At 40.9% G+C, this 72,089-nt stretch overlaps 1 non-coding gene across 1 annotated transcript; it reads left to right on the top strand.

Annotated features, from left to right (window-relative positions):
- Positions 1-39,755: 39,755 nt before the first annotated feature.
- Trnat-ugu (transfer RNA threonine (anticodon UGU)) lies at positions 39,756-39,830 on the top strand. Its single transcript has one exon. It is a non-coding gene; the product is annotated as a tRNA-Thr (tRNA).
- Positions 39,831-72,089: the final 32,259 nt, after the last annotated feature.

Genomic DNA, 72,089 nt, shown 5'->3' with positions numbered 1-72,089 from the left:
TGACGCCTCAAATTCCCTTTTAACGCCTTCATTAAATTTTCCCTGATTTTCAACGTGTTTATTTATATTCTGGTATTCTTCTGTTTCTGCAAATGACAATGGAGCTATATCATCTGAATCTCTATCCCCATTTAAACTAATACTTGTCAATTTATCTGAAATCTCCTCAACTCTTTCCGATAAGTCACCTATTTGTTCTTTCTGTTTATTAACGTCTTCCGTCAGCGTCGCGACTCGGGTTACAGTATTGACACATTTAGTAGTTAACTGTTCATATTGTTGTGTTAGGTTATTTATTCTGTCATTTGGTACGCATTCCTCGATTCTTTCAAATATTTCTTCCTTATCGTGTGCACGTTGTAAATTTAACTCTGAAAATTTTCGTTCTATCACGCGATATCTTTCTTCCTGTTCTCTATCCTGTTCTTTTTGTCTAATTTCTATTGAAATTAATCTATTATTGTGAGAAATCAAAATCGGTTGTACGTCTCTAATTTCTTTCTTTAATTCATCTTTCATGTTTTTGAACCATGTCCCTATTCGTGAGTCTAACCGTGTTGCCAATGTTCCCATCTCTGTTTTTAATTCAGACCTTAACTGTGTTTCCATTGTTCCCATATCAGTTTCTAACCGTGCTGCCACTGTTTTTAATTCAGATCCTAACTGTGATCCCAGTGAGTCTAACCGTGTTTCCATTGTTCCCATCTGTGATCCCAAATTTAATATAGCACCCATCAACTGCTCCATATTAACTGGTTCAAAATTCTTTTCGCCCCTAACATTTCCCGTAAAACTAACTTCCTTCGTCATAGCTGTAAAGCTATCTGTGTTCGATACTATTCCAGAATCTTCCGTCGTTAATCTCGTATTCTGAAAATTTTTTGATGGTGAAAAATTTTGAACTGGTTTCGGACTATTCTCCCGGCTTATTAAATTGTTTTCTGCAATTTATTAGACTTTCCCGGCGATTTGATGACATCTTGTGGAAAACGGGTTTTCTGCCAGATATCTGCGTCTTCCAAACACGATATTTCGACGTCATTACTTGACGTTTTCATCAGGCGTTCCCTGAGACTGGCTGCAGCCGGTTTGGTTCTGGATTCCAGACAGATAAATAATATTATCATTTCTGAAACTGACCGTCCACAAAATTTAGATGAACTTCTTCAACATTTCCATGGAATTAAAGTTTTATCCACAATTGATATGGGCGCAAGTTTTTGGCAAATAGAATTCCACTCTGATTGTAGAAAATACGCTGCCTATTTAGCCTTTGGTAACTGTTATCAATTTCGGAAATTACCGTTTGGACTTACTGTATCTTCAACAGCATTCATTCGTAGTTTAAACGAAATTTTACCTGTTTATCTTCGTAACAATATTACTCCATATGTTGACGATATTCTTATTGCTAAACGTTCTTGCAGTGAGCATAACAAAATTTTGGACTCATTATTACGCATTTTTGCAAGAGTTGGCATTACAGTGAACTTGGAAAAATCAGAACTTGGTCGCTCTCAGGTGAAATTTCTTGGTCATATTATTTCTACAGGAGGTATTCTTCCTGATCCAGAGAAACTAGACGCTATTCGTAGTTATGCTGTTCCTACTACAAAACGTGATGTTCGTAGTTTCCTTGGTGTTTGTAATTTTCTTAGACGCTTTCTTAGATTGGACAATTTGGCCACACCTCGTTTATGTGAACTATCTGGAAAGAATTCTAATTGGTGTTGGGATGAGGAAGCTCAATCAGAATTTGAAAAACTTCGTGATGCTTTAGTTGCTGCTCCACTTCTTTCACATCCGGATTTATCTAAAGATTTTTGTTTGGCGACGGACTCATCACACAAAGGCCTAGGTGCACACTTATTTTAAGAGGTAGAAGAAAACGGCGTTGTAGTACAGAAAACTATTGCATTTGGAAGCTGTGTTCTCTCTAAATCAGAAAAGAATTATTCGATTACGGAACTTGAAGCCTTGGCTGTTGTTTGGGCATTCACAAATTTTCGTATCTTTTTGTATGGCAGACATACTAAGGTTTACACCGATCATCGAGCTCTGGAATTTCTTATGTCAACAAAATTAACACATGGAAGATTGTCAAGATGGGCACTGTATCTACAGGAATTTGATTTTAGCACTGTTTACATACAGGTTTCTTCAAATATTATTGCTGATGCTTTATCACGTGAACCTATGGGTTTGAAACGAAGTGCTGAGGAGGACTGCAAAGAAAACAATTATTGTTTGATGTATATTCAAGGTGCTGCGTTTGAATATTTTATTTCGTCTTAGCTCCAGGACATTGCTAAGGAGCAAAACAAGGATCCAATCTGAAAGGACATTAAGGAGAAGTGGAGGAGAAAGGAAAGCGTAGCGATTAGACAGTACTATTTAGTTCGCAATGATATTCTTTTTAAACGAAAATCGTTTGACAACTCTGTTTGCTTAGTTTGCATTCCTGATGAGTGGGTTAAGAAATTGATTTGGCATACACATTTCAGTTATGCACACTTTGGACCCAGAAAATGCTTTCATAAATTACGAGAAAATTGCTACTTCAGTAATATGGAAAAACGAATTCGATCTGTTCTTGCCAAATGCAAATTATGTCAAAAGGCTAAGCCGCCAGCTATTTCTCATAGAGCACCGTTGTTTCCTATCATTCCAGTGAAATTAAAGGAAATGGGTGCAGTCGATTTGTTCGGTCCAGTGGTTCGTTCTGCTAATGGTTTTGCGTACATTTTGGTAGCAGTGGAATTGACGTCAAAATATGTGTGTTTTACACCTTTACGCAAAGCAACAGCTCGTTCAGTATCTAATGCTTTCATCAAACATTTTCTTATAGAAGTGGGTCATGTTGATAAGGTTATATCAGATAATGGATCACTGTTTCGCTCTAAAATTTGGCTTCGTACTCTACGGCGTCGTAAGATTAAACCAATTTTCATTTCACATTTTCACCTTCCATCTAACGCTTCAGAGAGATGGATAAAGGAAATCAATAAATTGTGTCGTCTTTATTGTCATCAGAATCACAGACCGTGGGATCAGTATCTTCATATGTTTCAAAACATTCTGAATGAAGTCCCTAATGATTCAACTTCTTTACCGCCTATATTGATATTAAAAAATAAAGCACCGACAAATTGCATTTCTGAAATCGTTCCTTTTCCGCCTACTCGGAAACTGCGGCGTTCTGAAGTTTCCACCTGGCTTTACAAAATATTGCATCTTCGGCTGCTATAAGAGAGAAATCAGCTAAACGTTCTGGTCGTTTAAAAACTTTGTCAGTTGGTCAAAAGGTGTTAATTAAGTCTCATCGTTGGTCTCACAAAGGAAAAGGTTTGTGTCGCAAATTTTTTCTGCTTTATAACGGTCCATATAGAGTTCGAAAAATTATTCATGATAACACTGTCGAAGTAGAAACTCTTAAATCACGGCGCTCTAAGGGAATACATCATATATCGAACGTTAACATTTTTGTGGAATGACATACTTTTGAGAAACTAACAGTTATACGTAAACACGCAGAGAATACAAGGATACCGCGCCGTGTTCTGGCGGCGGCACATACTCAAAGCAACAGTCAAGTCTGCGCGCCGAACAAGGCAGTCGTTGACTGCAAACAATTACTTCCTAAGTCACGCGTACCTACAGCTGATCGAGCGCTCAGTGCGAATGCACTGACGGCCGTAAACAAATACACAGTCTAATTTCTCTGATTAAATTCGGTATCAAGCTAAAGTGACTTGATAAATTATGTTATTAACGTTCAGTTTTTTTCAGGACGCAGTTGTATAAAATATTTAAGAACTTCAGGTAAATTCTGTGTGTGTCAGACATTAAGAGGACTTGCTATCGAGAAAATTTCAGGAAGAATTTACTTTCGAAGAAGAAAGTAATAAACTAAAAAGGTAACTATTAATTGAGTTTATTTTTCAGGTAACATATTTCCGCTTAGGTACGTACTTTAGACGTAATTTGCTGCTCGCGATTACGTGATTTATACTTTGTGTTAACTGATTTTGACAATGATTGGTTAATGAACAGGGTTGTTACTTATGTATATTATGCGTCGATTGGCTGCTCTGTTTTTTTCACTGATGTCATATTTTTTTATTATGTGCCTGCTGTGCTTATTTATTTAAATTATAATTGTCACCTGATTAGTTGTGCTCATATGGTTATGTATGTAAGTTATACTTCGCGATCTATCAGCTTGCGCCTTCATGTTTACTTATTAAGATTACATATGAACATTTATTTGCTTATGCTGATATGATGCTAATGATCTGTTTATTATGTAAGATATATATTTGCTGCTTTGCGTATGGATTGCATATTTACACATTTCTGTTTTATTGTCATAACTACTCTTTAATTTGGTATATAGAAATGCTGATATACGGTGCACGAACATGGAGTTTAGGCCACACTATGGTAATAATTATAAATTGTTCGCTTGGCAGAGCCTCGTTATAGGGATTGTGCTACATCCACTTGTTGAAATTCTGTTCTCTACTGGTATATTTACTCGCTATTGCATGTTTTGCTTACGGTCAGTGCTTTATATTTTAAGATAAGAAAATGAACTGTTATAATTCTGCGAACGACGTTGGTACAAGAAACTTCATTGAAGTCACATGAGCTGGAGGTTTTATGGAAGCTGTATAAATTTAAGCTAATAGGAAGGAAGCTAACGACATGACATACCAACACTAGGTTTAGACCATTGACTGTCAGTACACTGCATTCTTCGTGTGCAATTGAAGTAGCAAGTGACACTTGACACAATAAATACTCCACATGTTTGCTTCTGGTTTGCCATGATTCTTGAAGTGGTGTACACACTGTGAAATATTACGATATAATCATTCACACTCCGTACTCGTACTAACTTACTGAAAGTTATTCAAACTAAGAGCTGTTAGAGGTCATGTATGCATTTCTTTTATTTAATGATGGACAAGGTAATTAAAATGTATTTTATAATTCATAATAAGTAGAAGAGTTGGGCCAGGTGGATTACACAGAGGTTGTGTGTAAACTGTGTCTTCGGATTGTATGGGATGATGAATTGAAGTTTGCACTAGAATTTTATCTGTACTTGTTCGAGGTGACTGACTAGAGGAAAGAGTTGTTATGGAAGTGAAATGATATTGGTCATAAGGTTAATATGTATCGACGTATTGAAGAGGTATTATTGAGGTATTGAGATTGTGTGAAGTTGAAGATTATTGGAGTTTTGGTGGACAAGAGATAAAGTAAGTGAGGAGCATTTTTTTTTGTTCGTTTATATGGAACAAGGAGGATGAAGATGGCAGACTAGAACACTCAGGTAGAAGGAAGATTGTCTACACAGACACACTTTGTTATATCAATAAGCAGTATATATTTTTTTTGTAGAGAGGAAGTATGTGCATAACTTGTCACACTGACTATTGTTCAGCAACTGTACATTTTGATTTGGCTTGGCAAACATTGGTCTTGACATTATGACTATGGCGCTGACTAACTATTATTGACTGTTATACACTGTTACCACTACTACTTGATACACATTTTGAACATCAAATTTTGACAGAATTGCATTTACACAGTTAACACTATTCAGTTATGCAGTAGTACTTAATATGTGGATGACAGATGAGTGAGTGTGTTTTGTGTGTTTTCCTTTCCTAATCCCAAATAATTGTTACCGAACTGCCTACTAAATACGATTTTACTTGTTTGTTGTGACTTGCACGGACACCCATAAATATTATAAGTTGACTTATATTCGTGTATTTGTAATAGTTAATATGACAGTTATCTGATATCATTTGTGTGTTTATTATAATTTGTATGTTAAGTGTAAGAGCTTTGATAATAATTTTGTAAAAGCAATTGTGTGTGCATTCGAACTGTTGTTCGTGCTTACACATATTAACATTGATGGGTGCCACTTGGAAATATTTAATTTCTGCTGATGAACTCTGATGGTCGGGTGATGCCGAGGGAATCAGATTATTAAGTGAGACGCTTAAAGTAGTAAAGGAGTTTTGCTATTTGGGGAGCAAAATAACTGACGATGGTCGAAGTAGAGAGGATATAAAATGTAGACTGGCAATGGCAAGGAAAGCGTTTCTGAAGAAGAGAAGTTTGTTAACATCGAGTGTAGATTTAAGTGTCAGGGAGTCATTTCTGTAAGTATTTGTATGGAGTGTAGCCATGTATGGAAGTGAATCATGGACGATAAATAGTTTGGACAAGAAGAGAATAGAAGTTTTCGAAATGTGGTGCTACAGAAGAATGCTGAAGATTAGATAGTTAGATCACATAACTATTGAGGAAGTACTGCATCGGATTGGGGAGAAGAGAAGTTTGTGGCACAACTTGACCAGAAGAAGGGATCGGTTGGTAGGACATGTTCTGAGGCATCAAAGGATCACCAATTTAGTATTGGAGGGCAGTGTGGAGCGTAAAAATCGTAGAGGGAGACCAAGAGATGACTACACTAAGCAGATTCAGAAGGATGTAGGTTGCAGTAGGTACTGGGAGATGAAGAAGCTTGCACAGGATAGAGTAGCATGGAGAGCTGCATCAAACCAGTTTCAGGACTGAAGACCACAACAACAACAACAACGAACTCTGATGAACTGTTTAATTATTGATAGTGAATATATGGACTGTTACCTGCACTGCTCAACATTGCTGGGTGCCACTGATGGAAATGCTTCTACTGAAATGATGTCACTTGTTGGTGTCTGCACCTGTCAACATTACTGGTTGCCACTGATGGAACTGCTTCTACTGAAATGATGTCACTTATTGGTGTCTGCAGCTGTTCAACATTGCTGGGTGCCACTGTTGGAACTGCTTCTACTGAAATGATGCCACTTATTGGTGTCTGCGCCTGCTCGCCATGGCTCGCCACTGTTGGAGCTGTTTAAATACTGCTGATGAAATGTTATGAGACTGCTATTTGCACCTGTTGACCATTGTCAACTACTCTAAGGAACTGCTACTTGTTAATTGAACTTTTGGAAAGATTTTATGTGAATATTTGCATAAACTGATTTTTTGTGTATTTACTGTTTATGAAATGTTATGAGACTCTTACCTACACCTATTCGTCATTGCTGGTGCCATTGATTGAATAATACTTCTGTAAACTATTATGTAAAATCCCATGTATGCCAGCATTTGTATTCCTTACTGTATTTTATATATCAGGTTAATGAAGGGTCATTGGAAAGCCAAAATTTATTTACTTATGCGATAGTTACTTATCAATATCATCTTTTATTTTCATCTGTATTTTTTTTTCTACGAATTTGGTGGTATTTTCACCACCAATGCTGGCAAAAATACCATCAAATTCTAGCCCGTGGAGGAGGGGCATATGAAAGGTGGATACACTGAGTCACAGCGCCAGAGATTGCGCCAAAGAGTATTATTCCGCCGCCTCCACTGGCTCAGTAGTTGTTCAGAGAATGTCGAGGGCAGTAGTAGTTCAGAGGTTGGCATGGGCAGTACTTGTTGAGAGGATGTAGAGAGCAGTACTAATTGAGAGCATGTCGTGTGCAGTTACTGTACTGTTGGGCGAGAGAGTAGACGCTGTTCGGTTGGTGCAATGTATATATGGAAGAAGATGCAATGATCACAGTGTATTTTTCGTCAATATACATGAAGGTAAAAAAAATAATTATTTCAAATTTCCTAAATAACAATGCCTCTTGGTCACAGGTTCAGTCAACAAAGAATCTGGCTCGTGTTCATGTATTAGACTTGTAATTCCGGTTTCTATGTGCAATTATAGTATTTCTGGTTTTTCAATTAGTTCATTGTAAATGGTGTTTAAAATTTCTTGTCTTATTGAAGAAGAACCATGCCAGATACATGTACGTTGAACCACACTACCACACACAGAACAGTTACACTTGTGCTTTGATGTTTCGTAGCTTTTATAGTTGCAGGGGACTTAATTAATCAATTGTGTTAACGAAAATTTCCTTTCATTCTTTATTGTTATTTTATGCAGTCAGATTGCTTACTAATACTACTCAGGGCCAACCGGTTACGAGACTTCGTAACCAGATACACAGCTACTAAAATTATTTTTATTGTATTATAATTAAGGCCCCATGCAACGTCCATGGCTCACACCATTCTTTATCTGTAGGGATGTTTTTTCTGGGTAGAATATTCTGAATATAAGCTCACATAAGAATGATGTTTCAACTAACATATCCCACAGCCACGGAAATATGGGAAGTCAGTGCATGTACAGAGTACGTGTGGACAAGTGACACATTTATGTACAAATTAAGATGTAATTTGGACTGTGCTTGCGTCTTCCTGAATTATATGTACCTACTGATGGTACCAAAACGACCATGGAAGACGAACTGAGAAGACTGTACTAAATCTACAGGGTGAAGAAACATTCGCGCACTCAGACTTTGCAGCACGATTCCTCACATACTGGCAATAGAAAAATGTCTCTCAAAAAATTTCGTCCTGCGCATATTTCGGGCAGTAAATGGACGTTAAAGACTGGCAATCTGGTAACACAGCAATCACATCTACGCTCACTACCTCTGTCCGTAGTAGCCCCACTGTTGTGCAGCTAGTGCAGTGGATAGCGTTTAGGGTTTATTAGCAGGAGTTCGAGGGTTCTATTCTGGGTCGGAGCTTATTTGATGTTACTTCCTAAACGTAGTCTGCGTGGTGCTGCATATGGCATCTTAATCATCATATAGCGATTACGGTGGGTCTTCTACAAAATATTTGCAGTTACGTGAAATGAACACAAAAATGAAAATACAATCGTTTCCACTGATGGGCTTTTAAAGAAGCCTTTTGCACGGCGTGGACACGAATTATTTCGCGCCACTGCATCTACTAGATTCCAAATCTGTTGCCTGTTTAATGGTCCCGATGGCCCTATTGAAATTATTTGGAAAGCACGTTGCTAGCTCTACTGGTGACGTAAGGCCCTAACAAACACTAATGGACCTATACTTGGCACGAATAATAGTTGATATTAGTCGATGGAACCATTGGGAGAGGGTAAACACAAAACAAGTCTGGAATCTGGTAGATGCAGTGATGTAAAACAGTGCACGTCCACGACATGCCAAAGATTTCTTTAAAATATGAACAATGAGAACGACTATATTTCCATTTCTGTGTACGGAGTACATAACTGCAAAAGTTTTGTGCAAAACTCACTACAATCGCTATATGACTATTAAGACGCTAGATATCGTACAACGCAAACTACCGTTAGCAAATAAAAACAAATGAGGCTCTACCCAGAATCAAACCCCAGACCTCCTGCATCGTAACCCAAAACAATATCCCCTGCACGAACTGCACAGGACAACTACTACACTACTGGCCATTAAAATAGCTACATGACGAAGATGACCGACAGGAAGAAGATGCTGTGATGTGCAAATGATCAGCTTTTCAGACCATTCACACAAGGCTGGCGCCGGTGGCGACACCTATAACGTGCTGACATGAGGAAAGTTTCCAAACGATTTGTCATACACAAACACCAGTTGACTGGCGTAGCCTGGTGAAACATTGTTGTGATGCCTCGTGTAAGGAGGAGAAATGCGTACCATCACGTTTCCGACTTTGATAAAGGTCGGATTGTAGCCTATCGTGATTGCGGTTTATCGTATCGCGACATTGCTGCTCGCGTTGGTCGAGATCCAATGACTGTTAGCAGAATACGAAATCGGTGGGTTCAGGAGGGTAATACGGAATGCTGGATCCCAACGGCCTCGTATCACTAGCAGTCGACAAGACAGACATCTTATCCGCATGGCTGTAACGGATCGTGCAGCCACGTCACGATCCCTGAGTCAACAGATGCGGAAGTTTACAAGACAGCAACCATCTGCACGAACAGTTCGACAATGTTTGCAGCAGCATGGTCTATCAGCTCGGAGACCATGGCTACGGTTACCCTTGACGCTGCATCACAGACAGGAGCCCCTGCGAAGGTGTACTCAACGACGAACCTGCGTGCACAAATGGCAAAACGTCATTTTTTCGGATGAATCCAGGTTCTGTTGACAGCATTATGATGGTCGCATCCGTGTTTGGCGACATCGCGGTGAACGCACATTGAAAGCGTGTACTCGTCATCGCCATACTGGCGTATCACCCGGCGTGATGGTATGGGGTGCCATTGGTTACACGTCTCGGTCACCTCTTTTTTGCACTGACGGCACTTTGAAGAGTGGGCGTTACATTTAAGATGTGTTACTCTTCATTCGATCCCTGCGAAACCCTACATTTCAGCGGGATAATTCACGACCGTATGTTACAAGTCCTGTACAGACCTTTCTGGATGCAGAAAATGTTCAACTGCTGCCCTGGCCAGCACGTTCTCCAGATCTCTCACCAATTGTAAACGTCTGGTCAATGGTGGCCGAGCATCTGGCTCGTCACAACACGCCAGTCACTACTCTTGATGAACTGTGGTATCGTGTTGAAGCTGCATGGGCAGCTGTACTTATACACGCCATCCAAGTTCTATTTGACTCAATGTCCAGGCGTATCAAGGCCGTTATTACGGCTAGAGGTGGTTGTTATGGATACTAATTTCGCAGGATCTATGCACCCAAATTGCATGAAAATGTAATCACATGTCTGTTCTAGTATAATATCTTTGTCGAATGAATAACCGTTTATCATCTGCATTTCTTCTTGGTGTAGCAATTTTAATGGCCAATAGTGTTTATTCTCACAGCGATAGTCAGCGTGCACGCGTTTACAGTGTTACCAGATTGCCAATTTGTGACGTCCATTTACTACCCGAAATATACGCAGGAGAAAATGGTACGTGACATTTTTGTATTGCCAGCATGTGAGGAATCGCGCTGCGAAGTCCGAGTTCGTGAATTTTTCTTCGCCCTGTACAGTGTTCCGTTTGATGACTGGAGCCAAATAAAGGCAAAATGAGGTGAGTCAATAAAGCTTTTCCATTGACAGCTTGGGAAGGAGCCTGCGAGACAGGGGAGGAAGAGAACAGAGTTAGGGGGGTGGGGGAGGGGAGGACGGAGTGACTGTAGGTTCGGCGTTATCGCTCAGCGCAGAGCCCAGCCGGTCGCAGCTCAGCAGCGCTGATAGCCGCGGCCGCGTGGCTGTGACGCACGATGGTGCAACGCGCCGTGTCGCCAGACGCCACACCACAACTCTGCAGCCGTGTTATCGCCTCACTCACGGCGCTCGCCTCGTGCCTTACTCCGCGAACAGCTGCATCGGCAGCGCAAGCGACAGCAGCCGCACCAACAGGCGGCCAACTTCCTTCGCAACTCAACTCGTTCTTGTGAAACATAGCTCTTTATACTCATGAAGGGGATATAAAATTGATTCCCTATATTTAGATTTCTAGAAGGCTCTCGACACCGTTCCTCACAAGCGTCTTGTAACCAAACTGCGTGCCTACGGAGTATCGCCTCAGTTGTGCGACTGCATTCGTGATTTCCTGTCAGAAAGGTTACAGTTCGTAGTACCAGACGGAAAGTCATCGAGTAAGACAGATGTAATATACGGCGTTCCCCAAGGAAGTGTTATAGGCCCTCTATAGTTCCTGATCTATATTAACGACAGAGGATACAATTTGAGTAGCCGTCTTAGATTGTTTGCAGATGATGCTGTCATTTACCGTCTTGTAAAGTCATCAGATGATCAAAACGACTTGCAAAATGATTTAGATAAGATATCTGTATGGTGCGAAAAGTGGCAGTTCACCCTGAATAAGGAAAAGTGTGAAGTTATTCACATGCTTAGTAAAAGAAATCAGCTAAATTTCGATTACGCAATAACTCACACAAATCTGAAGGCTGTAAATTCAACTAAATACTTGTTGTTGTTGTAGTCTTCAGTCCTGAGTCTGGTTTGATGAAGCTCTCCATGCTACTCTATCCTGTGCAAGTTCCTTCATCTCCCTGTACCTACTGCAGCCTACATCCTTCTGAATCTGCTTAGTATATTCATCTCTTGGTCTCCCTCCACGATTTTTACCCTCCACGCTGCCCTCCAACACTAAATTGGTGTTCCCTCGATGTCTCAGAACATGTCCTACTAACCGATCCCTTCGTCTAGTCAAGTTGTGCCACAAGCTCGTCTTCTCCCCAATTCTGTTCAATACCTCCTCATTAGTTATGTGATCTAACCATCTAATCTTCAGCATTCTTCTGTAGCACCACATTTCGAAAGCTTATATTCTCTTCTTGTCTAAACTGTTTATCGTCCACGTTTCTCTTCCATACATGGCTACACTCCATACAAATACTTTCAGAAACAAATTCCTGACACTTAAATCTATACTAGATGTCAACAAATTTCTCTTCTTCAGAAACGCTTTCCTTGCCATTGCCAGTCTACATTTTATACCCTCTCCGACCATGTCCCTCGACTCTTATAACTGCCATCTGCTTTCTGTACAAATTGTATATAGCCTTTCGCTCCGTGTATTTTACCCCTGCCACCTTCAGAATTTGAAAGAGAGTATTCCAATCAACATTGTCAAAAGCTTTCTTTAAGTCAACAAATGCTAGAAACGTAGGTTTGCGTTTCCTTAATCTTTCTTCTAAGATAAGTCGTAGGGTCAGTATTGCCTCACGTGTTCCAACATTTCTACGAAATCCAAACTGATCTTCTCCGAGGTCGGCTTCTGTCAGTTTTTACACTAGTCTGTAAAGTATTCGCGTTAGTATTTTGCAGCTGTGACTTTTTTAAACTGATAGTTCTGTAATTTTCACATCTGTCAACACCTTCTTTCTTTGGGATTGGAATTATTATACTCTTCTTGAAGTCTGAGTGTATTTCGCCTGTCTCATACGTCTTGCTCACCAAATGGTAGAGTTTTGTCAGGACTGGCTCTCCCAAGGCTGTCAGTAGTTCTAATGGAATGTTGTCTACCCCAAGGGCCTTGTTTCGACTCAGGTCTTTCAGTACTTTGTCAGACTCTTCACGCAGTATCATATCTCCCATTTCATCTTCATCAACATCCTCTTCCATTTCCATAATATTGTCCTCAAGTACATCGCCCTTGTATAGCACCTCCATATACTCCTTCCACCTTTCTGCTTTCCCTTCTTTGCTTAGATGTGGGTTTCCAATAAAGCTCTTGATATTCATGCAAGTGGTTCTCCTTTCTCCAAAGGTTTCTTTAATTTTCCTGTAAGCAGTATGTATCTTACCTCTGGTGAGATAAGCCTCTACATCCTTACATTTGTCCTCTAGCCATCCCTGCTTAGGGATTACAATTACAAATAACGTAAACTGGAACGATCACATAGATAATATTGTGGGTAGAGCAAACCAAAGACTGCGATACATTGGCAGAACACTTAGAAGGTGCAACAGGTCTACTAAACAAACTGCTTACACCACGCTTTCCCGCCCTATTCTGGAATACTGCTGTGCGGTGTGGGATCCACATGAGGTGGGAATGACGGACAACATCGAAAAAGTACAGTGAAGGGCAGCTCGTTTTGTATTATCGCGAAAAGGGGAGATAGTGTCACAGAGATGATACGTGAATTGGAGCGGCAATCATTAAAACAAAGGCGCTTTTCGTTGCGACGGGATCTTCTCATGAAATTCTCCTCCGATTGCGAAAACATTCTGTTGGCACCCACCTAGATAGGGAGAAATGATCATCACAATAAAATAAGGGAAATCAGGGCTCGCATAGAAAAATTTATTTGCTCGTTTTTCCCGCGTGCCGTTCGAGAGTGGAACGGTAGAGAGACAGCTTGAAGGTAGTTCATTGAAACCTCTGCCAGGCACTTTATTGTGATAGCAGAGTAATCACGTAGATGTAGATGTAGAGAATTCCGGTGCTGATGCTGTGGTCTTCAATCCAAAGACGGCTTTAACGTAGCTCTCCACCAGGTCTGTCCTGTGCACATTATGTAAATTGAGAGTGGAAGGAGGAGAAAGGGAAGGAACTAACAACATGCGCTGTATCGGGACATAACGCGAAATCAGCGGCGACGAGTGAAAATGTGTGCCAGACCGGGATTCGAAATCGGGATCTCCTGTTTACTGCCGGCCTAAGTGGCCGTGCGGTTCTAGGCGCTGCAATCTGGAACCGCAAGACCGCTAAGGTCGCAGGTTCGAATCCTGCCTCGAGCATGGATGTGTGTGATGTCCTTAGGTTAGTTAGGTTTAACTAGTTCTAAGTTCTAGGGGACTAATTACCTCAGAAGTTGAGTCCCATAGTGCTCAGAGCCATTTGAACTATTTCTCCTGTTAACTAGGCACCCCGTTAACCATTGCACCACATGGACACAGCATTTATCGCAAATCCGCGGACTATCTCGGCACACTGCCTGACCCACTCAACACGCACATAGACTGAGCCATAATGCGGGACAAGAGCTTTACCGACGCATTAAACTTGGACAGCACTGGCCAGCAAGCGATCCAACTAAGCTGCAATTGTGTGAGCAATTGCAGTTCAGACGTAATAGGAGACGAGCAAAGAAACAATATAGCTTCGAACGTCATTTAATTTTTAAAGAAGATGAAATAATATTCAGAGAAACTCCAGCACTATCTCGCGCTTCTTAGGTGACCAGAAGGAAAGCATAAAATGCACTCGTTCCCACCTGACATTACAAATTATTATATATAAAATAATTACTAACAAGAGTGATAAATGTTTCTAAGTGAAACATAGGGTAATTTTTCTGAGCGAGCTGTTTGTAATACAAAAGCATACAGCAGGGATTTCACCGTACTTTTGAATACTGAAGCCACTGATGGTGTTAATTACAGTCGTCTGGTGATCCCTTAGCTCCTTCCTTATCCGAATCCGAGAAATACTTTTCAGTTCTAGAAGTGCCACCTGCCACGTTGATAACGAGCCTATCAACAACAGAGTCCAAGAAGCCAACTAGGCACCGCATTTTCTGTTGTTTTATGACGAGCCGTTCTAAATCTCACCAGCGTTCGGCAGTGACGTGTGAAAAAGTTGCATGCGTTAGTTCCAGTACGTCTGGCAGCTTAACAGTCTTGTTACTTCTCGGGTCAAATCCCTCAACTTGGCTCCAGATCAGTAATTATTTTATATATAATAATTTGGGTTCATATTGTAATAGTACAGTAGCAAATGTAAAAATGCACCATTTTTATGATGTGCTCGATGCTGTGGAAATGTTTTTCATGTTTCTACGACACTTATCTACCTCTGTGGTTTAAAACGATGGACATAGTCCAAATACAGAGGATTTGGTTTTTCATTTTTGCCTTAAAAATTAAATTATTATATTTTCTTAATTTAAGCAGCTTTTTGAACAGTCTTTCAGAAAACATCGATAATTAAGAATTTGTATTTGAATGAAAATAGGAATTTTGCCTCCAATATGTAATTAGAAACAAGAAGACGTGCATTATTCATAACAAATGATGATGAGTTTCATAATTACGAGATGTAGGTATTTCAAATTGAACAAGAAAAAAATGTGAGATTTGAACCAAGGAAAATTCCATTACGCTACCGCCTACGCGACTCGTAAGTTCTGCGTTAAGCTATCAACTACATCACATAAGGTGGCAGGGACAACTTCAAAGCCAATTATCTCCGTAAATTTGTGAAAAACATTAATAACAGCCTATTTATCGGCACTTTTCAACCGTATTGCAAACGCGTATTTCACCACAGAACAGAAAGCAGCCTCAGCCATTTTCATACTGCGCATTTACAGAGCGACAATCAGAGCACAACGCTGCAGTGGTTCTGACTGAACACGATTTTTGAAATAAAAACTACGTAGCTAAAGAGTGATTAAAAAACTTTGATGGCTGTTAATACATTTGAATATCTTAAAGTTTCATTTGACGTAGCTTAGTAATAATACATCTCGTACATAAGTAGGACCTACTTCCAAGAGCGCAACACCAGTGTACGTGTGCTATGGCTTCTGACCAATCATCGCGTTTGTGTTTGTTTACTTCAGTTTTATTCTTATGATGAACAGATTATAGTAAAACTGGTCTCGGGAAAACAGAAAGCGTATTGTGTTCTACGTTTTGCGCAGTGCGGGTCGGTAATAACAGCTGGCGTGACTTTCATGTGGTGTGGATCCTCATACAGCACAGAGCATCAGACGATGGCGTGAACAATTCCGAGAAACAGGCTGTGGAAAGGCAAATCGCTGGGCCGTCCCCGAGTATCTGATACAATTGTCAAATGCGTCTGCCATAGTTTCCGCAAGAAGTCCGCAGAAATCCTTTCGCCATGCGGCTCGACAGCTCAGCATGGAGCCTATGTCCGTCTGGCGTGTGTTGCGTCGACGTTTACACATGAAACCATGCGAAATTCAGCTACTGCAAGTTCTTTGTTTAGGTGAGAAACAAGAACGTGTGGAGTTCTGTAATTTCGTTCTCGGTAAGATAGAGGATGACACTTTTCTTCCAAGCTTAGTTTTAGTGACGAGGCAACATCCTATTTAAATGGAAAGGTTGAAACGTCCCCTTTGAGCAATTATACAAGACTGTGCTTAAACTGACACACAATATTTTTAGCGCAACGCAATCTGTCTTTCAATAATCCCTACAAAAGAATGGCCCTGACTAACATTAACCTATACCTTTCACAAATCACTTACCTCACCAAAAATCTTCGTTACTCGAACTACTGCAATACAGCTAGCGCCACTACTTCCAGCTAAATAAAAGATTCAAACTACGGAAGTGACTAACTACTGATAGGCACAGTTAGCAAATGAAAGATTTTAATAGAGAACAAACAATGTATTTACCTTAATAGTCATAATATATATATCAGCTCATGACATCCATTCTTACAAATTTCAAAACTCCGCCATCTCTCTCCCCACGTCCACCACTGCTGGCGGCTCACCTCCAACTGCGCAACGCTACGCGCTGTTTGCATGCAGCTGCCGCTGCCCGACACTACAGTGGCAGACAACAATGCAAACTAGCCACAGACTGCGCACAGCACAGCCAGTGATTTTTCATACAGAGCGCTATGTGGCGTTACCAATAAGAAAACCTAAACAGCCTACTTACATAGCCCCCATGCTCCCCACAAAAAATTTTTACAAATTGTTTTGGGCAGTGGCCAATACAGATTTGAAAAAATTTTTCATAATTACAATAACAAAGAAATGAAATGCACACACTTATCGATACAATGTCGGTCAAAAACTAAAATTTTCTCACAGTCCATAAAGACAGTACTGATCATTCATCAAATTAAAATTGCAGTGTTTTTCTCAAAGTCTGAGTAGTAAAAGAAAATGCAGACGGAAGTAGTGGATTTCCATGCAGTCTTGAAAAAGTAGTGTTGTCCTTCCAATGGAAAGACAGTGCTCACTCTCGACATGCAGACAGGTAATGGGCCACAACAGAGCAAACCCACCGCAGAGTCAGTCGAAGTTTTGAAGAATATTTGTAGGTAGGTCATCAAACAGCAGACCCACTGTAGTCCTGGTAGAGATTATGTTATTGGTGGGCCACCAGAGGTGCAGACCCACTGCAGTCCTTGTAGAAATAATGGTATGGGTGAGTCATCAAAGACGCAGACCCACTGTAGTCCTTGTAGAGACGGCCAGCATCCAACTGTTGCGATTGTGCAGGTGCACAATCACCATCGAAGAGTCTTGCGGAGAATATAGCAAGTTCCTAAACCACCACTTGTGCACTCACAAATTTTTTGGAATTGTCCTTAGAACCAGCAATGCTGTTAACCAGTCCCTTGCTGAATTATCAACACACGTGCAAACACTAACAGTCCCTACTTCTCACATATTGTCCATATACTATGACCAACAGAAGCGTGTGCAGTGAAATGTAATTTACAAGTTACTTAATTTGATGAACTGGTGTCAATTACAATTTTATAACATAAGAATACAATAACAAAGGTACAAAATATATCATTAAAGAACATAATAGTACAGATAAGTTTTGTAGTAAAACAGGCTTTACAAAAGAATCGAAGTAACAAATACATCAGTGTTACAAACATTACGACATAAGTACATACATAAAAGATCAGAATAACTTTTGAAACATCATTTTCACACATGAGCATTAGAACAAAATAGAATAAATAATGTGTAAACATCTTTATGAAGTAAATAACATGTTATTAATGCAAATTATATTTGAGGATAACAGTATTCCTCAGCATAGTGAATGTAGCTTAGTATTAGAAGAGAAAAAATTCTATGAAACAGTACACAGAGACAGGAAGAAAATAAATACACAAGGGTACACAAACACATAGTGGGATAACACAAAAGGAAAGGACAGGGTTTGTTTTCAGGGTAACATTTGGTACTTCAGTCCAACCCAAAACTTCATTCTGTAGATCTTTCGTCGTATCTCAACATTTGTTTCCACCAAAAATATCCTATCCAAGCATGCTTTCTGTATTTTGTTCACATCCTCTTTCAAAAATAGTTTTTATCCACTGTACACTACTTTTTTTGGTCAAATCATTTCTTAAAGCTTCTCAATGCATTTCTTCCAATTCATCACAACTCGTTCTCTTTTATGACCTACCCCATCTTAAGCTAACTTAAAGCTACTGAGCTCAGATGCTAAACTAAGGGACGAGGCAATGCAGCAGCACAAAACAATTAATACAAACAGCAATAACAAAAAAAACAATGGAAATTGGCAAAGCAAGCAGCAGTAAATGTAATAACTTATATCTAAACATGACAAACCCACAAGCAGAAAAAATAGTACACTAAAGACAACAATGCAGATAAGAGAAATTTATATTCACATCTTAATGTCTATGAAATTAAAGTGGCACACTACAAAAACTAATTCTAAAAAAAAATTACCAAGTACTGGAAAAGAAAATTATATATGCACTTACTGTTACTAGTCCCTTCTTATTGTTCTTTCCTTTCCAAGTGCTCCTTTTTTTGAAGAATGTGGATCATAAAATTATTATTTAACATATCTGTTGACAGAAAGTTTTCACATTAGCAAATGCATTTAATTTTACTTTATAAAACCAATGCTGTAACACAGCTGGAAAACAGATATCAAGTGAAACAAGCAACTATGAAAGGCAAATCATAAAAATATCATTCAATAGTCATGTGACATTTCATAAGTTAGTACAAAGTCTCTCAACTCTCGTAGAAAGACGCTTGTCATTATCAGGTGTGCAGAACTAAATAAATATCTTTTCCAAGTAATGAGCGTGTCGTCTTTACGATGCTTCCTACAAAGGGATGTCAATAGCGAGGATAATGCCTCCCTTTTTTTTCTTGTGCCTCTGAAAGGCACACACTAATGGCTTGTTTCCAGGTGGCTATCGCCCAGCTGGGTGCTCACGACGCATTACGTGCAGGTGGTCACTTAACTGTCTTACCGAAATATTTACGACACCAGTTTCCGCTACAGTGGCAGTCTCATATAAAAAATTTCACAGGTCAAGAATTTGCGTTACACATCTGTAGAAACAAAATTCTATTAATATAACAGTGTCCAAAAAGTTTTCGTCGGCATTGTAATACATTCAAGCATTTACATACATTTCATAACTCTTAAAGTACGATTCTTGGTTTCCAACAACCTTTTTCACAAACCAGAGTCCCTAACCACTACTCATTATTCCTTACCTTATTCGTCGACACTTCTTCATTATTTCCCATAACAGATACGTAGCATAATCAAATAACTCATATAGCATCAGCTTATTTATCAAAAACATACCGCAACAACATAATACACATAGTCATCGTAATAACAACATCATAACACCTCAGTCAAATTCTCAAAATCGTCGTAGCTTCCTCCATAATTTCAAAACCTAAAAAAAATTCTCTGCTCATGTCAAAAGTGTCATCTACCTCAAACGTACTTTAAAAATCATGATCCCATACCAAATACATCATTCAAAGCTCTCATAATATCACAATGGTTCCAAAAAAATATGAACTGTTCACAAAGTACAGACAAAATACAATTTCATAAGTGTGAAGTTATCCAACGGTGCAATTATGTAAACATCTGTCACTGATGTAGTAAAATAAATGTTTGTCTCTCTCAGTTAAATAACCAGATTCTAAGCATTCATGGTGGTGTCTGATTGTTCTGTATCGTGTCTCCCTACCACTTTGCAATTTTTCGTCTATTTCTTTATGGACTTCTAACATGAGTTGAGGCGGTTCCCTCTTTTGTGCATACCATTCTAATTCTTCATCCTCTTTATCTCGCGTCATTCTTAATTGTATGTTTATATCTGGTATTTCTAATAATTTTAGCTTTTGCTCTAAGAGAAGTGTGGCATTCCCGAATCTTATGCTACTTTCCCCATACCTGTTATCGCTCGTCTCTCATTTAAAAAATCTGCACCTATAATCAAATCTACAGTTAGTTTAGGTATAATCACGAAGTTGGCTTCGATCTTTTCACCTAGGCACGAAAGAGTTAACCTTGTTTGTCTCGTAACTTCCACAGCATTGTTTCCAATAGGTCCTCTTACTTTAATCTTACGTGTTTTCAGAACTGGCAATTCCTCATTGGCATTACACTGCATGAATAAATTTTCTGAGATCGCAGTCAGTTCACTTCCTCTATCAATTACAATATTGACTGGGATATGCTTTAACATGGCCTTTACAATTGGTTGAATTTGAAAGGGTTGGTTCTGTTCTTCTTCTTCTTGCATCAACGAATCCTCCACTGAATCATACATGAGTCTTTTTAGGAATTTCCCTTGTGAATTCGAACTTTCTGTAGGATAAGCTTCGACTGCTACTTCTCTCTCTTTTGTGTACTCTTCTCTATTTCTTCCTTCATTTACACTTTCTTCTACATCCTCTACTTTTTCCTCATCATCGTCTATCTTCTCCTTCTTCATCGCTACTTTCACATAATCGCATCTAAATGCTCTAATTATCGCTTCATAACTTCCTTCATTGTAGACGTTGGGTTGTGTGCCCACTCATAACTTATTTTCAACTTTGTCGACTGTGCATTATCTTCATTGAATTCGCTTTCCCTGGTTTCCATCTCAAATAGCTCTGCAATACTCATTACTTCGTCCTTTCCTCCTACATTCTTTGTGCTTGCCTCTGGTAATTCATCTTCCTCATCAGTATTCTCCCAATTAATTTCGTCCCAACACGATATTGTTATTTTCTTGTCTTCGTTTTCATCTGGTCCTTGAGGATTTGTTTCTTCCTTCTTCTCTTCTCGTGATAAGATTTTTACTTCTCTGTTCAAGGTGCTGCAATTGTCCTGGGTCGGTGCGTCATTCTCTTTGGCATGGGCACTTAGCTGTCAATTGGAACGTTTATCGGGGTTTGGTGGCCTTACCTCCATCTCTTCTATCTGTATTCGCTTTTCTTGTTCAGCTGGTTGATAGTGGTTTCTTTGTTGATAATTTGTCGGTCTATTGGTTCTCCAGTACCTGTTCCGGTTGTCGTTATTCCCTCTGTAATAGTTGTTGCCGTTCCTGGGTGAATTATAGTTATAGCCATATTCTCTTCTAAATCCATAACCGGTTCTTTGTTGAAATTTATTGTCGTTTCTTGGTGCGACGTTACCACGTGGTTCGTAATTATTGTTTCTTCGTACTATGTCTTGGGGATTCCACTGCTTTTTGCTTTCGTTTTCACGTGCACTTTGTCTTTTTCTTGCGTCATCTTCCGAAAATATGAACTCTAGTTCCCTTAGAATACCTTTAAATGCTTCGACGTCATTGCCTCCGCGACCTACTAGTGATTGCTGGTATTTCAATGGTAGCTTCATCGCGCATAATTTAATCAACTCTCCGTCACTGTATGGTACATCTAAGCCTTGATTTTTGTTTGCCATTACTTCGAAAAATTTCACGGGACTCTTCTCTTCTGAATTTTCAAAATATGGGTTCTGTAATAATTCGTACTTCACTCTGTTCTGTGCTTCATTGGACCAATATCGTGAGAGAAACTTCTCTCTGAAATCTTCGTACGATCGGCATGTCGCTACAACATTCTGCATGGTTTCTGCGACTGTTCCTGACATGTGTGCACATATAACGTCTAATTTGTGTGGTAACGTCCAGTATTCTAGTAATCCTACTCGGAATTGATCAATAAAAGTTCGTGGATGTAATGAGTTTCCTTCTCGAAAGTGTTGAAATGTTCTGACTGTGAGGAAATGATCGTTGTCGTACTTCGTCAAGGTTCCATATGAAATTCGCGATTCTTCGCCACTTTTGTTTCTAATCATTTCTCCCGTCGTTCTTTCCGGTTGTGGTAGATCCATTGGATATTGTCCACTGTAACTTTCACCTACACTTGCGTAGTATCGTTGGAGTGGTACGCAATAATTTTCTTCCATCGGTTGTGAACGTGTAGCTGAATGCATTGCACTGTACTCTTCGCGACCTGGCTTTCCATTGTCACGTATTGGTTGGGTTTCGGTATCTTGTCTGGCTAACCTTGCTGCTTCATTGCACGATCCAAACTGTCTTGAAACATACATTTGTGGTTCCGCATGTGTTTGTGATGACGTTTGTTCATCAAGAATTTCGAAACGTGTTTGTTGCTGTGCAGGCTGTCTGCTTTCACGTATGTTACTTTTCGCCTGTGATTGAAATTGCAAATGCGTAATATCTTCGTTAATTGCTTGTTTTTTCGGTGCTGTTACAGATACGGATGTGGTTGCAGACTCTGTGCTTGTTCGATCCTGTTCACTACGCTCTCCAATGGTTTGCAAACAACTCTGTTCGCAGCTTCTGAAATTGTCGTTTCGTTTGCGCTTCTATTTTGACTACGCGATTTCTTGACTTCTCCGTGGGTGTTGTTACGTAATGTTTTGATCTCGTCCTGAGTGTCATTACGCAATGTTTGTACGTCCGCTTGTACCTTGTGAATGTCTGTTCTCAATTGATTGTGACCTGTTATTAAGTGTCCTATCACTTCTCGAGATTCTTTTGCCTCGTCTTCAATATGACTTAGGTGTAACTGAATTATTTTGTTTTGTTCTTTAATCGCACGCATTTGTCTCGTAGTTTCTGCATTTTGTTTCGTCATTTCTGCATTCTGAATTTTAATTTGGTTCGCAATTTCTTTTGTTTTGCCTTGTCATGGTTTCCGTAATTAATTGTAATAATTCTGCCAGATTGGTGGGTCCTATTGCGTTTTCTTCCGACGTCCTACGCTCTGTGGTTTCGCCCAAGTGTTGGTTCGCAACCGATTGCATTGACCTCTGCTGTGACACGTTTCTGCCCGCATTCCTTGTACTCTTTGGTGAGGGACCTCTGATTACTTGCACTATGGGTTCTACGTATTCAAGACGCAAGTTAAAATCCTCATCCACTGTCTCTCTACATTCCTGCTCCTCTGTCGTATGCTGACCTAGGTTTTCTGTGCCTTGGCGTACATTATCCTCGTTAAGGTGCGTTATATGTCCTATTTCTCGCGATACTGCATCGTCTGTTGTACTGTCCTCTATTCTCTGTCCATTTTCATGCTGTGTCTCTACCTCAATTCGGTCAAGGTCTTGATCTGCCATTACTAATCTTTCCAAATGCCTTATTTTCTGTTTTAAAAGCAATTCGCGGGCCCTACTTCGCGTCAACATGCGCTCATACGATCCCACACGTTTTATAAATTTATTGTTCACACGACTTGACAATCAATTCACTTACTTGTTGGGTCAGAACAAACTTGTCAACGATGTATCCGCCACCTGCGCGCATGCATTGGAGAGAAAACTTAATTCTAACAATTTTCAAAACTCAAAACTAAATTATGCTATTGTCACTGCCCGAATCATTTCAATTTAATACTTTTCCTGTCTATCGGTGCAGCTACTGTTTTCGACTATGTATAACTTCAGAAAAAAATTTTTACTTCGAACATTTTTCATCAGGTATTTTCTGACCTAGTTAGGCATGTGGTCGACCTTCAATCATGGTCTTTTACCATCCTGGCAGGGTCGCCATTTTCTAAACATTCATGGTGGTGTCTTTTAGTTCTATATCGTGTCTGCCTACCACTTTCGCGCAACGACGCTCTGAGAGTGTTTTTTAGGGAATTAACTAGTTTGAACCTGGGACCTGTTGCTGGTAAGGAGACGACAGACCACACATGACATGTAGAATTCAGAAGAGGTCAGTGAGACTAGCGATGATGTAACCAAATACTTAATGATCTCAGCGTCAGCTCCACTGCACTCCCTGTAAAAGAATCTTAATACTTACTAAATTTAGTGGAAAGGGTTCAAGGCTTCCCTATTTTTAGTTAGCTGGTAAAATAACGTCGAAAAAGCAGTTAAGTTTACCATTGGAAATTTTATTCTACTCACAAAACATTGTTTATAAGTTGCACTATTGATAAAAGTAGATGTTTTAATACAGGATGGTAAAAACCAACTGCGTTCAACAAAAATGTGAACGAATGTTCCCTGAATGGGTTTCCGAGTTCTACAATCGATCGAAGGATGACCTATGCCATATCACATCTATAATCTAGGTTTAATTTAAGTTTCACAAAAGAGAAAACTATCAAAATGGTCTACAGTGACCCTCAATTATCTTGAATTACTTATCTAACTTGTCGTAAATTACAGTGGCTGATGTGGCTTCTCAATAACTATATAAAAGAAAAATCATCGCGTTTCAGATCTGTGGCAAATGTGAACACCATGAGTTTTAATTAACGATCGACACTAGTAACACGCAAAAAGGGGGTACAACATATGAGACTTCTGCAGTTCTGAGTGAAGCCTTATGCGCTCAAAAATGCGGCATCGCGTGCGTTCATTACCTTGTCGGTGTTTAGGCAGCGTCAGGGTCGTGGCGGGCAGCACAGCTCCGCTCACCTCGACATCTCGGAAGCAACTCTCTCTTAATTTCTCCTTACTACAATTTACCGAAGTTGGTTTTAAAAAAACTATCTGGCTGTGTTTTCATATGACCAATCAGGGTCTCAATGTTAACCTTAAGCTCCGCCTACAAAAATTCTGTCTATCCAATGAGAAACGTTATACTTTTCGTGGTGGGGCAATGTTTTTAAAGTTTGCAACGTAACAGAGACGCGAAGAAGTCTCAGGCTAAAACCTGCAGCTGGTGTGGCCCTTTTAGCGCTATCGTAAGATCTATACTGTTCTTCTGGAGGGCTCTATCATTTAACATGCGCCGGCGGGTGGTCCTAATGTAACAGACACGCGAAAAAGTCTCACGCTAAAACTTGCGGGTTGTGTGGCCCTAGTGGTTAGGTGGCGACGTGGGTATCCAGTCTGTCCCTTATCGTAGGGCTTTCTAGCTTAACACGGTTCTGCTCTCAGCTTCTGTTCTCGTGTCTCCCCTCGGAACTGCGTCGGTCTCATGGTGGGAAGGTACGACATGCATTTAGGCATTCTTGTGTTAGTCGGTGGTATTCCATTTGCTCACTCGTTACTCGTATTACTTTGAATAATTTAATGTCACGATTTATTCGGAGCTATGTGACATACTACTGGATTTGCTTATCATGTCAGGGTTTTCATGGAAGGTGTTGGATTTGCCTGACACCTTACAAACAGTTGCTCGGTAATACAAGGTTAACTTCCACAGATAGCTCACAGCTTTTAACCCGCTTTTATTGTCACGGATATCAGCACCGCTGTCATAACAACTTAATGCATCAACAGTACACCATGTATATTCTCCTTGCATGTAGTTGCCACAGTGTTAGATGTATCTTGAAAATAAAATAATTAGTTGATGAAATATACGATAATGGTGTATTTACTGTGTCACTGAACAAAGTTCAATATTTCCTGTCCTTGCCTTCTAAACTTGGTATTTTATTTGTACCTCATGCTCCTGAATGTCTGCTCTAGAGGTGTTCAATTAGTTTACTTTGTTCCAACTTTATATTACAACATATCATGAAGAAATGACTGAGTGGGCCAAAGCAGGGGATCCATTGATTATTGATGGTGCCACAACAGCAGATGTTATGTATTTTGTTTAATATCTTTGTTAGTTTCAGACCATGGAGAAGCTGTGCAGGGCAGATAATTAGTTTAAAATTGATTATGGCATACTACAAGAAATGGAACAAACCTGTGGCAATAACATTTGTAGATTTTAAGAAGCCATATGACTGTCTCCAAAGACATTCAGTATTAAAAATTTTAAGAAATCTAGGACTTAATCCAAAACTAATTAAAATAATTCAACTCACTCTAACCAACACCAAATCAAAAGTGAAGTTTAGATGAGAAATTTCGGAACCATTCCTCGTAAAAACAGGCTTAAGATAAGGTGACTACCTATCACCATTACTATTCAAGTGGAATACATAATGATAAAATGGTACAAGGACAATCCAAAGATAATGATATTAGCTTAAACTGCTTGGGATTCATTGACGATCTTGCTCTCCTAGCCAACACCGTTCAAGAAGCCAGGCAACAAGTGAAATCACTACAAGAAATAGCAGAGAAAGTAGGCCTTAGAATATCATTTGAAAAAAAAACGGAGATTATGGTAACTGATCCACCACTTGCAAACAAAATTACAATAGGAGAATAGGAAATAAAAATTGTTGATAAATTTAAATATTTAGGCGAAATAATAACATACAATCTAAATAAGAAGCCATAATGGCAGAATAGAATAAAAAACCTGAACTACGCAAATTACTTTAGCAAAACTACATACAACAAAAAGCCTATCTGTAGACGCAAAATTAAAACACTATAAAACAGTTACACAACCAGAAATAACGTGTGCAGTTGAAACTATCTTCAAAACAACTAATACAGCACAAATTGACAGAATACTAAAAATAGAAAGAAGAATAATTAGGACATGTATAAATAAACAGTATAAAATAAATGGACATTGGAGAATAGCATATAAGGAAACAGTATATAAGAAAATAGAACCAATCATGAGCACGATCAGGAAGAAACGCATCTCATTCTTTGGACATCTGATGAGAACTCCAGAAAACAGAATTAGTAAAAAATAATACAAAAATTGTGGAATAGCAAGAGCGACATTAAATGGATCACAGAAATTAAGGAAGATATAAAATAACTCCAAATTACAGTAGATGACCTAAAAAACAAGACAAGAGAAAACCAGAATACTGCAAGACCCGCAAACCAGACTACGAATGAAAATCACTAAAAGAAGTACAGGAAGAGTGCTCTCAGATGGAGAAAGAAAGAAAATATCTGAAAGAATGAAGAAATATTGGGCAGACAGAAGAGCAAAACACCTTTCATATTAGAATACTCTAATAATTATATCACCTAAATATCATATTAAGTTATTGTTAAGCCAAATTGTATCCCTGTGTAACAACATGTTTACAACTTTGTATTTTTGACTAGAGTGGTCCAATGAAGGCCATAAAATAAATAATAATAATAATAATAATCTTTGTTAGTTTTACAATACTAGAAAAATTCTTTGAAGTCTGCCACTATTCTTTGGTTTCATACCACATATAAAAAGGACATGTAAAAACTAGGCTAAAGTAAGTTCAGTTTACGGTACTCCTAGCTTTCCGTTTCGACTTTCTTTGAACTCATGCCACGTTACATAATTAGATGACAAGAGAGGAATATCTGAGTCCCAAAAGAGGCCGGTCTTCAGTGAACTAGACATTGTCTAGCTGCCGGCCCGCTGCGGCTTGTAGCTGCGGTGCACCGCTGTGCATGGCAGCGGTTCGGCTGCCGGCAGTCCCCCCCCCCCCCCCCCCCCCCTCTCACATAGCGGCAGCGGGAAGGGACGCCGTGAGCTATTCCTATCCCTCGTTTTCCCGTCGCCTGCGCTCCTACTGCTGGCGTCCCATTTTCCCGTCGCCTGCGCGCGTCTGCTACAGCTCCTGCAGCCACGTCGCTGTCCCAGCTGTCTCACACAGCAGCACGTCTTATTACCGGTAGCTTTCTGTTTCTACAGCCTACAGCTGCATCTGCTTCTAGGTATACAGCGTGAAGCGTAAATTCACCGAAAAAATTTCAGAGTTGGTTCAGTGACATTTTCTGGGTATTTCGGTAAGCACACCGAACAGAACAGTCACCACTGGAATATATCACGCTTGCCGAGAACCCGAGAAAATTCAGGTCACTACGTGTGACTAAGGCTTCCATCCAGTCAGTATTTGACTGGACGGAAAGGTAGTAGGAGGAATGCACTGAATTACAGGCCCACATCGTTAACGTCGATATGCAGCAGGATTTTGGAACATATATTGTATTCGAACATTATGAAATACACACAGTCAACATGGGTTTAGAAAACAACGTTCCCGTGAAACACAACTAGCTCTTTATTCACATTCCGTATTCCTGGATTTCCGGAAGGTTTTTGACACTGTACCACACAAAGGGCTCGTGGTGAAATTGCGTGCTTATAGGATATCGTCTCACTTATGTGACTGGATTTGCGATTTCCTGTCAGAGAGGTCACAGTTCGTAGTAATTGACGGACCGTCATCCAGTAAAACAGGCGTTCCCCAAGGTAGTGTTATAGGTCCTTTGCTGTTCCTTATCTATAGTCGGCCATTGGTGGCCGAGCGGTTCTAGGCGCTACAGTCTGGAACCGCACGACCGCTACGGTCGCAGGTTCGAATCCTGCCTCGGGATGGATGTGTGTGATGTCCTCAGGTTAGTTAGGTTTAAGTAGTTATAAGTTCTAGGGGACTGATGACCTGAGATCTTAAGTCCCATAGTGCTCAGAGCCATTTGAACCATTTGAACCTTATCTATATAAACGATTTGGGAGACAATCTGAGCAGCCGTCTTCGGTTGTTTGCAGATGACGCTGTCGTTTATCAACTAATAAAGTCATCAGAAGATCGAAACAAACTGCAAACCGATTTAGAAAAAGTATCTGAATGGGGCGAAAAGTGGCAGTTGACCCTAAATAACGAAAAGTGTGAGGTCATCCACATCAGTTCTAAAAGGAACTCGTTAAACTTCGGTTACACGATAAATCAGTCTAATCTAAAAGCCGTAAATTCAACTAAATACCTAGGTATTACAATTATGAACAACTTAAATTGGAAAGAACGCATAGAAAATGTTGTGGAGAAGGCTAGCTAAAGGCTGCGCTTTATTGACAGGACTCTTAGAAAACGTAACTGACCTACTAAGGAGATTACGCTTGTCCGTCCTGTTTTAGAACACTGCTGCGCGGTGTGGGATCCTTATCAGATAGGACTGACGGAGTGCGTCGAAAAAGTTCAAAGAAAGGCAGCACACTTTTTGTTATCCAGAAATATGGGAGAGAGTGTCACAATAATGATACAGGATTTGGGCTGGAAATCATTAAAAGAAAGGCGTTTTTCGTTGCGACGGAATCTTCTGACGAAATTTCAATCACCAACTTTCTCCTCCGAACGCGAAAATATTTTGTTTACACCGACCTACATAGGGAGGAACGATCACCACGATAAAATAAGGGAAATCAGAGCTCGTACGGAAAGATATAGGTGTTCATTCTTTCCGCGCGCTATACGAGATTGGAATAATAGAGAATTGTGAAGGTGGTTCTATGAACCTTCTGCCAGGCACTTAAATGTGATTTGCAGAGTATCCATGTAGATGTAGATGTAGATGTAGATGTAGACCAGTCTGATGTGGCAGTAGAAGATAACCAAATTAATGCCGAAGTTTTAAATTTCGCATTTAAGAAATAGTTCACGCTGGACATGACGCACCATCGTTTGATCATCACACAGACTATTGTACGGCGGGCGTAGTAATACGCATCGCCGATGTAGAGAAACAACTGAAAGAGTTGAAAACAAATAAGTCGCCAGGTCCTGATGGAATCCCAGTTCCGTTTTAAAAAGAGTACTCTACAGATCTGGCCCGATAATTACCTTGCATTTATGGCGAATCTCTCGCCCAGAGCATAGTCCCAAGCGGTTGGAAAAAGCGCAAGTGACTCCTGTATATAAGAAGAGTAAAATAGTGGACCCACAAAATTACAGAGCAATATGTTTAACATCGGTTTGCTCCAAAATCATCGAACGTATTCTCAATACGAATATAATAAATTTACTTGAGAGGCAAAGGTTTCTGTCCACAAATCAGCATCATTTTCGAAAGCAACGCTCGTTCGAAATTCAGATTGCTGCTTTCTCACTTGAGGTCCTGCGAACCATGGATCAAGGACAACAGGCGGATTCCATAGTCCTAGACTTCCGACATGCACATGACAAGGTGCCACACTGCCGACTGTTAATGAAAACACAAGCATACGGATTAGGTTCCCAGGTATGTGAGTGTCTCAAGGACTTCTTAAGTAGCCGGCCGGAGTGGCCGAGCGGTTCTAGGCGCTACACTCTGGAACCGCGCGACCGATACGGCCGAAGGTTCGAATTCTGCCTCGGACATGGATGTGTGTGATGTCCTTAGGTTAGTTAGGTTTCAGTAGTTCTAAGTTCTAGGGGACTGATGACCTCAGAAGTTAAGTCCCATAGTGCTCAGAGCCATTTGAACCATTTGAACTTCTTACGTAACTGAACCCAGTATGTTGTTCTCGACGGCGAGTGGTCATCAGAGACAAAGGTATCCTCAGGAGTGCCCCAGGGAAGTGCAATAGGAGCGCTGTTATTTCCTATATACATAAATTATCTGGCAGACAGGGTAAGCAGCAATCAGTGGCTGTTCGCTGTTGATCTACATCTACATTTATACTCCGCAAGCCACCCAACGGTGTGTGGCAGAGGGCTGTGGTGTATGGGAAGACGTTCTCGCTGAGTAACTGTAGAAGGATACAAGATGGTTCACACAAAATTTCTAATTGGTGCGATGAGTGACAGCTAGATGTAGGAAAAATGTAAGTTCATGCACATGAGTATAAAAAACAAACCCGTAATGTTCGAGTACAGCGTTAGTAGTATGCTACTTGACAGTCACGTTGATTAAATATCTAAGCGTAACGTTGCAAAGCAGTATGAAATGGAATGAACATGTAGGAATTACAGTAGGAAAGAAGAATGGCCGACATCGTCTCATCGGGAGAATTTTAGGAAAGTGTAGTTCATGTGAAAAGGAGACCGATTATAGGACACTAGTGCGTCCCGCTGTTGAGTGCTGTTCGAGTGTTTGGGATTCGCACCAGATCGGATAAAGGAAGATATTGAAGCAGTTCAAAGGCGGGCTGCTTATTTGTAGTAGTAGTAGTAGTAGTAGCTTTATTCATCTGTAGATCTCTTTTTACAAGGATATAGGACATGTCAAAGTATTTACAAGTTTAGATTAATTAATTTAAAGTAAGCTAGTTCGTATTCACGTATATTTACATACTTCTAGTTAGAGACAATCATAAGAGCTTCTCTTCCGTAGCTTAGCTAGTTTTGTCACTTAAGTCCGTGGAAGTGTATCGACAGAAGTAACTATTCAATTCAAGCAGCTTTGTAGCGGAGAGTATTTATGCGTTACATGACACCAATGTGCTTCTGCTCTGATTTTTCAATCCGTTTCATTCCGTACCATACACTGCTTTGTAAACGCATGTTAGTATACACATCATTACCTTCGTGATAAATTCAGCGCAGTTCCCGTCCGTTTATCCGGAGATTCTTGTTTGTTCGATACTTGCTTTCGTTTCGTTACCACCAAGTGGTCACATTCTATTTTAAGAGCCGTTTGTGGTGTAAGTTCCGCAATCCTCCTCCTACACTGTGCATCTACACCGAAAAGTCAAAAAAAAAAAAAAAAAAAAACTGGTACACCTGTCTAATATCGTGTAGGGCACCGCGAGCACGCAGAAGTGTTGGAACATGACGTGCATATACTCGACTAACGTCTGAAGTAGTGCTTGAGAGAACTGGCATTATGAATCCTCCAGAGCTATCCATAAATCTGTAAGAGTATGAAGGGATGGAGATCTCTTCTGAACAGCACGTTGCAGGGCATCCCAGATATGCTCAATAATGTTCATGTTTGGGGAGTTTGGTGGCCAGCGGAAGTGTTTAAGCTCGGAAGAGTGTTCCTTGAGGCACTCTGTAGCAATTCTGGACGTGTATCACACCGTCCTGCTGGAGTTGCCCAAGTCCGTCGAAATCCACAATGGTAATGAATGTATGCACGTGATCAGGCAGGATGTTTACGTATGTGTCACCTGTCAGAGTCGTATCTAGACGTATCCAGGGTCCCATATCACTCCAACTGCACATGCCCCTCACCTTTACTGAGCCTCCAACAGTTTGAACACTCCTCTGCTGATATGCAGGGGTCATGTATTCATGACGTTGTCTCCATACCCGTGGACGTCCATCCCCCTGATACAATTCGAAACGAGACTCGTCCGACTATGCAAACATGTTTCCATTAATCAACAGTCCAGTGTCGGTGTTGACGGGCCCAGGCGAGGCGTAGAGCTTTGTGTCGTGTGGTCATAAAGGGTAGACGAGTGGGCCTCCGGCTCCTAAAGCCCATATGGATAATGCTTCGTTGAATATTTCGCATGCTGACGTTTGCTGATGGCCCAGCATTGAAATCTGCGAGCAATTTGCGCAATGGTTGCACTTTCTGTCACGTTGAACGATTCTCTTCAGTCGTCTTTGGTCGCGTTCTTGCAGGATCTTTTTCCGGCCGCAGCGATGTCGGAGATTTGATGTTTTACCGGATTGCTGATATCCACGATACGCTAGTGAAATGGTCGTACGGGAAAATCCCCACTGCGCCGACTATAACACCACGTTCAAACTAACTTAAATCTTGATAACCTGCCACTGTAGCAGGAGTAACCGATCTGTCAACTGCGCCAGACACTTGTATTATATAGGCGTTGCGGACCGCAGCGCCGTATTCTGCCTGTTTACCTATTTCTGTATTTGAATATGGATGCCTATACTAGTTTCTTTGGCGCTTCAGTGTATATTGAATGTGTTTCTTAGCTCATGATTTCCGTTCGCGTATATCAACACTAACTTTACGTATTCATTTCTCGTGGAGAAGCATCTCTTTGCTAGCCACGAGTGGTCATGGTTTAGAGCTTTTGTTCTCTTTTTCTCCTCTGTGTAAACATCACCAACTTCATGCGGATGTTAAGTGAGCGTATTTTCAACACATCCTTTGATTATTCCCGTTCTGTAATCCAAGAAATTAGTAGCGGCCTCAGCACCACGATTTAAAATTTGTCAAGTTGAAAAATGATTCAAATGGCTCTGAGCTGTGTGGGACTTAACGTCTGAGGTCATCAGTCCCCTAGAACTTAGAACTACTTAAACCTAACTAACCTAAGGACATCACACACATCCATTCCCGAAGCAGGATTCGAACCTGCGACTGTAGCGGTCCCGCGGTTCCAGACTGTAGCGCTTAGAGCCGACGGTATTTATCAAGTATGGAACTAGATATATATCAGGATCCAACAATTGTCACATTTTATTATATTAACAAGCGTATTAGTTAAGTTACCGAAGCAATAAATGTTCATTTTTACCCGAAATTATACGAGGACTGTTCAAAAAATTCGGGAACTTTTTTTTCACAAACATTTTCTACGCTTTCCTTTTACTTATTGTGCATTGTCTCCTTCGAAATACTCTTCTCCACAGTTGATACACATCTCCCAACGCCGTTTCCGCTTTTGGAAGCCGTCTTAGAACGCCTCCTGTTTGGATCGTGCGAAGTGCCGTCTGCGAATTTTTTTATCTCGTCTATCGTTGCCAATCTTCGTCATTTCAAAGGGGTTTTCAACTTTGGAAATAGAAAATAGTCCACAGGAGTATGAGACAACACAGTGATTTCGTTTTTCGTGTAATTGTCCCGCGCCAACAGGGATGAATATGCGGGTGATCCAAGAGCCATGAACTGTTTCGCCATATTTCAGGCCGGTTCCCAAAGTTTTCTCGCAAGCGTCGTAGCACGTCCCGATAGTCCCATAGATTAACAATTTGTCCCCGTGGTACCAACGAGTGACAACTAATCCTTCAAAGTTGTCTCGAGCATTTTTCTCTTGGAGGACCTTCCCCGATCCATTGTGAAGATTGAACCTCGGCTTCAACATCATAACCGTAGACTAACGTCTCGTCACCACTTATGATTCTCCTAAGGGGCATCTTGTTCTCATTTGTGCGATCCACAAGCTCTTCACAGATTGCGAAGCAGTCTTTCTGGTGTTGACTCAGGAGCCCTGGGACGAAGTTGGCGCTAACACGATGCATTCCAAGATGCTGCGTCAGGATTTATATCGTGCCTCTCTCTTCTTTGGTATTAAATTGTTTAGATTTTAATGTAAGATGTGGTCGGAATTTTTGGGAAAAAGGTAAAAGATACTTAATACACTGTTGGCATAGCGTGTATTCTGCATGCTCTTAAATGCGGCTTACATTTACGCTGACAATAATCAAAGTTGCTACGCAGGCATAAATATTAGTAAGAAGGGTACAGTTTTGCTTGTAAAGGCTTAATTACGTTACCTAAACTCGCGGCCAGCTCAAAGATAATCAGAAGTAGCTTGAAAATATTACTGCTGTTGCCCATTAAATAAATTGTTGCGAAGAGAGAGACGATATAACTACCTACGTTGCGTAAGGATTTGTATTCACGATAAATAATGTCATTGGTATATATATCACTGGGTTCATTCTAGGTTAAGCATTTCCTTGTTAGAGATAAATTTAATCTCAAACTGAAAGATATCGTAGGAAACGTTAGCGATAGCCCCGGACATTTGTACAAGCCCCGCCCATTTATCCCCCTCCACACCTACGCCTCGCAGCACCAACCAAGAACGCATCAATATGATCTTTGGTAGTCCTCGTCGCAGTCGTGGTTTTTTTCGACGTTTTTTTGTTTTACCGCGGTTGTTCATACTAGCAGTGTTGTGCTGTTAGTACTTCTTGGCAGTTTGTGTAATACTGTCAAAATGAAACATAGATGTGCACTCTCAATAAAGTTATCATACACAAGGTACCTAATCTTGATTGTTGTGGCCAACTGCTGTCAAAACTGATATCGAACAGACATTAAAGTACGATAACATGTGTTGGAATGACACTGACGAAATTATGTACATATGTTTAACAATAGGCAACTCTAAAGCTCTGAAACACTGAAGAAGAACTCAAAGTAATCTCGTGTCTGCTATAAGCAAGCAGTCATAAGAGTACACAAGTAACAATTCACCCATTACACAGGCAAATATTAATGAAGAATGTCACTGTATAAATATCTGACTGCTTGCATTACGCATTTCTACATTATCCCACTCTTATATTCTTTCGTCTTTATGAGGTAATCAGAAACAAACCAAGACATCGACTTTGGCTTCTTTACGCACAACATTGATCTTAGACAATCGAGATAAAGCACAGCATCCTCGGCGATACTACCAATTAATATTTCCCAACAGAACTTCTTACACTATGTGAGGTGACGGAAATTTACGCTCACTGCAGTTAACAAATATCAGATTTTTTGATATAGTGCAGATAAAAGCTCATGAAATAAAAAAGACAGTGTGGATGCCATTTTTATTTTTCATTCTTATTGATGATTTTTCAACTCGCATTTTCAATGAACATATTTCCAATTCTTTTCGCAATGGTACCGGAAAAACTGTATTTCGTACTAACTACTGATTTTCTCCCTTGTTATGACTGGCATATCTGTGATACGAACAACTTTGATGTTGGAACATGCGGCAGACCACGCTCGGAGCTTACGATATGGATTCGTGTAGAGGGGGGTGATTGGGAGGGGCTTGTGCACCGTCCGGAGCTGTCGCTAACGTTATGTGATTTCGTGAAGCAAAACTAAGCCTTGCTGCCTACTGCAGTTAAATCTATCCACGGAATTCCATAAAAATTCTGATAAAATGAACTTTGTTAATATTAATGCTTGAAAATTATTATCAGTATTCAAAGAATTTGTAATGTTAACTTGGGGTGAAGCCCTATTAATATTTTAATTAAATTCCACGTTTTGGCCACCTGTGCGCCATTACGACAAAAATAGAGTCAGACAACTTCTACACAAATCTCTTTAAATAATTATTTTTAGTTAAATATTTCCACCGGGAGGGAGAGGTTCTGAATAAGAACAGGAGAAATTCACTTTTTCCGTATACTATAAAAGAATTCTTTTTTGAGTTATCAGTCTTCTGACTGGTTTGATGCGTCCTACCACGTAATCCTCTCCTGTGCCAACCTCTTCATCTCAGAGTAGCACTTGCAACCTACGTCCTCAGTCATATGCTGGTTCTATTCCAGTCTCTGTCTTTCTCTATAGTTTTTGCCCTCTACGGCTCCCTCCAGTACCATGGAAACCCTGATGACTTAACAGATGTCTTATCATCCTGTCCCTTCTCCTTGTCAGTGTTTTCCACATATTCCTTTCCTCTTTCTGCACAGAGTCTCCTCATTCCTTACCTTATCAGTCCACATAGTTTTCAGCATCGTCTATAGCACATCTCAAATGTTTCGATTTTCTTCTTTTCCGTTTTTCCCACAGTGATTCACTACCATACATTGCAGTGCTCCAAACGTACATTCTCAGAAATTTCTTCCTCAAATTAAGGTCCATGTTGATACTAGTAGACTTCTCCTGGCCAGGAATGGCCTTTTTGCCAGTGCTAGTCTGCTTTTGATGCTCTCCTTGCTCCTTCCATCATTGGTTGCTTTGCTGCCTAGGTTGTAGAATTCTTTATTTTCAGTTACTTGTGACCATCAACCCCGATGTTAAGTTCCCCGCTATTTGCATTTCTGCTACTTCTCATTTATTTCGTTTCTTTCGATTTACTCTCAATCCATATTCTGTAGACTGTTCATTCCATTCAGCATATCATGTAATTCTTCTTCACTTTCACTCAGGATAGCAATGTCATCAGTGAATAGTACCATTGATATCTTCTCACCTTGAGTTTTAGTCCATTCCTGAACCGTTCTTTTATTTTCATCACTACTTCTTCGATGTACAGATTGAACAGCAGGGGCAAAAGACTGCACCCCTGTCTTACACTCTTTTTAATCCGAGCATTTCGTTCTTGGTCGTCCATTCGTATTATTCCCTCTTGGCTCTTGTACATATTGTACATTACACATCCCTCCCTAGCGCTATTTTTCTCCGAATTTCGAACATCTAGCACCACTTTACATTGTCGAACGCTTTTTCCAGGACGACAAAACCTATGAACGTGTCTTGCTTTTTCCTTAGTCATTGTCAACCGCGACGTCAGAATTGCCTCTCTGGTGGCTTTGCCTTTCCTAAAGCCAAACCGATCGTCATCTAACACATCCTCGGTTTTCTTTTTCATTCTGTATGTTATTCTTGCCAGCAACTTGGATGCATGAGCGATTACAGGGTGACTGTTATTGAACACTATGCAATAAAATCGTCATAACTTCTGAACAATTTGCGTTTGGGCGTTCAAACTGCACAGTTGGTTGTGGAGCATGATGAGAATTCGTATCCGCATGCGAATGTTATGGTTTAGCGCAGAAGCCCACCTTCATTTGGATGGGTTCGTCAATAAACAAAATTGGTGCATCTGGGAGACTGAGAATCCGCTCTTCGCGATCAAGAAGTCTTTTCACCCTAAACTGGAGACTGTATGGCGTACAATGTCCAGTCACGGCATAATCGGTGCGATATTCCTTGATGGCTACTGAACGGTACGTGAAGGTTTTGGAAGATGATTTCACCCCCATTATCCAAAGTGAGCCTGATTTCGACAAGATGTGGTTCATGTAAAACGGTGCTTGACCCCACCGAAGCAGGAGAGTGCTAGATGTCCTGGAGAAGCACTTTAGGGACCTCATTCTGGGGTACCCAGAGGCCATTGGCATTGGCCTCTATTGGCCGCTATATTCTTCGGATCTGAACACATGCGACTCCTTTTTGTGAGGCTATATTAAAGACAAGGTGTACACGAATAACCCCAAAACCATTGCTGCGCTGAAAACCATTCAAGAGGCCATCGACAGCATCGATGGTCCGACACTTCAGCGGCCGATGCAAAGTTTCGCTATTCGTCTGCGCCACATCATCGCCAATGATGGCAGGCAAATGGAACATGTTATAACCTAAATCCGAATATCTGTCGTTTAAATGTTGAAAAACAGTGTATGCTCGCCATAGTTTGTAACTAATTTACGTTTTTTTCATATCGTTCAATAATTGTCACCATGTAAACTGATAGTTCGATAATTCTCGCTCTTGTTAGCTCTTGCATTTTTCGGAATTGTGTGGACGATATTTTTCCGAAAGTCATAAGGTATGTCGCCAGACTCATACATTCTACACACCAATGTGAATAGTAGTTTTTCTGCCACTTCTCCCAATGATTTCAGAAACTGTGATGGAATGTTATCCATCCCTTCTGCCTTATTTGATCTTAAGTCCTCCAAAGTGTTCTAAAATTCTGATTCTAGTACTGGATCCCCTGTCTCTTCTAAATTGACTCCTGTTTCTTGTTCTTTCACACGATACATACCTTCCCCCTCATGGAGGCCATCAGTGTACTTTTTCCACCTATCTGCTCTCTCCTCTGCATCAAAAGAGGAATTCCTGTTGCACTCTTGTTACCACCCTTTGCTTTTAATTTCGCCGAAGGTTATTTTGACTTTCCTATTTGCGAGTCAGTCCTTCCGACAGTCATTTCTTTTTCAATTTCTTCACATTTGTCATGCAGCCATCTCGTCTTAGCTTCCCTGCACTTCCTGTTTATTTCATTCCTCAGCAATGTATTTCTACGTTCCTGCATTTCCCTAAACATTTTTCTACTACCCTCTTTCATTGATCAACTAAAGTATTTGTTCTGTTACCCATGGTTTCTTCGCAGTTATCTTCTTTGTATCTATGTTTTTCTTTCAAACTTCTATGACTGCCATTTTTAAAGATGTCCTTTCTCTTCAGCTGCACTGCCTACTCTGCTATTCCTCATTCTCTATCTATATATAGCCTTAGAGAACTTCAAGCATATCTCGTCGTTCCTAGTACTTCATCCGTTTCTTTGCGTATGTATTCTTCCTGACTAGTCTCTTAAACTTCAGCCTATTCTTCAGTACTATTACATAGTGAGTTGAGTCTATAGCTGCTCCTGGGTGTGCCTTGCAATCCAGTACCTGATTTCGGATTCTCTGCCTGGCCGTGATGTAACCCAACTGAAATCTTCTCGCATCATCCGGCCTCTTCGAACATATCTCCTCCTCTTGTGATTCTTGAAAATAGTATACGCTATTTGAAGATGGTAACAGTTCTTTCGGACAGTTGAAAATGTGTGCCACAACCAGGACTCGAACCCGGGATCTCCTGCTTACATGGCAGATGCTCTATCCATCTGAGCCACCGAGAGCACGGAGGACAGTGAACCTGCAGGGATTTATCCCCTGCACGCTACCCGTGAGACCCACATTCCCAACTAAATGTCCACACACTACATAAGTAGTGCCCCTGCCCATTACTCTCATTACTCGCGGCAGACAATCGTACGGAGTCCTGCAAGAATTTGGGCAATGCGTGTGCATGCAGAACAGAAGAAGAAGGTCAATGGCTCGTTAGCCTTAACTATATGAAGATGGTATCTGTTCTTTTCGATATGTGCGAAAGAACAGATACCATCTTCATACAGTTAACGCTAACCAGCCATTGACCTTCTTCTTCTGTTCTGCATGCACACGCATTGCCCAAATTCTTGCAGAACTCGGTACGATTGTCTGCCGCGAGTAATGAGAGTAATGGGCAGGGGCACTACTTATGTAGTGTGTGGACATTAAGTTGGGAATGTGGGTCTCACGGGTAGCGTGCAGGGGATAAATCCCTGCAGGTTCACTGTCCTCTGTGCTCTCGGTGGCTCAGATGGATAGAGCATCTGCCATGTAAGCAGGAGATCCCGGGTTCGAGTCCCGGTCGGGGCACACATTTTCAACAGTCCCAGTTGATGTACACTCCTGGAAATGGAAAAAAGAACACATTGACACCGGTGTGTCAGACACACCATACTTGCTCCGGACACTGCGAGAGGGCTGTACAAGCAATGTTCACACGCACGGCACAGCGGACACACCAAGAACCGCGGTGTTGGCCGTCGAATGGCGCTAGCTGCGCAGCATTTGTGCACCGCCGCCGTCAGTGTCAGCCAGTTTGCCGTGGCATACGGAGCTCCATCGCAGTCTTTAACACTGGTAGCATGCCGCGACAGCGTGGACGTGAACCGTATGTGCAGTTGACGGACTTTGAGCGAGGGCGTATAGTGGGCATGCGGGGGGCCGGGTGGACGTACCGCCGAATTGCTCAACACGTGGGGCGTGAGGTCTCCACAGTACATCGATGTTGTCGCCAGTGGTCGGCGGAAGGTGCACGTGCCCGTCGACCTGGGACCGGACCGCAGCGACGCACGGATGCACGCCAAGACCGTAGGATCCTACGCAGTGCCGTAGGGGACCGCACCGCCACTTCCCAGCAAATTAGGGACACTGTTGCTCCTGGGGTATGGGCGAGGACCATTCGCAACCGTCTCCATGAAGCTGGGCTACGGTCCCGCACACCGTTAGGCCGTCTTCCGCTCACGCCCCAACATCGTGCAGCCCGCCTCCAGTGGTGTCGCGACAGGCGTGAATGGAGGGACGAATGGAGACGTGTCGTCTTCAGCGATGAGAGTCGCTTCTGCCTTGGTGCCAATGATGGTCGTATGCGTGTTTGGCGCCGTGCAGGTGAGCGCCACAATCAGGACTGCATACGACCGAGGCACACAGGGCCAACACCCGGCATCATGGTGTGGGGAGCGATCTCCTACACTGGCCGTACACCTCTGATGATCGTCGAGGGGACACTGAATAGTGCACGGTACATCCAAACCGTCATCGAACCCATCGTTCTACCATTCCTAGACCGGCAACGGAACTTGCTGTTCCAACAGGACAATGCACGTCCGTATGTATCCCGTGCCACCCAACGTGCTCTAGAAGGTGTAAGTCAACTACCCTGGCCAGCAAGATATCCGGATCTGTCCCCCATTGAGCATGTTTGGGACTGGATGAAGGGTCGTCTCACGCAGTCTGCACGTCCAGCACGAACGCTGGTCCAACTGAGGCGCCAGGTGGAAATGGCATGGCAAGCCGTTCCACAGGACTACATCCAGCATCTCTACGATCGTCTCCATGGGAGAATAGCAGCCTGCATTGCTGCGAAAGGTGGATATACACTGTACTAGTGCCGACATTGTGCATGCTCTGTTGCCTGTGTCTATGTGCCTGTGGTTCTGTCAGTGTGATCATGTGATGTATCTGACCCCAGGAATGTGTCAATAAAGTTTCCCCTTCCTGGGACAATGAATTCACGGTGTTCTTATTTCAATTTCCAGGAGTGTATATCAACGCTTGTCGACAGCTTAGGGTCTTGATTTAATTATAATTTCGTGTACGATATTATATTTGACTTACGCAGTATGGCAGTTAACATTTAGTCAGTTAAGAAACAAAAAAAAAGCGTCATCATATTACAAGTTTACATCAAATAAACAGTAGTCCAATAGGAATGCAATAAATGTTCAAGTTACTGGGTGCCCCGTAACACATTTCAACATGGATATGCAAATCAAATGATATTATTCATTCGTTCATTTATTAACTGTTCAATGCTCTTTAGCACAAGAATTAAATCCTTCAAGTGTTTATTATTAATGACTATTTATCATTCGTTCATTGTGTACTAATACAAATTATAGTTTGATTGTATGTGGATGCATATTTAAAGTTCAATATTTGAGGTCCAGATATCACTTTGTACAGAAAAGTGCTCGGTGCACACCGACACAAGATATCATTTAATGTGTATGAGGTAATATGCAAGATTTCTAGTAATTCACTTCGCCGCGCGGGGTAGCCGCGTGGTCTGTGGCGCCTTGACACGGTTCGCACGGCTAGGCTCCGCCCGTCGGTGGTTCGAGTGCTCCCTCGGGCATGGGTGTGTATGTTGTCTTTAGCGTAATTTTGTTAAAGTTAGATTAAGCAGTGTGTAAGCCTAGGGACCGATGACCTCAGCAGTTTGGTCCCATATGAACTTACCACCAAACCAAATTCACTTCATTGCAAGGAAAAAGTACGGTACTCACTGGCACTGGCAATCATTGTCCTTGCTGCTAAAGTTCTGTTATTTGTTTCTTAAGACATTAATGTTTAGAGGTTATACATACCAGCTATCGTGTGAGTTCGTCGCATACTCATTAATAAACTGACAGCAATTGAAACATCGAAGTTGTCGTGTCGGTAGCAGGCGTCGTGAATGGCTAGATGCGGTCGTTGGTGAGTGGCTTTAATGGCCGGAATGAGCTCACCGGTTTGTGGTGTCGATGACCGCTATGTGGTCGATGGCGGGAGTTATCGATGACCTGAGTGTGATCGGCGGCGCCCACCGGTGGTTGAGGCGCCGTCCGTTGGACAGCAAACTCGCCGCAGGCAGCCGATGACGATGAGTGTGCAGTGATCAGGAACGCAGCCTACGGATGAGCTGCAGGAACTCACCAATGTTTTCTGGAGGCTTTGTCAGCAACACGACCACAATTGCGAAGACGAAAATTTTCCATAGCGGCATCAGAATTCATTCATAGCTTAATATCCGCTGGAAAGATCTTACAAATTAGTATACTGTCGTACATAATATGTGTGGCAGATATGTCTGTGAAGATTTTCATGTTCTATGTCAAGTCTTTGTAGACCTATCGCCAGTTTATCCGGTTCAGGAAGTAGCTTACAGAATCTCATTACTTCACTGATCTTAACGCACGAAACTTAATTTCACAGTTTGCACTGCTTTTAAACATATTAAAGCCTTACAGCGGCAGAAAGTATTTCCACTGTCCTATTTGCCGCAGAAATGTTTATTCCAGTTTAAAACGTTTGCATATTTATTAATAGTGCGCTCTACGCCGTTAACAGTTCACGGAACGCCGCTCCGCTCACAGTGTAACAGTCCTCCCCGCAAGTGTTGACACATTTGCTGCGCTGCAGTTCTAAATGCGTCGTACTCAACGGCTAGTCTCGCTGTCACTGTCACGTTTTTGACTAACACCACTGAGGTAGCACTGTTGGTTCATTGTTTATTGAACGGAAACGTTACCTCACGTCACTTGACACACTTGTATAGTCGGTTAATGCGTACACTAATTCTTTATATGTACATTATTGCAAAACGTCGCGAGGACAACATTAGACGCACAAAAATTAACTGGCTTATCTGCCATTCAGGTTAGCTAAATACAGACTCTATTTCAAGTTCAAAAGAAATTCACACCTTAATACACATCAACCATGGACCTTGCCGTTGGTGGAGAGGCTTGGGTGCCTCAGCGATACAGATAGCCGTACCGTAGATGTAACCACAACGGAGGCGTACCTGTTGAGAGGCCAGACAAACGTGTGGTTCCTGAAGAGGAGCAGAAGCCTTTTCAGTAGTTGCAGTGGTAACGGTCTGGATGATTGACTGATCTGGCCTTGTAACATTAACCAAAACGGCCTTGCTTTGCTGGTACTGCGAACGGCTGAAAGCAAGGGGAAACTACGGCCGTAATTTTTTCCGAGGGCATGCATCTTTACTATACGGTGAAATAATGATGACGTCCTCTTGGGTAAAATATTCCGGAGGTAAAATAGTCCCCCATTCGGATCTCCGGGAGGGGCCTACTCAGGAGGACGTCATTATCAGGAGAGAATAAAAAAATAAAAAATAAAACTGGCGTTCTACGGATCGGAGCGTGGAATGTCAGATCTCTTAATCGGGCAGGTAGGTTAGAAAATTTAAAAACGGAAATGGATAGGTTAAAGTTAGATATAGTGGGAAATAGTGAAGTTCGGTGGCAGGAGGAACAAGACTTCTGGTCAGGTGAATAACCAGAGTTATAAAAAGTAAATCAAATAGGGGTAATGCAGGAATAGGTTTAATAATGAATAAAAAAGTAGGAGCGCTGATAAGCTACTACGAACAGCATAGTGAACGTATTATTGTAGCCAAGGCAGAAACGAAGCCCACGCCTACCACAGTTGTACAAGTTTATGTACAAACTAGCTCCGCAGAGGATGATGAGAATGAAGAAATGTATGATGAAATAAAAGAAATTATTCAGATAGTGAAGGGAGACGAAAATTTGATAGTCATGGGGGTCTGGAAGTCTATAGTAGGGAAAGGAAGATAAGGAAAAGTAGTAGGTGAATGTGGACTGGGGGTAAGGAATGAAAGAGGAAGCCACCTGGTACAATCTGCACAGAGCACAACTTAATCAAGAAATCATGAAAGAAGGTTGTATACGTGGAAGAGGGCTGGAGACACCGGAAGATTACAGATATATTATATAATGGTAAGACAGAGATTTAGGAAATACATTTTAAATTCTAAGACATTTCCAGGGTCAGATGTGAACTCTTACCACAATTTATTCGTTATGAACTGTAGACTAAAGCTGAAGAAACTACAAAAAGGTAGGAATTTAAGAAGATGGGACCTGGATGAACTGAAAGAACCAGAGGTTGTAGGGAGTTTCAGAGAGAGTTAGGGACCCACTGTCAAATACAGGGGAAAGAAATACAGTAGAAGAAGAATGGGTAGCTTTCAGAGATGAAATAGTGAAAGCAGCAGAGGATCAAGTAGGTAAAAAGACAAGGGCTAGTAGAAATCCTTGGGTAACAGAAGAAATATTGAATTTAATTGATGAAAAGAGGAAGTATAAAAATGCAGTAAATGAAGCAGGAGAAAAAGAATACAAACGTCTCAAAAATGAGATCGACAGGCTAACCAAGGATGGCTAGGGAACAAATGTAAGGATGTAGAGGCATATATCACTAGCGGTAAGATAGATACTCCATAAAGGAAAAATAAAGAGACCTTTAGAGAAAAGAGAACCACCTATATGAATATCAAGAGCGCAGATGGAAAACCAGTCCTAAGTAAAGAAGGGAAAGCAGCAACGTGGAAGGAATGTATAGAGGGTCTATACAAGGGTGATGTACTTGAGGACAATATTATGGAAGTGGAAGAAGACGTAGATGAGGATGAAATGGGAGATATGAAACTGTGTGAAGAATTTGACAGAGCATTCAAAGACCTAAGACAAAAAAGGCCCGGGAGTAGACAACATTCCATTGGATCTACTGATAGCCTTGCGAGAGCCAACCATGACAAAACTCTACCATCTGGTGAGCAAAATGTATGGGACAGGTGACATATCCTCAGACTTCAAGAATCCCAAAGAAAGCAGGTATTGACAGGTGTGATACTTACCAAAGTATCAGTTTAGAAGTCACGGCTGCAAAATACTAACACGAATTCTTTACAGACGAATGGGAAAACTGGTAGAATCCGACCTCGGGAAAGATTAGTTCGGATTCCTGAGAAATGTTGGAACACGTGAGAAAATACTGACCCTACGACATGTCTTAGGAAATAGATAAAGGAAAGGCAAACCTACATTTCTAGTATTTGTAAACTTAGAGAAAGCTTTTGACAATTTGACTAGAATACTCTCTTTCAAATTCTGAAGGTGGCTGGGGTCAAATACGGGGACCGAAAGGCTATTTAAGTTTGTATAGAAACAGGATGGCAGTTATAAGAGTCGAGGGCATGAAAGGGAAGCAGCGGTTGGGAAGGGAGTGAGACAGGGTTGTAGCCTATCCCCGATGTTATTCAATTTGTATATTGAGCATGCAGTAAAGGATACAAAAGAAAAATTCGGAGTAGGTATTAAAATCCATGGAGATAATACAAAAACTTTGAGGTTTGCCGATGACATTGTAATTCTGTCAGAGACAGCAAAGGACCTGGAAGAGCAGTTGAATGGAATGGGCAGCGTCTTGAAACGCTGATATAACATGAACATAAACAAAAGCAAAACAGAATAATGGAATGTAGTCGAACTAAATCAGGTGATGCTGAAGGAATTAGATCAGGAAATGAGACACTTAAAGTAGCAGATGAGTTTCGCTATCTGGGGAGCAAAATAACTAATGATGGTCGAAGTCGGCAGGATGTAAAACGTAGGCTGGCAATGGCAAGAAAGGCATTTCTGAAGAAGAGAAATTTGTTGACATAGAGTATGGATTTAAGTGTCAGTAAGTTCTTTCTGGAAGTATTTGTATGGAATGTAGCCATGTACGGAAGCGAAACATGGACGATGAATAGTTTAGACAAGAAGAGAATAGAAGCTTTCGTAATGTGGTGCTATAGAAGAACGCTGAAGATTGTATGGGTAGATCACGTAATTAATTGGGAAGTAGTGAATAGAATCAGAGAAAAGAAGAATTTGCGGCACAACCTGATTATAAGAAGGGATTTGACTGGTTGGACACTTTCTGAGGCATCAAGGGATCACCAGTTTAGTATTGGAGGGAAGCGTGGAGGGTAAAAATTGTAGAAGGAGACCAAGAGATGAATATACTAAACATATTCAGAAGGAAGTAGGTTGCAGTAGTTACTCGGAGATGAAGAAGCTTGCACAGGATAGAGTAGCATGGAGACCTGCATGAAATATGCCTCTGGACTGAAGGCCACAACAACAATAGATCATGGTGCATCTTGCAATGTCAATTAAGATACATAATGAAATCTAAACTAGTCATGATTTGTGTTTGAAGTCGTTCAAGAAAATCAAACTTATGTTAAAGAACCTGGATTCTACCGTTAAAAACAAAACAAAAAATTATTATGCTTATTGAAACTTTAAGAAAAATTAATCTGAATTGAAATCTGGGTTAACCATCAGCAGTAGGATTGAATGCAGTTCTGGTCCTATGGACAGTATTACATAAAATAAAATGAAAATTATTGGATAACTGTTTCATTATTTCTTGAACTACCCCCAGGGCATTCTTTTCATCATAGCACAACAAATAACTCATGAAATGAAAAACTTATAATTTAGTACCTACATACTGCAAATCTGTACAAGTAAACAAGGTTATTCAAAAAACTTCTGTAAATCTTTACAGGTGTAGCGGGACTTTGAATTTCGCCGCGCTACACTCGTTCCCTCAGACATAAATTATACCGTCGCAGCGGTATGAGCGCTCGACGGCAGAGAAAATACTAAAATTGTAATTCTTTTTTTTCGATCCGTTTTTTTTAATTGTCTTTCGAGAGCGGAAACTTAATGCAGACGTGATCTGATTAAGACGAAAAAACTTATTAATGTGTAGACGTTGTGGAAAATGTTATGAAATTCGGAGGATGGAGAGAAGCAACGTAAAATAAATTGCATTTAATAACAAGACGGTTTTGTGTACATTAGAAATTCCTGGACAATGAAACTTATTGCAAGATTTTGGAGCAGACTTTTCACGCAGAAATGAAGTAGGAGATTTTTGAAGACCTGGACGCCGCACGAAACAAGAAGACATGTTAACATGGTAAAGAATTAACTCTAAGCTACGCCATTTCCCCCTGTTAGCTACATTCTGTTATCTCTGTTCTTCTTCAATAATTTTTGTAGTGGAAATTGGTTTAACTTTTGCTCAAAAAAGCCACAAGGACCATCACAACAACAGCTTTTCCGAATCACGAAGTCCGATAGCTTTTCTGTAACACGAAGTCCGATTTGCTTTTCATTCTTTCCCTTTTTCACGGTTATTTACGATTTGAAAACCCCCTTTTCATTCACCATTCCTTCCCACCATTTTCAACCTTTTCTTTTCTTTTATTTTTTCCTCTTTCTTTTTTTATTAACGACTACAACTGGCGACTGTGACAGAACGCAATTTTCGGATGTGTCGTTTTTGAGCAAATTTGAAACTTTAATTTTTATTTTTTCCCAATAGAGAATATCCAAAACTCCTGAACTTTAAAAGGGTAACTAAAACACCAACTTTATTGTACCTAAGCAAATGATTATTCCACAATATTGTAAAGAATTTTTGTAACCAATTCAATCTGTTTTTCTTTGCATGGCATGTATTGCTCCAAAACTGTTATTTTGAGACCTTTTGGTGATCATCCGATTGAGATGTATTAAGAAAATCCATATTTTGATGAATACGATGTACGCAATAGTGATTGACCAGCCGCTGCAGGACAGAAAATTTAATGGCGAGTCACACAATTATGTTTCATTCAAGCATTCAATAGCCAACTGCAGAATCCATTTTTCCCGTTCCACATCCTGTAGTTTTCTTCTAGATTTTTCCAAAATTATCTATCTCTATTGTAGTTTGTGGTAATTATAGTATTGTTGTAGGATATGAAGATCGTGAATTTGACCGCCAAACAGTCATTTGTTACGAAAAATTTTGTCCGCCCTGCTGCATCTTTCTCAACCATTGTTTGCAATAGATCAATCATTTACTTTGACGAGAAAATATTTCAACCTAAATTTGAGTCAAATCTTTATTAATCAGACTTATATTATTCCCTTTTTGACTTACGATCATACATCCTATTACAATGGAACGCGGTAAGGTAGAGATAGTTTCGGCAGATGAGTTAAGTGAACTAGATTCATCGTTCAACCAACAAGAAAGTCCGCGTTTTCCTCCATGGACGAGTTCACAGATCAATGCAGTGATTTTGCCTCAAACTCGCAACATTTGTGATAATACACAGATAAGGACTTTAAATGATGAAATGTGGAATGGACGCGAGACTAGACCGTCAGCGCCACTGTTAACATCAATGTCAGAACCGAATATGAGACAAATTTAGCAATGTGACACAAATCGGACACAGGAAACTGACAAACTGGACCGACTATTAGAGTTACTTGCAGACATGAAACGAGACGTTAGTCAGAAAATTGACGCAACACTGGACGCACTTGGTCAGGACTTTAAACAAAGGCTAGATAAAAGCGACGAAAAATTTGACGTATTAAACCGTATTACGACCGAAAATTTTGAACGAACAACAAAACAGATGACAGAATTAGATAACATCACTCAACAGCTCAGCCAGCGATTTGAGACATTGTCCGACCGAGTCACTAAACAGGAAGAAACTTTGGTTACATTCACACATGAAACAAAAAACAATATCAGCCGAAGTGAGAATCAGTTAACTCAGATAGTTAATTTGCAGCAGGAAGTGAACACCCGTGTGGAAGAGTTAGCTCAAGCCCACACTTCAGCTGGCTCCATCCAAGAAAAACTGAGTGAAGAAGTGGGAAATATTACCCAACAGCTCACAAAGATAGTTCTTGAACAAACCCACCTCAAAGAAAAGATATAAAAATTAGAAGACCGAGCGGACCTCGCCTCACTAAACAACGACACCAACATGGCCGAGAGAATTGTAAATGAATGTAAATTGTATGACGACTACCTGGACAAAAAACTTGAAACAATTACACAGTACATACTTTCAAAAACAAAGACACATGTTAAAGACGAGACAAAACACATAGAAGACGAAGTGACAAAATTACGAGACAATGTTATGCCGTGTTTGGCGATTGGTGCAAACGCATCGTCAGGGAACGACAAAACAGCTAAAACTATGGCTAATGACACAGACAGAACACCTATTGTGGAATCGCCTATTTCAAATCAAAATTACAATGTGCCGCGTTCTTTTCCACCCAACGAGCACTATTACGGTACGACACCTAGAGTAGCAATGACACAAACTACGTCAATACAGTTATGCCAACCGGCAACTTTTGTAAGACATGGGTATTTCCAGACATTTTCCAGTGAGGACAAGCAAAAAGTCCACCCTATTGCGTTTATTAGATCATTTGACGGTGTTTTTCCACGTAGTTGGTCAGAAGTCGATAAAATCAGATACGTCACCAATCTCATGAGAGGACGAGTAGCTAAATGGGGTGCCGCTATGAAACGGCTGTGCCTTACGTTTGAACAGTTCGAACAAGCCTTCTTGGACGAATTCTGGTCCGAGAATGAGCAACAGAGTCTAAGGAGAGAAGTGTGCAACCCCGAGACCTATGACCCTAAAAAAGAAACATTAAGACAATACTTTGAGAGGTATCTAGACAAGACACTGTACTGGTCCAAACCAGCCGACTTGCCAGCGATAATTGACACTTTAAAGAGCCACTTACCCTTTCCATACCGAGACAGATTAGTAGGAGTACCGAAGAATGACATTAAGACTTTCTTAAACTTTTTAGATCAAACGGACGTAGTTTACAGAGTCGATTCACGCCATTCAAATTTTACTCATATTAGTAACCAAAATCAACATCCACCCCAAAGGAACCGTACTGGCGGTGGTTGGTGGAACCAACCGTCTGCGCCGCGACACAATACGATGCCTGCGAGCGAAACATATTCAAATGGAAACGTGTATGACGGTAGGAACAACCGCAGAAATTCGTGGAATAATAATAACAACAATAATTATCACCCATATCAAAATGGTAACTACAAGAAAAATCAAAATCAGAGACAGTACAAAAACAACAGCAATAGGAGACATGAGAATAACCGGTACCACCCGTGCTACTTTGACAGGAACATGCCATATAACAGACATAATTACCACCAAAACAACAACAATCCCAACAATCACCGACAGAATATGTGGAACACACAAAATTCACGCATGACAAATCATATCCCTCCACGGAATCCGCCGCCGTTCCCCAGTACAGTTATGCACTCCCCGCCAGGAAGTAGCAATAACAATTGCGGAGCGCCATCAGCTGACGCGTGGGCACCAACCGGCCGGAATGTAAGTCAATGAACCCGGCCAAACACAGCAGACGACGGAAAACAGTCGACGACCGAGCTAAGCGCTCGTGCTTCGGTCGTGAGGTGTTGTAAGAGCGCAACCGCTGAGACGGTTTGTTTCCTCAGGTACGATGACAAAATGACAGCAGAACAGAAATTAACCGACGAGAAAAACATTAAATCAGACAGTTGTGTTCAATAATTCATACAAGCTACGGCATGGGTTAAATTTAACGACTATGATGTACAAATTTTATTCGATACTGGTGCTGATGCAAGTGTCATGTCAATGAATTGAAACAAATTATAAACATACCTACATTACCTGTACAGAATTGCCACGTGGTTAGTGCCACAGGAACTAAATCTAAGAACATACGCATGCAAGCCCTTGTTAACTTCACATTTTCCAACACACAGTTCAAGTGTAATTTTCTGATTGTGGACAAGCTCATCGTACTCTGCATCTTAGGGATGGATTTCTTGAATGAACACAAAGCGGTCATAGATTTAAGTAATGGCACATGTCGATTATCTGTAGGAGACCAACTAATTAATGTTGAACTTAACAAGACGGTTGAACCACAACAAAAACATTACGAAGTAAGTCAATTTAAATTGGTATATCCTACCATAGTTAGTGTATGTAATTTAACACTTGAAGATTCAGACTATCAGGAGATTGAGCAGGATTTATTATATTCAGGTCCTTTCAGAATAGCAAGCATACCTCACGCAGGTTGTTACTCCCTAGAATACCCGTTATCTCAGAAGCCGAGGGGGCTGCATCCCCACAGACATTTGAAACTCTTTGTGCACTAAAACAATATAATATAATGATAACTAAGTTGAACATGAGCAAGTTGCTGTGAGAAGGAGATCGTAAATATTTGTATTGAATACACGAACATTAAGTTATACAGCCTAAGAACATAAACGTTAATTTACGGAAATTATATACTGCAGTTACACTTGTACACATAATTATGAAGAGAATGTAAACTCAGGTGAGTACACTTACTGAATGAGAAAATATATTCATATAGGAATGAGGTCTACGCAGGTTACATTTGTTGTTAATTGTAAATTATAAGGTGAATCAACAATTAGTTAGTTATTTCAAGTCACTCTAATGACAGGAGATAATAGCTATTGAGATCAGTAATGACATAGGTATGTAGCAGAATGAATGAGGATGTAAGGATGAATGATCAGTATGAATGAGTAAATATTTAAGTTCATAAAAGAAGGTAAGTTACTGTGAAGTAGTTGATGGAGACAGATTATTTGAGGAAAATATTATTGGATTTTTATGAGAATATATATATATATATATATATATATATATATATATATATATAATGAATAAGAGAAGTATGCATGTAAGGAATGAGTGAGAATGTTTTGGTAATGTTGTGCTACATAGAGAAGTGAGTAAATAGTCTACATCTTTAAGATTACATAAGAATTTCAGTTGAAAGAAAACATTTGTGATGAGTTAGAACACGTGAGTACAAGACGTTAAATGTGAATCTATTCACAGTGCCCTTGAAAATGAACAAATGCAAGAAAAGCAGAGTGAACATAACGATGATTACAGCTGTTGAAAGAAGTGTAATAAGAATGTAACTTGGAAACACTTTAGATTTAATTCATTTCAGAAGTGTAACTTAGTAACCTTTCGTTAAGTTTTGTTAAGCCATTGTGTGGAAGAAAACATTTATAGTTCGTGTTCAGACAGGAGAATGATATTTTAAGGAACTTAAGTTAAAATATAGTTTTTACACAGCCCTCATGTGAATATATTTGTATAAAAATTCTTTTTACGAAAGTGAAATTTAGTGCCATGTTAGCCTTTATTATACTTACACACAACAGAAAATCATGAGGAATTAAAAGATGGGAGAGTTATTTAGGCCGTTTTGCGACTCGTACAACGCCTCCACTTAAGCGAACAGATGACAAAATTACATCTACTTTGAAGACAACATTTGACTTTTCAGGTAATGCAAGGTGAGTGCAAAGGAGGAGTGACCACCCGTACAGCCGACGTCGAGCAACGGACACTGAGAAAGAGACATTTTACTGCCAGTTATAATACTATGTTATTTATTTGTGTTTTATAGAAAGAATTGATATATATACACAACATACATGACGTTTAACCTTCACTAAAGTAGAAGAAAGTTCATGGTTGAACTCTTGAGAGGAAATTTGGTAGGTTATTATATAATAAACATTATGAGAGAGACAATCTCTGAGATATATATTCCATTTGTATAGACGGTATCCACAAGAAGTGGAGATATCGAGGAAGTACTGAGCAGCTGTGTGATTATGCAAGGATTTGTTAATGTATAATACACTTAGTCATATGAACAGTCAGAACACAAACAAAGAATCTGAGATGATGTTACACTACACAGACTTGACGTAATGGCACTTACATTTATCCATGATTTGGTAAATGGTAATCACGTCCTTTCACACGCCCCTTGAAGGTGATGTTCTCTTTTTATGTATTAGCTGTAGGATTTGATAGTTTATAGGTAGTGAATAGTTTCTTCCATTATATCTTTTTTTCTTTCTCCATTATCCTACCACCTCCTGCAGCTGGGTATTGTTTGTTTATGGAATAAAAGAATATATTGTGTGGCAGTAAACTTTCAGGTATGAATAAAAAGACTTGAATATTGATGGCATTACAAGCCTGGTCAACCACTAGCCAAGATATGGAACCAAAAGAAAGAAAGAAATAATAAATGAAGGAAAGCCTGTGCTTTAAATATTAAGTCTGATATTCCTTGGCACGCCCAAACCTTAATAAAGAAAATCAAAATGACCATAAATCCCAATAAAGAAAAGCCAATGGGACTTAGTATAATTTTTAAAGTAAATATTTCACATGCATATTCTTGTAAATTTATGTGTATTTGTATATGTGTTAAAACTTTTCATGTTGTCAACATATTTTGAAATGTGACCACGATATGTAAGCTTTCATAATTAACTATGTAAACATACTGAGTCACAGTGAACTTTGTTAAAATGTAAATATGGCAAAAAAGTGTTGCAAACTGTGTTCAACCGTAAATATGGCAAAAAAAGTGTTGCAAACTGTGTTCAACTGTGAACGTTATAAACGACGAATTTTGTGCTATTTGGGAAACTTATGGTGCATAAACCAAATAATTGTTTGTAAATCGATATAAACTGCAATTTGCTTCGACAATAATGAGGATTTTCACACTGCAAATGAACGTTTGTTGGCGAGTGTAAACAACGCGATGAAACACCTACCTTTGCGAACATCGACTCCGTTGTTCCTGGCCGGCCTTCAGATGCTTTGGAGACAATAAACTCAGCACCTGTCGTAGGCGACGTGGAGGCTAAAAACTACATCGACCATATATGCTCCGGGAACAATAGTCATGAAACCGCACAAGGACCTGGAGTGTTGTGTCGTAACAGAAGACAGGGACACTGCTTCAGATCACGCACACGCTCAATCTTATGCTGTCTACGGACTTAACACGCCATTTATGCTGGAATAACAACTTGTAACGAACACTATGTGAAAGTGAATACTGTGCAAGACTGTCACAACCCAACGATTTTGAAACTGCCGCACACGAAATTCAGTGATGCTTTTGCGCATGCGCAAAGACTACATGCTGCCAGAGATGCATTGGGAAACCAACGCTGGAAGCGCACAAAATTAACTGCGCTGGTGAGCAGCTTGCTCAAACACAAACTACGTAAACACACACACACACACACACACACACACACAATATATATATATATATATATATATATATATATATATATATATATATTAATTTTGTAAAAAAGCATCAAAACTGTAACAATTGTATTTAGTATATAGGTTTACACAGAAGGTATTCAGAAAAATTATCCCCTATGAATGCACGTGGCTTTTCCTATGAAAATATGTATATATTGACATTTAGGCATATCTATTATATTGTTTGCTAGCCTGCCACGCTAAATGTTTTAGCGTGACAGTCGAGGGGGCGATGTAGCGGGACTTTGAATTTCGCCGTGCTACACTCGTTCCCTTAAACATAAATTATACCGTCGCAGCGGTATGAGCGCTCGACGGCAGAGAAAATACTAAAATTGTAACTCTTTTTTTTCGATCTGCTTTTTTTAATTGTCTCTCGAGAGCGGAAACTTAATGCAGACGTGATCTGATTAAGACGGAAAAACTTATTAATGTGTAGACATTGAGGAAGTTGTTATGAAATTCGGAGGATGGAGAGAAGCAACGTAAAATAAATTGCTTTTAATATCAAGACGGTTTTGTGTACATTAGAAATTCCTGGACAATGAAACTTATTGCAAGATTTCGGAGCAGACTTTTCACGCAGAAATGAAGTAGGAGATTTTTGAAGACCTGGACGCCGCACGAAACAAGAAGACATGTTAACACGGTAAAGAATTAACTCTAAGCTACGCCATTTCCCCCTGTCAGTTACAGTTTGTTTATCTCTGTTCTTCTTCAATAATTTTTGTAGTGGAAATTGGTTTAGCTTTTGCTCAAAAACTCCACAAAGACCACCCCAACAATAGCTTTTCCGAATCACGAAGTCCGATACCTTTTCTGTAACACGAAGTCCGATTTGCTTTTCATTCTTTCCCTTTTTCACGGTCATTTACGATTTTAAAACCCCCTTTTTATTCACCATTTCTTTCCCACATTTTCAACCTTTTCTTTTTCTTTTTTTCTCATTTTCTTTTTTTATTAAGCACTACACAGGGGTTTACGATTGTGCTACGCTGCAGCTGCCCCCACAGATAATTTCTACAGTTCTGTAGGGACCAGCATAGCTGGTCTAAATTTTCCGGCCTGGCACTTACAGGTATGATTAAACTATTAGTACCTCTCGCATCCACAATCAGCCTCCGTCTGCCTATGCTTTTGCCAATAGTCGACTACTATACGGAGAACAGGAAGGCTCTATTATATTCCATTCGATCATCTTCCTTCGTTAGAGCTTCCTTCTTCGTCGCGGCAGCATGTTGATGTGGGTACACCTCAATATTATATACGGAACCTTGTATAGTTCCTGGTTTTTCAGAAAATGCGTTTGTATGCGTACTAAGTAAATCCATTAACTGTGTCCGTTGCTGCAATTCTAGGCACTCCGATTCTACTAACTTTTGCCAAATCAACTCTTTTGTGGCAATTACCTCGTCACTTTGACTAGAGGGACAGGTACAGTACCCCTGGGTAGGTAGATTATTGTCTAGGGATAATATTTGAGATCTGGTATACTCAATACGGATCCTCTGGTTGTATTTACCAAGTATCACCTCTGTGGCATTTAATTCCGGCATGAATCTTTTTCCTTTGTCCACAGTACAGATTCCAGGCGAGAGGTCGATCGTTGCCTTCCTCCGTATGATGAAATCCCAACCCAGGATACAGGCCACTGATAAATTTTCATCACCAGGAACCTATACTTGAAGGCTTCATTTTCCATTAAAAGGTCGATCTTCACCTGTGATTTGACCACCAGCGACTTGGCACTAATAGCGCCCACCACTCTACATCCTTGAACTGGAAATGACGGTATCTTGTGTACCCGACATAAATCTTTGTATGTATCATAACTCATAATGCTTGTCGCTGCTCCTGTGTCCGGGATCACAGTCAACGGTACATTCCTTCTTTCGCGTGCGCTACTTGCACTACGGATTTACCTGTCTTATTACACGTTTTCGGCCCAGCGCATAGTTCATTGCACACATCCTAGTTGTTGTTGTAACGCAACATGTTTGCAGAATTTATAGAGGTACCTTCACTTTTTTCCTTGGACACTACCAGAAAACATGAGGTGGTCGACTTTAGTTTAAAAGCGTGAACGGTACATCTACATCTACATCTACATCCACATGACTACTCTGCAATTCACATTTAAGTGCTTGGCAGAGGGTTCATCGAACCACAATCATACTATCTCTCTACTATTCCACTCCCGAACAGCGAGCGGGAAAAACGAACACCTAAACCTTTCTGTTCGAGCTCTGATTTCTCTTATTTTATTTTGATGATCATTCCTACCTATGTAGGTTGGGCTCAACAAAATATTTTCGCATTCGGAAGAGAAAGTTGGTGACTGAAATTTCGTAAAAAGCTCTACCCGCGACGAAAAACGTCTATGCTGTAATGACTTCCATCCCAACTCGTGTATCATATCTGCCACACTCTCTCCCCTATAACGCGATAATACAAAACGAGCTGCCCTTCTTTGCACCCTCTCGATGTCCTCCGTCAATCCCACCTGGTAAGGATCCCACACCGCGCAGCAATATTCTAACAGAGGACGAACGAGTGTAGTGTAAGCTGTCTCTTTAGTGGACTTGTTGCATCTTCTAAGTGTCCTGCCAATGAAACGCAACCTTTGGCTCGCCTTCCCGACAATATTATCTATGTGGTCCTTCCAACTGAAGTTGTTCGTAATTTTAACACCCAGGTACTTAGTTGAATTGACAGCCTTGAGAATTGTACTATTTATCGAGTAATCGAATTCCAACGGATTTCTTTTCGAACTCATGTGGATCATCTCACACTTTTCGTTATTTAGCGTCAACTGCCACCTGACACACCATACAGCAATCTTTTCTAAATCGCTTTGCAGCTGATACTGGTCTTCGGATGATCTTGCTAGACGGTAAATTACAGCATCATCTGCGAACAACCTAAGAGAACTGCTCAGATTGTCACCCAGGTCATTTATATAGATCAGGAACAGTAGAGGTCCCAGGACGCTTTCCTGGGGAACACCTGATATCACTTCAGTTTTACTCGATGATTTGCCGTCTATTACTACGAACTGCGACCTTCCAGACAGGAAATCACGAATCCAGTCGCACAACTGAGACGATACCCCATAGCTCCGCAGCTTGATTAGAAGTCGCTTATGAGGAACGGTGTCAAAAGCTTTCCGGAAATCTAGAAATACGGAATCAACTTGAGATCCCCTGTCGATAGCGGCCATTACTTCGTGCGAATAAAGAGCTAGCTGCGTTGCACAAGAGCGATGTTTTCTGAAGCCATGCTGATTACGTGTCAATAGATCGTTCCCTTCGAGGTGATTCATAATGTTTGAATACAGTATATGCTCCAAAACCTACGGGTTGGCTTTCGTCCACAACGTCTACTATCTTAACTCGTCGGGCCTGAACCTGTTGCATCATACGACTGCTTTGTTCCTGCACATCAAGATGCTTGGAATTACTTCTGTATTGAATGTTTCCGTCAGGTGGCTCCCAGTGTTGACCCGGCTGAGCCGCCTGTTGGCCAACCAACGTATCGGTATTAGATCGACTTCTTTTAGGCTGCTGGGAGTTGGGACTGTTGTGTCCCATGACGTTCCGCGTCTCTTCATTTCCGTGCTGATTATTGGCATACCCGTTCCCGTTTGAGTTCGTGTACGCCGCATTCTGTTGCGGTAGCCTATAACCATAGTTACTAAGGTCGCTGCTGTTGTGGTAACCGTTCATTTGTCTGTTTCCGTCACCACTGCCGTTTTTATTACTGTTATTTTCGCCGTTCTACGGAAGGTAACTCCCGTACTCGAGCTAACCTCTCTTCTATCTTCGTGGATCAAATCTAGCGAATAAACGATGACGAGAAATCTTTCCAAGTCACCTTCAGAGACGTTATCTAAATGCTCTCAGACTTGAATACGTAATTTTAGTTTTAATATTCTTGACACGTCTCTCGTTGTCTTGGTCTCGCCTCAGTAACGAGTTTTGCTAATATAACTACCCTCTATGTATTTTATAATGCTACCTAACTTCGGGTTGTTCATAGCAGGATTTTACACCTCTTGTCTTAGATGTTCTTGGGTACAAGTACTCCAATATTTTGCAAAGAAATTTTTTTCAACTACTTCGAGTATTGGACAAGGGTCCGCTGTCTATTGCCCATAGTGTGGCTTCACCTATAATATGTGAAGTCACACACCGTATTTTTTGTCACTCCGTCCAAACCTTTCACAGAAAGCGCCTAAAACCTTTAATGAATATGACCGGATGCACGGTCTTTTTCTCTGCAGAAAATGTTGTAAAGTGCGTGTGTTTTATGAAGCTTTCTTGGAGTTTTATCTCAGCGTAGCTCTGCTTTTGTTGGTCATCCACCGCTGCTATACTCTCTGGAGCAAGTTTATGAACATTTCGTCCAGGGAAAATTGCTGACTGATAACGACTTTCGTTTCCGTAACGCCTACGACCTTGAATCACATTTCGCTCGGTATCTTGCGCACTAGACTCACTACTTTCTAGCGTGCAATTCAATCGTGTACTTCTCTTTGCCACCGCGGAAGTTCCTCCACCAAGTTGTATCGCAATTTATTTGCGGACTTGCCACTACCGAACGCAGCGACGTTTGTGACCTTCAGTATCACATTTTGTTGCCCAGCGGTCACGTGTTCCTTAATCTCTACATCGTTTTTGCTCCAACCACTGAGTTGTTTCGATTTCAGCCTTTTATGATTGAACTTTCAAGTGATGTTCGACCTGCTCAGTTAATTGTAAAGAAAGCTAGTTTAATTTGTTTTGTCACTTCTTTCACTTTAGTGTCAACGGCGTTTTGTGCATGGTGGCACTTTTTAACTTCATTAATAACCGTAGATATTGCTTCAGGTAAGCCACTATATACTTCCTTCATATCAGTTATTTCGGGTTTAGAGTTTCTAGCTGCACTTCTAGGTTTGTTAAGACAGCTTCGTCACGCTTTGTTAGAATTTTATGTAATTGACAGGTGATGTTCTAATCACGTACTATCTCTCTGGTCTCTCGTCTCTCTTCACGTTCTTTCTCTTTGAGAGCTAATTGTTCTTCGAGTTCTCTTTCTTTGGTCTCAAGTAGTTCATTAAACTGTTCGAGCATAGCTTTATCTCATTCTTTTCCTTTTTCTTGTAACTTCTGAAAGAACATTGTAAAGAAATCACCACCTGGCATTCCTGTCGGCGATGGTTTCATTACTGTAGAGTTTGACCCCTGCCTCTGCACAAATCGATGCTGCCAGCTTATTATCGGAAGCCAAGATATTCACATTGGATTTATTAGTTATCAGTTGCTCGGATTCTGATTCTATCATAGTTTCTTGTGATAGGGATTCTGTTAACTCACTACTTTCACCTGGCAGTTCTTATATTTTACCAAGAGGTTCGGAACTGGAGTACACTAATACCTTTCTCGATTCCTGACTAGTTCTGGCACGATGCATAGTATAAATAACTGCAGTCTCTTTCGTGATAGCTATGGCTGGCAACTCAACAGTCATTGGTTGCGCCAGCTGTTATTTTGGCTACGATTGTTGCTCGCTGCAAAATGCAGTAAAATCTTAACTAAAGCTCCAGACGAATACAGCCTCTTGCCGTTATATACACAACGTAAAATACAGAACAGTACCTAACTCATCATTGGCGCGAAATTACGAATGTTCCGGTATTTTTTGAACAGACCTCGTATTCCGGCTTTCCAGAAATGAAATTCACCCTCCTTCCCCATCCACCTCTAACCCACGGCGCTTCCTAGCGCAATGGTTCAATACAGGCTATTGTTTTTTAGGAGTTACGAATTATTTAAATTAGGCCCAGGTTTTGAAAGTTGGATCTTACGTTCTTAAACGAATGGCCTTAACTACCAAACCAGAGCCAAGACTATTCAGGCTGCAGCCGCAATCTTGTTTAATATTGCATCCTTTCACAACTAACGTGCCAACCTTTCAGAACCGATCATTATCAACAGTGTGGTACGCCGTCGCTTCATGAGACACTGCGGAGAGGTCTGGATTCAACCCAGGACATTGGTGCAAAGAATGGTGGTCAGGAAGTTTGCGTCACCATCTCTCCTCCCTTTCCTGGCTAAATAATGATAATGAAAATTTCATCCACCACCAGTATGCGAAGCTTACCTCCGAGTTGGGCACCACTGCATAGGCTAGCGTTAGCGACCTTTTTTCCCAAACAGAACATTTTTGAAGTTTATTCCAAACTTTTCACATAGGAAATATTACAAAATGCCATGAAAGAACATAGTCAGGTGCACAGTGCCGCAGTAAATGAAAACAACTCACTTGCGATATTATAAAAAATAAAAAGAACATCCGAATCTCTAACTCTCGAACAGTAGAGGGTCAATCGGCTTCTCAGAATCCACAATCCGTAAGGGTTCATTCGTGTACCCAATGGAAACTAACTACGCAGTAAAACTTCTCAGAACTGGGACGCCCCAGCAGTTGGGAGGATCCATGAATACTCTACCTAAGAAATTGACACAATGTGTTGCATATTTTGTTCGGCCCCGTATCTTCTCGTATTGTTCGTGTAAGAAGATTCCATTGTTGTCATATGTGCAATTCACCGCTATCACTGCGATCCAGTTGGTCGTATTGATATCTTTTCGGGGAAGTACGTCACATCCGTGTAAAGAATTACCTCTGTGTAAGTGGTACGGCTAAGAAAGGCTGTGATACGACACGTCAGAGTCCACGTTTCCATCACCTTTCCACATAGTTGACAATGTTCATCTGTGTCCATCAGTCCGCAACACGTGCTAAGCGGCGAGTCAACAGTTTATTACGCGCCGTCTGGCTCGTGCCATATTCTAGCAACGTTAACTGGAACTTACCGTGAGGATCGAGCCGCCGATTGTTGACCTGGGCTACGAAGACGGGATTCATCATGAACATGTGGAAGAAAGGGAAACTCTTCTTTGCCGAGAATTTTGTGATGTTTGGTCCATTGAAACTGTATGTGCCGATGTGAACAACGGCGTTGTGCGAGGCACCCGGCACAAATGTCCACCGCATACAATGTTTATTTTCGCAATTTTCGCTCGGAAAGTGTTTGAGTCTGACATACATTCATTGACTGCAGCGACTGCAGTCGGGTTTGAAACCGACTGTTTCTGGCAAGATGCGGTTAACATCTTTTCAAGGTCGGTTAGGATCTTTTTACGGCCACTGATTTGTTACGGCTTCTGCAGTACTTGTTAGCAGCAGACACAATGGCTGCTCCAAAGACTGATACGGCGTGGAGTTTTACAATTATTTATTGAACTTTCGCTACAATTTCTCCCTCGTCGCTGCCCAGCCCTGCGGATCCATCCGCCTGGCTGCTGATGTGTAGATTCTCCGACAATGTGCGCAATGCGCGCCGCCGATTGCACTCGGAGCCTCAGGCCACCAGAGCCAGTGGCCAGTCAGGACGCCCTGTGGTTGAGATGAACTCGTCGCCGTGAGGTCAGCTGCCGACGCCTGTTGCACCGGCGGCTGGGAAGCCGTCAGTCGCGATGTCCGCGAGGTTCCGTCATGGACGGACCACTCGGCGTGGCCGGGTTGCCGTGAAGTCCGGGCGTCAGTCCCCGGCGGCGCCTGTGACCGAGACCGCGCTGCGGCCGGTCCTGCTGGAAGTTCTCGCTGTATTTAGTCAGCCATGCTGCCGACCGAACTCGGGCCGATCCCCAGAGCTGAAGTTGACATCTGGCGGCGAACGGATGACTCCTGCGAGCTGGAACAGACTTCCGGAATCGGCACCTACGAAGACTGAACATTCGGACACGGACCACGTCCGTCCTCAGATCCGAACTGCTTCCTAATGGCTTCTCTCCGTTGCTGCCTGCGCTCTATATCCAGCAGGAATACGTCTTTTACCCTCGGTGGCAGCTTCTTGTTATTACTCCCGCAGTATATTGCAGCGTAACTTAGCGTGCTGGCCTCACTTCTCCTTACTCAGAACTCTCCAGGCTTCATTTGGCGGTCTGTGTGCGTCCTTGCGTCAGCTTGTTGGTAGACTGCAACTGTCAGCAAGGCTATCTGTGCCGCGCTTACTTCGCAATGACGCGATCGCCGGCTGCCTCTATTTTGCCATTCTCCACTGTATGAAGCAACACTTACTATATGTGGCCGCAACAGATCTTACGCCGTGTTTGATGGTTATAAGGTGGACGTCATTTTTTGTAGAAACGACGGACAGTCCGCGTTGATACAACAGCTCGCGCAGATTGATTCACATAGAGGGCGCGTCCGAACATGACAGCGAGTTTGTACTGTTCTGTTAACTCAGTCTATCTTCTTGCACAGATTCCATGTAACAGACTGGCACAGAAATACTACTACACGGCCGTGGCTGGTAAAATTCTACACTTATAGGGCTCCAATGTGATTGCTGTGCTTTTTTAAAGGGATGACAAATATTTCTTGTTTGAAAACAAACTTGTTCCACTTACTCACGATACTTGCTTTTCACTACGGGTCAGGGAGGCACGTTGGCTCCTGTTCGACTCGGCCCAACGGCTTGACGACGGGGACCAGTGTGCTGGCCAGCCTGGTATTGGTTTTCGGTGGTTTTCCACTTCCGAATAGATGAATGCCGGGATGAAACCCACGTCCTGCCCCAGATACAAGCTACACAAAGATTTAGTTCACCTCGCAGATACACATAGAATTTACTCCAGACACAGACAGATGGGGTACACTGGTTCCACACTGGGGAGTGAATACGGTACTGGTGACCATAGACCCCTTAATCAGTGATGTCAACAAGTTGCTATTGACAACAGCGATGTTCAATTTACTCCTTGCCCTACTGCACTCAATGCCACTCTGTTCCATATTGGGTTGGTTTATTCCGCAGTGTTACTTTTACGTTGATAGTAATATGCAGAAGTACGCAGTTTACTGATGTGAAGTTCATCGATAAGTAAATCGTGTATGAGTTCACTGAATACATTGCATGACTATGTAAACGACGCTATGCTGAGCTGTTCCTATTGCAATGGCAGTTACACCATAATATTTTTGTATCTGTACATAGGCGCTTTGGAGCAACTGGATCCTTCCGTGTCGAAATGAAAGATACTGACCGTGTGTGGGAGTAAAAAACAATTCATTTCAGTTCAGTTTACTGTCAACTGCCACAAAAGTTAGACTTCTTATCTGGAAACTCTAAACAGATCGTACATATTCAATAACCATGATAAAATATAAAGTATGTTACTATTAATGTAGAAATAAAACAGAAATTTGGAAACACACTAATGGAAAAAAAATCGCAACACCAAGAAGGAGCGACAAAAACGAAACTTGGTAGGCGCGTTTCTACATCTGAATGATTATGATCATGTAGTGGTGTTGCAGTTCTTCTTGTTATGTTCATGCTTGCTACGGAATGGGAAGAGGAATTTCGCCTCGTGCAAGACACCTTTTTCTGTTTTGTTTCACCCTGGCATGTTTCAGCACATTTTGTACGATCTTCAGTGGGTTATTTTTTGTTTTCTAACTCTAAAATTGTTGTTACATATTAACGTTTAGCGAATCTTTTGGTACATAATATTTACAATTGTGAATGAATAATTGGTGTAAAATATTATACATCATTTGCTCATAGTTCACAGCTGAGATATTTATTAACGATGTGATGCACTATGTGTTATTTATACCATTACGTCAGACTTCTATTTATAGCTAATTGGCATTAGCTTACATACCCTATATGATACTATTGGACATTTAGTTTGGTAGCTATTCTGCTACACAATCTCATCTGCAAACAGTAAAATGTATTTTTTTTAATTTTCTATTTATTATGCATTTACACACGTAAATGAGTACATACATATCACGTTTTTCGTGTGTAACTTACAGTTTTGATATTGTGGTGCTTTCTCATATGTTGCTGACAAAGTAATAGGCCGATTTCGTGGCCTATGGTCGATTGACACTGCACTTTCTCCGATTGTTCAAAACATAGGCAGAGTTTTCGCCGGCATTACGTGTTGTTGTGGCTGTGTAGTATTCATTTGTATCGTAGCGCGTTTGGCTGCGTGAGGCGCTCGCGTTTGTATCTGGCATTTGTTGTGTAGTAAGTTACAGAAAGCCCTGAAAAACATAGAAACAATTTTTACAGAAACACAGATTAAAAGAATGATACAGAAAAATCCCAAGGCCCCCACCCTAAAATCATTGATTGAAGTTCACAAACCCAGAACACCGATACATCCATTGATAAACTTTACCAAAGCACCAACATACTACTTAGCCAAACACACACACTCTACTACAGACAGTACACAAAACAGAAGTCTAAAGAACTCAAGCCTAAAGAACTCAAGTGACTTAACAAAAAAATTAAGAAATGAAAACATACTGATCACAGCAACATTGATTTCATTTGACATAATGTCCATGTAGACACATCCCAACAGAAGAAACCATTAACATCATAGAGAGAAACCTCCAACTACAAGGAAACACACCCACAATAAACATACAAGAAATATCAGCCATCCTCAGACTCATCACAGAGCAAAACTACTTCACACTCAACAACCTATTGGATCCCCAATAAGTGGCCTCCTAGCTGAAATTTTCCTCAATCAGATAGAAAAACAAATCTTTGACAAAATAGTAATACCAAAACAATACAAATGAATATATTGGTAGGGATATGTAGATGACATAATTTGCTTAATAGATTAACCACAGCCTCGCATAAAAGAACTTCATGACAACATAAACTCCACCCACCCGCAAATACAGTTCACCATTGAAACACAAGCAGATGAAAAACTTAATTTCTTAGATCCCACCACACACAAAAGAAATAACAAACATGAATTCACCATCTATAGAAAACACACAACCACCAGCACCATTATTCATAAGCAATTCAATCACCCCATAACCCATGAACCATGGACCTTGCCGTTGGTGGGGAGGCTTGCGTGCCTCAGCGATACAGATGGCCGTACCGTAGGTGCAACCACAACGGAGGGGTATCTGTTGAGAGGCCAGACAAACGTGTGGTTCCTGAAGAGGGGCAGCAGCCTTTTCAGTAGTTGCAGGGGCACCAGTCTGGATGATTGACTGATCTGGCCTTGCAACATTAACCAAAACGGCATTGCTGTGCTGGTACTGCGAACGGCTGAAAGCAAGGGGAAACTACAGCCGTAATTTTTCCCGAGGACATGCAGCTTTACTGTATGATTAAATGATGATGGCATCCTCTTGGGTAAAATATTCCGGAGGTAAAATAGTCCCCCATTCGGATCTCCGGGCGGGGACTACTCAGGAGGATGTCGTTATCAGGAGAAAGAAAACTGGCGTTCTACGGATCGGAGCGTGGAATGTCAGATCCCTTAATCGGGCAGGTAGGTTAGAAAATTTAAAAAGGGAAATGGATAGGTTAAAGTTAGATATAGTGGGAATTAGTGAAGTTCGGTGGCAGGAGGAACAAGACTTCTGGTCAGGTGATTACAGGGTTATAAACACACAATCAAATAGGGGTAATGCAGGAGTAGGTTTAATAATGAATAGGAAAATAGGAATGCGGGTAAGCTACTACAAACAGCATAGTGAACGCATTATTGTGGCCAAGATAGATACGAAGACCACACCTACTACAGTAGTACAAGTTTATATGCCAACTAGCTCTGCAGATGACGAAGAAATTGAAGAAATGTACGATGAAATAAAAGAAATTATTCAGATAGTGAAGGGAGACGAAAATTTAATAGTAATGGGTGACTGGAATTCGAGTGTAGGAAAAGGGAGAGAAGGAAACATAGTAGGTGGATATGGATTGGGGCTAAGAAATGAAAGAGGAAGCCGCCTAGTAGAATTTTGTACAGAGCACAACTTAGTCATAGGTAACACTTGGTTTAAGAATCATGAAAGAAGGTTGTATACGTGGAAGAACCCTGGAGATACTAAAAGGTATCAGATAGATTATATAATGGTAAGACAGAGATTTAGGAACCAGGTTTTAAGTTGTAAGACATTTCCAGGGGCAGATGTGGACTCTGACCACAATCTATTGGTTATGACCTGTAGATTAAAACTGAAGAAACTGCAAAAATGTGGGAAATTAAGGAGATGGGACCTGGATAAACTGAAAGAACCAGAGGTTGTACAGAGTTTCAGGGAGAGCATAAGGGAACAATTGACAGGAATAGGGGAAAGAAATACAGTAGAAGAAGAATGGGTAGCTCTGAGGGATGAAGTAGTGAAGGCAGCAGAGGATAAAGTAGGTAAAAAGACGAGGGCTGCTAGAAATCCTTGGGTAACAGAAGAAATATTGAATTTAATTGATGAAAGGAGAAAATATAAAAATGCAGTAAATGAAGCAGGCAAAAAGGAATACAAACGTCTCAAAAATGAGATCGACAGGAAGTGCAAAATGGCTAAACAGGGATGGCTAGAGGACAAATGTAAGGATGTAGAGGCTTATCTCACTAGGGGTAAGATAGATACTGCCTACAGGAAAATTAAAGAGACCTTTGGAGAAAAGAGAACCACTTGTATGAATATCAAGAGCTCAGATGGCAACCCAGTTCTAAGCAAAGAAGGGAAGGCAGAAAGGTGGAAGGAGTATATAGAAGGTTTATACAAGGGTGATGTACTTGAGGACAATATTATGAAAACGGAAGAGGATGTAGATGAAGACGAAATGGGTGATACGATACTGCGTGAAGAGTTTGACAGAGCACTGAAAGACCTGAGTCGAAACAAGGCCCCCGGAGTAGACAACATTCCATTAGAACTACTGACGGCCTTGGGAGAGCCAGTCATGACAAAACTCTACGAGCTGGTGAGCAAGATGTATGAGACAGGCGAAATACCGTCAGACTTCAAGAAGAATATAATAATTCCAATCCCAAAGAAAGCAGGTGCTGACAGATGTGAAAATTACCGAACAATAAGTTTAATAAGTCACAGCTGCAAAATACTAACGCGAATTCTTTACAGACGAATGGAAAAACTGGTAGATGCGGACCTCGGGGAGGATCAGTTTGCATTCCGTCGAAATGTTGGAACACGTGAGGCAATACTGACCTTACGACTTATCTTAGAAGAAAGATTAAGAAAAGGGAAACCTACGTTTCTAGCATTTGTAGACTTAGAGAAAGCTTTTGACAATGTTGACTGGAATACTCTTTTTCAAATTCTAAAGGTGGCAGGGGTAAAATACAGGGAGCGAAAGGCTATTTACAATTTGTACAGAAACCAGATGGCAGTCATAAGAGTCGAGGGGCATGAAAGGGAAACAGTGGTTGGGAAAGGAGTGAGACAGGGTTGTAGCCTCTCCCCGATGTTATTCAATCTGTATATTGAGCAAGCAGTAAAGGAAACAAAAGAAAAATTTGGAGTAGGTATTAAAATTCATGGAGATGAAGTAAAAACTTTGAGGTTCGCCGATGACATTGTAATTCTGTCAGAGACGGCAAAGGACTTGGAAGAGCAGTTGAACGGAATGGACAGTGTCTTGAAAGGAGGATATAAGATGAACATCAACAAAAGCAAAACGAGGATAATGGAATGTAGTCCAATTAAATCGGGTGATGCTGAGGGAATTAGATTAGGAAATGAGACACTTAAAGTAGTAAAGGAGTTTTGCTATTTAGGAAGTAAAATAACTGATGATGGTCGAAGTAGAGAGGATATAAAATGTAGACTGGCAACGGCAAGGAAAGCGTTTCTGAAGAAGAGAAATTTGTTAACATCGAATATAGATTTAAGTGTCAGGAAGTCATTTCTGAAAATATTTGTTTGGAGTGTAGCTATGTATGGAAGTGAAACATGGACGATAACTAGTTTGGACAAGAAGAGAATAGAAGCTTTCGAAATGTGGTGCTACAGAAGAATACTGAAGATAAGGTGGATAGATCACGTAACTAATGAGGAGGTATTGAATAGGATTGGGGAGAAGAGAAGTTTGTGGCACAACTTGACTAGAAGAAGGGATCGGTTGGTAGGACATGTTTTGAGGCATCAAGGGATCACAAATTTAGCATTGGAGGGCAGTGTGGAGGGTAAAAATCGTAGAGGGAGACCGAGAGATGAGTACACTAAGCAGATTCAGAAGGATGTAGGTTGCAGTAGGTACTGGGAGATGAAGAAGCTTGCACAGGATAGAGTAGCATGGAGAGCTGCATCAAACCAGTCTCAGGACTGAAGACCACAACAACAACAACATAACCCACGAAGAAGCCAGCTTCAGATATTTACAACACAGACTGAACAAAATACCCATGAACAAACATGATTACACTCAAGAACTGAACACAGTAAAACAAATTGCACACGATAATGGGTATGATGCAAAGAGAGGAGACAAGGTAAACCAGAAAATACAAAAACAAAGAACACATAATCATGAAACACACACACACACAAACACAACACAACACACAGCAAATCAGCAGACAGTAAGCAACAAATGGCACACAATGACTCACAACAACGAAGTCACACACAGGGTGGGTAATATACTAAAGAAACAAGGACTCAACAAACCATACAGAACCAACAACACAATACAAAGCAGACTTGGAAGAAATACTAGCAACACTGACAAATACAGCCAATCGGATATATACCAACTTACTTGCAACTGTTATCAATCTGTATATGTGGGCCAAACATGCAGTAATTTCAGAACCAGGTACACAGAACACCTCACAACACTGAAAAGCAATAGCTCACACTCAACATTTGCAAACCATCTGATAGAACACAATCATCACCCAACAAACATTGAAACTGACTTAGACATCCTTAAAACCAGTAGCAGCTTATACCAGAAATTAACTATGGAAGAAAACTATCACATCCAAAAATCGATAGCCCAAGGAAAGAAAGTACTCAATGAATACACATCACTGTGCAATAAAACCCTCTTTGCCATAATAGAACTATACAAATAACACCCATTCCAAAACTACTCATGACGAAAAAATCTTTCTCTTTCTCTCTCTCTGTCTCTCTCTCTCTTTCTGCCCCAGTCCTGAACACACACACACACACACACACACACACACACACACACACACACACAAACGAACCAAACACCACAGATGGCAAACATACTTCAAACTCGATCGCCTCACGCAGCCAAACGCACTACGAAACAAATGAATACTACATACCCGCAACAACATGTAATGGCGGCGGAAACTCTGCCTATATTTTGAAAAATCGGAGAAAGTGCAGTGTCGAGCGACCATAGGTCATGAAATCGGCCTATTCACTTCTCCAACAAGATATGAGAAAACGCCATAGTATTAAAATCGTAAGTTACACACGAAAAACGTGATATATATATTCATTTCAGTTTGTAAATGGGTAATAAACAGAAAAATAAAAAATTTCGTTTTGCTGTTTGCAGATAAGAAGTTGTAGATTGTGTAGTAGAATAGCTACCAAAATAAATATCCAATATTATTATATAAGGTATGTAAACTAATGCATGCATCCACTCTTTTTGCCAATTAGCTTTAAATAGAACTCTGACGTAATGTTATAAATAACTCATACGGCATCAGGTCGAAGATAAATATCTCAACTGTGAACTATTAACAAATGATGTATAATATTTTACAACAATTATTCATTCAAAATTGTAAATATTATGTACCAAAAGTTTCGCTAATACAGTTTGAAACTAAGATATAACTCACTAAAGGTAGCACAAAATGTGCTGAAACTTGTCTGGGTGAAACAAAACCGAAAAAAGGTGTCTTGCATAAGGCGGAATTCCTCTTCTTCCCATCCCTGAAAGATTATGTAGCCTATATTCACGTTTCACTCCAGTTGCATAAGAATGGCACTAGTGGCGCCACTATGAAGATACAAATCAGGTTTTGGTGAGTTGTTGTTAGTGAATAATTCCTTTAAGGCGACACAGACGCAATTATCAGCACCTCACTGAGTTTGAACGAGATCGTGTAATAGGCTACGAGAAGATGGATGTTCCTTATGCGATATTGCAGAGAGACTTGGCAGAAATGCTGCCACTGTACATGGTTGATGGCAGTCGCAAAAAGACCAGGCTCCGGACGGCCACCTGGCACTACCGAGAGGGAAGACCATAAGGCGTATGATTCTGGCGCATCTTCCTACACCTGTAGCAGTAATTTCAGCAGCATTTGGCATCACAGTGACACAACGAACTGTCACAAATCGATTACTTCAAGGACAGCTCCGAGCCAGGCGCCTTGTAGAGTGCATTCCACTGACCCCAAACCACTACAGTTTGCGACTTCAGTGGTTTCAAGCGACAGCTCATTGGAGGGCAGGGTGGAGGTCTGTTGGGTTCTCTGATGAAAGCTGGTTCTGCCTCGGTGCCAGTGATAGCCGTGTGTTTGTTAGAAGGAAGCTGGCTGAGAACCTTCAACCAACCTATCTGCGTGCCAGGCTCACTAGACCTACACCTTGAGTTATCGTCTGGGATGCGACATCGTACGACAGCAGAAGTACTCTGTAATTACCCGACGCACCCTGACTGCAAATCTGTATTGATCGACCAAGTGCAACAGACGTGGAATTCTACAAACTGACATCCATCACCTATACAACACAATGCATGCACGTTTGCATGCTTGCATTCCACATTCTGGCGGTTACACTAGTTACTGATGTAGCAGCGTTTCACATTCGCAATGGCTTATTTCCCGCATACGTTAATCCCCCAGCGAGCCTATGACAGCACCCACGGAAGAAGCCCCTACAACATACTAAGAATATTTAAGATACCCTGTAAAATCATTAGGATGATACAGCTGTGCATGGATGACTCACAGGCAGTAGTGAAGTTCAGAAGACCCATATCCCCCAACTTCCCAACCAAAACAGGCTTAAAACAGGGAGATGCTCTTTCATGTGTCCTCTTCAACCTTGCATTGGAGAAAGTGGTTCGAGAGAGAAATTTACAGGTACACAATGGTCTCCGATTCGAAAACAGTGAAGTAAAACTCCTGGCATACACAGATGATATAGTCCTACTCAGTGAAACAAAGGAGCAGCTGAAAGACATATACAGATCTCTCAGGCACAGTGTCAACAAAATGGGACTTATGATAAGCCAAGAAAAACAGAACATATGGAAACAGGTCGAGTCATAAACCCAAATTTACGCTTTGAAATTTCCTACCTTCCTAGATTCAAAAAATTTCATCAGTTTAAATACGTTGAATAGTGCTGCAGCAGTAAAAACATCACAACTCTGGGCAAAAAACGCGAGAACAGCCACAGCATCAAGAAGTCTGCACGCTCTAAGCAGCCCACTCAAAAAGTAAAGCTTTGTCAGTTACCTCTAGGATGACGATATATGACACCACCATCTGCCCAGTAGTACAGTCTGGTTCAGAAAGCTGCGTTGGAGAATGGCACATGGAAAGTTAGAAAGGCCACTGAATTTTATCAGTTAATTAATCAGACCACTATCGACCTCAAATTAAAAAGTTGGAGAATGGCTAGAAAAGGAAACTTACAGAAATCAGAAGACGGCACTTGAGGGCACTATTCAAGCAACAAGACCATTACGCCGAGCTCGAACACGGCGGAAATATGACATACCACCACCACCGCAAACTTGACGGGACTTACGTCCACTGAAACATTGAAGGACCGCATAAGCCTCCTTTCAGAATGTATAAAAGGTTCGAAATGGGGTTTTTATAGGACAAGAACAATAG

The sequence above is a fragment of the Schistocerca gregaria genome, chromosome 4 (genome assembly GCF_023897955.1).
Source record: "Schistocerca gregaria isolate iqSchGreg1 chromosome 4, iqSchGreg1.2, whole genome shotgun sequence".
Classification (NCBI taxonomy): Eukaryota; Metazoa; Arthropoda; class Insecta; order Orthoptera; family Acrididae; genus Schistocerca; species Schistocerca gregaria.
This window is presented reverse-complemented; position numbering and strand designations above follow the sequence as displayed.